The sequence below is a fragment of the Magallana gigas genome, chromosome 9 (assembly GCF_963853765.1).
Source record: "Magallana gigas chromosome 9, xbMagGiga1.1, whole genome shotgun sequence".
Classification (NCBI taxonomy): Eukaryota; Metazoa; Mollusca; class Bivalvia; order Ostreida; family Ostreidae; genus Magallana; species Magallana gigas.
The window spans coordinates 19694516-19762698 of NC_088861.1; the positions used below are offsets into that span (position 1 = coordinate 19694516).

Consider the following 68183-nt stretch of genomic DNA (forward strand, 5'->3'; position numbering starts at 1 on the left):
GAAAATTCATCTATTGGTGATATTATGTAATTTATTTAAAATATAATAGTAATTTTACATATACCCTTTTTCAAACACACTCGTTTAAAACTCATATACCAGAATACTCACAGGGCACGGATCCAGATTTTTATTACTGGTGGGGTTACATTGCTGGGTGGGTGTGAATTTAGTCTGAATTATAAGGTGTCTGAGTTTTCAAAGTGGTTAATTCGGGCTCTTCTCCTCCATATAGATATATTTTAGAAAATTACTTTATTCGGGAGAAGAATATATTCTTAAAAAATTAAAAATGTAAAAAATATAATTATACGGTTCTTTGGATATTCATTTTGAATAACATTGTGGCTTCGTTAAAATAACGTCAAAGGAACCGGTTTGATTACTTTGGCAGCATCATCAAACAAATGCGGCACACTATTCAGGCACGTAGCATCGGGGGGGGGGGGGGGGGGGGGGGGTGCCCCCCCCCCCCCCCCCCACTTTTTCTCACAGCAACTAATTTTTTAAAATTTACATATAAAATATTGAATTATCATGGAGTTGCCCCCCCCCCTTTTTGGAGGATGTAAAACATTGATATGAAAAGAAGGAAATTAGGAATTTTTTTTTGCTTGTCAACATTTTTTGGATGAGTCTGCCCCCCCCCCCCCCTTTCAAAAACGATGCTACGTGCCTGCTATTAACGGAGGACACCGACAGCAGACTGAGCATGGCCAGGAAAGTATTTGGAGAAATGAATTAATTAATGTTTAAAATTTTTATTAGTTAAAAACAACATTACAGATACTTCTTTCCTTTGCGATAAAAATGATGGATACCGTTACCGTTAAAAGAATTTCGTCAATTAGTCACATGAGCCGTATTCGTGTATTAGTAATACCCTACTTTCACTTCGGTCACATGACGATGTTTTGCATTTTGCACTACCGTGACTAGGAAGATGAAACGAACGAGGTTTAAATGGACTTTATTTAACGTAGTCTCTCTATTTTTTGGAATAACCTATAGTTTAGAATGTAGTCCATCTACTTTGCCTCTTGAATTTTCGTCGTTTTATTTTCTTCGCCATCAAGAATATGTGTTCCCTGATGTTACGTTTCAAAGTTTAAAAGCTGATATTCCGGAGTCAAATATGACTGACGCATGCTGTTCATATTTAGATAATTTTGCGAACAGCGCTTCAAACTTCATTAAGTGTTCAATAGAACGATCGAGGCCGTTCAGATTCTGTGAGGAGTGTGTGATACCTTATGCAAGGGCGAAAAGCATTTATGAAGACATTGAAAAGGTGATTATTAAAGTAAAATAATAGCTAACAGTCTTGGCTAGTTTTATGGGAGTGCTAGTTAACATTCATTCAGTTTTTGATTATAATTCAGTAATTATTAGATTTATCATCAGTTTGTTTGGCCAAATGAATGAAAAGAGATTAATATCCAATTTAAATCTTTCATCAGAAGTTGGATTTGTTGTATTTTCAGAATGTTGGAGGCTGCCATGTTGTTTTACTGGATGCAGACAGAGTGCAATCAATATTACAGATCTATACCATGATAAAGACTCTCTGGGATAAATCCTATTGTGACAGTAAGACCTTATTATCTTAACATATGCTCCCTTCCCTTTGCATGCAAAATTTTTATGTGTGATGGTCAGTCAGGTCAATCGATGGCACGGATAGGTCAGTAGAGCTCCTGACTAGAGAATCAGGGGGCCAAGTTTAAATTGTAAGTTGTGTTCTTTTATAAATTTATAAATGCCCCTCCACTTTGGTTTTGTATTGTTAAACATGATATTGACTTTGGACAGCCTAAATATTATATATAATTAATTAACAGAATGATCAGTCTTACAGAAATGTACAATGTTCAAAGCAAATGAATCACTTGGGCTGGGTTATCAGAAAAATGTAAATTTGTATTCATTTTTAAAAATGTTCTCAGAGCTGTTTCAAAGTAAAAAAAATATAATCATGACTGTTATAGTATGTGTGTTCTGTGAATACTGTGGTTTCATCAATATTCGTTGAATACCAATTTTCGTGGATTTCGTTGTTAAGTTGATCCACGAAATTAAATGTTCATTGAAATGCAATTTCTATTAATAACATTTTGTAATATTGATTGGGTCATTGACCATGAATTTACGTATCCTTGAAACTGTGATTTTCACTTTATCCACGAAAATTGATACCCTTGAATATTAATGAAACTACAGTATTTGATTATTTATAAACATCCACATAAACCCTGTGCTTTTGCTGTGGTAAAAGTGGTACAGTATGTACATGTAAGATAATGTACAGATATTACATAATTTATCATATTTTTAATTTTCTTTTTCGGCTTGAATATCAGAATACATGTACTAGTACCCGGTACCTTGTAGATTGCTTTGTACAAGAATCCATCAAAGAGGATGGAAATGGGACGGTATCCTACGAGTTTAACACCGATACTATCGACTTCCTGGACCAGTACAAAAGCCTGACTTTATGTATAAAACCGTACACCAACGACACTTATCCAGACATCAATAGAGAGGTAAAGTCATCATTATTAGGGTCCAGAGATCACCCACCACCCATCAGATTTTGAATTGCACTAAGAGGAAGGTTATCGGTAGAAAATTTAACGCTATGTGTTTTTAAAAGTGTCACATCTTGCATCAATTTCTAAGGCATCGTAATACCGGGTATATTTTACCGTAATCACTTCTTTTTATGCCTAATTCAGCAAATTAAGAAATGGTACTGGTTAGTAGTAAGGATACCGGTTGTAATATTATCTACTAACAGTTGAGAACTGATAAATAAATCATACTGCATATAATTCTGAACATTTGCGGCATGTTCATTATTACCCTGCCTTTGTTTTTTCAGACAGTCGTCAACAAAACAGTTTGCAGTGCCTGCCTACAGGATTATTCCACACTCAATAGTCATTTTAAGGACATCAGGAAAACCACAGGTGGAAAAATATGCATGGACCTTGTTGACATGGTTGGTTTACATGTATTTTACATATAACTATATGTTATGTCAGAAGTATTTCATTGCTGCAATACTATATGCAGGGTTATTTTCCCCTGTGTTATTTTCGTCCTTTTTTACTTGTAAACGGTGTGCCCCGTCATGAGTTTGCTCAGGCATAGTTGTGAATAAAGAAAGATAGTTTGAGACAAAGGAATTTGCCCAGTCTTAAATTCACCCACTGACAACGATGGTGACAGGAGCAAAAATAAAACGGGGGCAAGTATTTCCCTGTATACAGTAATAGGATGGGGATGATCAATTTAGGAAAAAATCTCTTGTTTTTAAGTTTCAGCTTGTATTTTGGTTGAAAAGTTAAATGAAAATCATCTTAAATTAAAAGGCTGCAAAAGGTCTTTCTTTGAGGAGAAAAAAAATCAGAGGTAAGGTTACAGGGTAAATATATCAATCTTTCTTCTTCACAATATGTGTTTTGCTGACATAGAGTTGTAATGTAAAGCATTACAGTTCTCTGTATCTGTATATTACTTAAAAATACAACATTCACTGGGAAGTTCATGCTTTGTAAGTTCAAGAATTAATGATAAAATAATACCACTACATGTATATTATCAATGATTATTGATGAAACAACCCAATGCTGACAGACTGCATGCTTCCTTTACAGATGAACTACACGCGGTTGATGTGGGGAGGGGAGACGGACCTGAACTGTACCCAGCATGACAGAGACGACATGCCTGTCTTACTGACCAGCTTCATCCTCCTGACCACCCCCCTGCTGTTCTACGGCGCCAGCTGTATCTGTGGGGAGAGGAGGAAACTCAAACTCTTGACACGTGAGCAACTAAGTTTATTTTATCAATTAGGTGATTGGGGGGGGGGGTATTGTTAGTGTGGATTTAGAGGTATTGTCTTTAGCTTCTTGTTTCACTTCAGCTCATACCTTCCTTACGTTCTATTTAAGACAGTGTGTTAAAATCCTTATTTTTCACTTACATCTAAGAAGACTTGATATCTTACTGTGAAGTGCCTGTATTATTGGGGACAGGATTTCTGAAGTTCCTTTATATTTATTTAGAGTGTGACATTTATATTACTAATGAACAACTTGAACCAAAAATAATTAGCTGGAATAATGTAATACTTATGTTTTTGTATAGCAAAAGTGGTTGGATTTTATTTATAAAAGCATTATCAAATTTTAAAAGCACTTCGTTGATTTTATTTTTAAAAAGCTTTGCAACTCATATTTTATGTTCTGTATCATAAATTCTCAAAACAATAATTTCATGCCCTGTATGATAAACCAGTGCACATACAAAATAATAATTCTTTTCAGAGAAGAGACTGAAGAATCCGATATCTGTGGAAGTTTCCCACCTGAACCATAGCTCAGAGGGTAATCACGTCTATAGCCACACCAACAGCGTGTCATAGAATCTCTGTCATCGTAGGGGTCTTACAGGACTATAAATTCCGACCAGCACATCTACCTTCTCTGTGTCATTTATGGCATTTACAGAAATTAACTCTAAAGAAGTTTCAAAAGAATTGTTGATATTCTGTTGTTTTTGTTACATATACATGTATATTATAGAAATGGGTATTTTTAATATATACAGCAGAATATTTACATTCTACTGTGTTTTTCCATTAAATTCTGTGATCTTCAAATGCCTCTAAATGCAACAAGTAGTCAAAGGTCAAATTGACGAGTTTTATTATGACGTCACACACCTTGAACGCTGTAAACTGCAATGTCACAAGCGAAAATCAAAGTCCACGCTTGTGGCTGTTACTGTGGCTCTTCCATTAATATTAACTTACCCTTAGGATAAGATAGGAATTTTAAGGTATGAATCACATTTGCAGACAAGGCAAGAGATTGTGGTCAATTTACATCAAAAGATGAGTAGTATATATTTTTTATATGTTGCAACCTATTTAATTAATATAGTTTTAAATTATTCTTCATAACTATGTATTAGACCCTGTTTTTAAGGAACATTACTTTTCTAAGAGAGACAACTCTCAATAAAACAGCATTTCTGTCCATTGTTTTAGAATGTGATAATTACTACATTTTTGTTATCTGAACAAATAAAATCTGTCTCTTTTCCATAGAACATGCATTATACTTATCACAATAAATTTAATAGTACTGTAAAAGTTTTCATTGCATCAAACAGAGGGTTTGTTGATTATATTATATTCACTGCAGTACTGTTACACAAAAGGAAACTATAAGTTTAACGCTAACACTGCATATAGAAAAAGTTTTAAAGTTAAATTCCAGATTTTTTTTTTGGGGGGGGGGGGGGGGGGGGGTTATGAAAACCTCCAGAAAAAAATCAAACAAGTATTATAATTTACTAATTTATATTATACTTAAACCTTTTAAATTTACATGTATGTACCAATACTTATGTTAAAGTTACATGTATGCTACTACACTGTAACAGCATGTATTGGGTAGTACTTTTATTTTTATAAAATACAAACAATCCCTTTGTCAAACATTTATGTAATCCAACACATACCTTTTATTTTCGAAGGTAATCTTGTTCAAGAACAATGAATCTGTCTGAAATTGAGACCCCACCCCCCTCCAAAAAAAAAATCCTCAAAACATACTGGGTTCCTGGAAGCAAGCTAAATTAAATAGGGAATAATTCAGAAAATAGATATAACTAAATAATTAAATTGAGAGGTATGCCTAAATAAATATATCAGCTTTCTACATGTAGATGTTGAAGTTATGAAGTTAAATAAGTTTGAAGTTATCATAAATGATCAAGCGATTTTTGATCCTATTCATTCAATAAAAAAAAGAAAAGATAACTCTAATAGTACTAAGAATAACTGAATTATATTTACACTATTCAAAGGCGAAAATGTGTTATAGGGTTACAATTTATTGATAAACATTCTAAACTGTGTGAAATAAAGCATGCTAAGTATGGATCAATATACAAACGACTTATTTTCAAGTACATGTATCTGTCATAGTAGACCGTGAATTCATACACGCTTGTACTCAATCTTACTTAATATATTTAATAACATGGTTACATGTGTGACTGAGTCTCCGTGCAAGCAGTTCTATCTGGTGCATGTCATTACGCCATTACTTCATTATACTTCTGTTGTGTCAATTGTTTTTAAAAGATTTGTTTTTAAAATTCTCCTTGAAGTGCTGATCATATAATGAGTCTTCCTAGAATTCAGGCTATAAATATTTCATTTTAATTTACTCGAAGAGAACTGTTTGTTTTAAACATAAAATTTTGAATTCATTGTATGCCTTCAATGAACAGCACTAAAACTTTGGCTTTAGGTTGATTTTCCAAATGTAAAGTAAATTTATATGGAAAATTGTATACGCTGCTGTCCGGACTAAAATGTTCTGTAAGACTATTACTGAAGTATAGCCTACTCGTAGTTGGTATATCTAAATTAACGAATTATGTAAGTTCTCACATTGTTTATATATTGTTTTCAATTTCTTAAAATCGGTATGATAGTTAAAAAATTATTCAGAGGAAATGCGTTTTCCGTTTGTACATGTATGTCATCTCCACAAGCCATGCAACGGTTTTCGGTCCACTCAGCTCGAAATGGACCGAAAATCCTTGTCTTGTGAAGACGTATTTACGTAAATAGCATGACCACTCCTTAAAAAAAATAAAGGATGGTGTTTGTGCCTTAGAAGAAGTAAGTATTTCCTATAAACTTATTATGCATTGTCTGCGGTATGTTACAACGCACTTTGAAAAATTACGCACTTCGAAAAATTTTTTCAAAGTACGTTAAATTTGGGACCAAGTCAACGCATTCTTTAAAGTGCGTTGATATCGTCGATATTAACGCACTTTGAACAAAATGTCCATGGTTTAGTGAAAATAGTTGATAGTTTTATATACAATAAATGATTGTTTTAACCTTGTTTAGCTTAATGTGATATATTTAAAAGAGAACTAATTGCATTCTCAGCTAACTTGATAAACAGTTTCTAGATGAGAATTTTTTTCTTTTCTCATAAGGCAATAATTTATCACAGAAAAAAATTCGGGAGGTTTGAGTTATCCAATATGATATAAACTTCATCGCTTAGCAACTGCATTTTCCTTTTTTTGAGTATGCAGCAAATTTACCTCTTATCTAGTATATTGGGCTATTCCGGAACGAATATGATTTATATATATATATATATATATATATGTATAATGGAGATCAATGTATAATATATTTCAACTGGCTTATTGCAAATATGATGTGAAAAAAAGGATACCTTAGTTATGTTTATCAAAAACAATCTAATCTTTTAGAAGATCAGTGCGAAAAAATTAACCCACATCCTAATGCTTGTTTTTTAATTTATATTAAGTTAAGAATTTTTCAAGAACACTGCATGTACTTATACAGAGCATATTTCTTTTTCCGATCTTAATTGTTTACCCAAAGTTGCTGAATATCATAAGTTTTGGAAGGAAAAATGAGGTGTAGGGGACCTTCTTCTTATAATCAATTAAATGATGCACTGGTATTTGACCTGTATCTTTGGTTAACCCACACCCCCATCCCCGTTCGAAATACGTTAGATTAGATTCACGAGTATTAACAAATCATCATACTATCAACAAATTAGAAATTCAGTTCCAGAATTTGTGATATAAAAATATTTTTTCAAAGTGCTTTAAGAATGTCGATACTAAAAAATGTTGATGTACCTTCATAACGCACTTTTCAAAGTGGGTTAACTTGGTCCAAAATTTAACGCACTTTGTAAAAAAATTTCAAAGTGCGTAATTTTTTCAAAGTGCGTTACCACAGCAGTACAAGCATTTCTGAAACTTAATAAAAGAAAATGTTAAAATTAGGGAAATAATAATAATTCTGAAATACTGGAATATACTAGTATATGAAGCTGCATTTGAAACCAATGGCAATAATATAATGATACTTTTGGCGCGATAATGAATACAGAGAGGAGATGAGGCAACTGCGCATGTCGTTTATTCCAATTGATCAAATGACCATAGAAATTACAAGAATGTCAAATAAGACAACGCTGATGTTTATTGAGACTGATTCCCTAGATGTTTGTCAACAAGTGGTTGATCCATGGAGATACATTTAACATATACCACAAGGCAAGGCTATCACTCACAATTACAATGTCTTTTGACAACCGAACAACATGAGGTTTCAGCTCTTTGAAGATTTATTGAAACAATTTATCTGTTTCAAAACGACATTAAAGACTGTAGCAATCTCTGAGAGAGAGAGAGAGAGAGAGAGAGAGAGAGAGAGAGAGAGAGAGAGAGAATAGATTTTTAAGTGTTTGCGTGAATGTTTGAGTGCCCCCTTTTGAAATCACGTTTTATATATTAGAAATTAATTATCAAATAATAATTAATGATAACCATACAAACTCTCTCTCTCTCTTTCTTTCTCTCTCTCCGTTTACCCGACCTCAACATTCTCCTCTGTACATGTGTAACTTTAAGAAAAACAATACTTTGACCAACTAATATCAAATATCGCTTTAAAATAATACCCAAGATCAACATTTCGCCAGCCCATTTAAACCAAGGACAATCGTCAATGGAGTTTCCCCTACTAGCCGACAGCTTCGCGTGCATCCATTCAAACCCAGAGATCCTTACCCCCGTGTGTCAGGGGTCTAAGACATTGTACCTAAATAGGCGAACTTATCGAAGATCCGCACGCAGGTGAAATACCTGTAGATCTAATATTTTGATAACATTTTTATATTTGTTTGCTTTTGATTGTTTGTATGAAATGAGGAGTCAATTTACAAGAGGCTATATCTTGATGTAGTAAAGTTTTGATTACGTTGTTTCTTTATCCATTGTACAAAGTTTCAGTTCGCTTCGTTAAGACGAACACAATTAATGTTTATATATTATAAGAGAGACAGATTTTTAAATCTTGAAAAAAAAATGAAAGAACGAATGTTTCATGAAGAAGAATTTTAAAGGGGGGAAAATCAAAAATGTAAAAACCTTCCTAATCTTTAGAAGAGGTGAAAGCCACATCGCTTTGATCCGAACATATTCATATGGTATTTTAACAGAGTTCTTTTTACAAGTGTTAGCGTGGAATGCATGTGTGATATTTTTTTTTTAGGTGTCATACTTACTGTACGGTATGCATGTATTATACCAACCTTCCGAGCACTGCGGAATAAATTATCGTAAAGTGCCGCGTCCAATTTCTGATTTTACACGGCAAGGATTACAGTGTATCCAGACGATAGAAATCGACACCCTCGGAGTCTGGCGACAAGAGACTAGCATTGAAATTTCAGTGAAAAGTGAAGAACTCTGAGAAATACACGTATATATAGTATTTCAAACCAGACGTCCAGCATCTTCAAAATTGTCATGCATTCAAGGTGAGTTTTTTTTCTTAATTTTGTCTTTGTCGTATTTTCTCATATTTTTGGTTTTAATCCATGAGTACGCTTACTCGCGTATTACAAATGCATATAGATATTTCGAATCAAAATATGCTTTCCTTTATGTTTAGCATCTTACAATTAATCCACAATTAATTTGATAAAAAAGGTTTTAAAAACTCTTGGAAGCTTAAACAGGAAAACATAAAATCGATGTTGATGTACTTTTAAGATATCATTTATCTAATATTCATAAGCATAAATGCCCTATTTGATTTTTCGAATTTAATTGATCGGTTTACATATCAACCGTGGAAGTCATTCAACCAAGACTCAGATGATGAATGAAATAAGGGGACAAACGCAGCTAGTGTATAAACGGTTTTGTTTTAAGAGACCAAATTCTAAAACCGTTATTAATGGAATTTGTAAGTTATAAAACAAAATCCCACTCGACCATAGAGAAGTATAAGTCGGCAGTCTTATAGTTAATCGGTGCATGCTAGCCAATTCTCAAGTGATTTCTGACAATCAAATTATAATCTTATTTTATTTTTGCATTTGTATACCTAATGAATTAATTGGTTTATGGACCATGCTTTGTGGTCAAGCTCGAGTATCGTCAGGTATCGAATTCTCTCTCTCTCTCTCTCTCTCTCTCTCTCTGTATTCACTCATTTTTTTTAATATTATTAATAGTTTAACAAGGAAATGCAAATTCTAATGTCTTCTACGCTGCATTGAAATTCAGGAATGTACACGTGACTGAAAATAGAACAACAGATATTTAATCATTGACGTTGCGTTGTAAAGTTGAATCTGTCTTTAGAAAAAAGGGACTGTTTGATTCTTAAAGTAAAACCTTCAATGTGAAGGCTTTTATTCGTTTTTTTCTTGGGTTGGTCAACGAATGGAAACAAAATTAACAAGTTCTCCTGCTGACGATAATAGTTGTTGTGTGTAAAAACTCGTTTCCTTGGGACGGTGTGGCCTCACCCCTCATCTAAATGTCATTCCCATTTTTGGTGTTTTTAACGATAGAGAAATCTAACACTTTTCGTCCTCTAAATCGCGGTGTGAAGTTTTTTTTTTATTAACAGTTTCACATTACGGTTAAATTTCACATATTATGCAACATATACTTATCAGCCTATCAGTTAGAACCTAGCCTATTAGCATGATATGAAAACCACGGAGAGAAAATTAAGCGAGGCCGGAGAAAAAAAAAAGGATTGAGGAAAGAAATAAAATGACTTCATGCACATATAACAGTGACTAACTATATAATCATTCCATTTCTTTGTTAAATCTCTAGTATTTGCCATTTTTCTCCATGGTGTCAAATAATCTTTGAGTGCGTGACTTCAAATATTCCGTCCATTTAATTAGCCCACGAGTGCTTATGATCAAGCATTTCATGGCTGATAATTGTGGCTGTTACTAACACCCAAGCTCTGCCATTAATTGTCGCGTTTTTGTTCTTCCTCGGCGAACATCAGGGTCGGTCCTTGGTTTCGCACGGCCGCGCGTTGGTGGCGATTTTTTATTCTCTTCACATCATATTTCACATTAAGGAAGACTTTATTGGTCCACCGTTTTCGTCTTTACGCCGTAAATAAGGTCTCTTCCAGGCAGAGATGACATTGGGGCAATGTTATAGTTCAGGGGAGTTTCAAGGAAAAAACTTTTGAAAAAAAAACAGAACTCGTGTCCTCTTCTAATTTGGACGTCTGTATGTCTGTATCTTTTTATCCACAAATTTCATTGAAACATTGGCCTTACAATGACCAGGTGTTTCTCCAAGTCACGAATAATCCCCCCCATTTGCGGTAACCAGCCATTAATCTGATTAAGTTTCGTGTCGTCTGCTACGTAACAGAACTTCATGTAATTTGTATTCTAGAGGTTTTCAGTTTTTCTGTTCCATGGACACACTGTTACAACCTGTGCAAGAAGTTGTCTCTTTGTCAAGATATGAATGGGTTTTTCGTAAAATATGAATTAATACAAATGAAAATTGAAAAAATGGAAAAGAGGTTTTTTTTCATATTGTGGAATATTTTGGGAAACTTGACAGTTTAAACGTGTTGCAAGACCCGTATATAAGTGTACATCTGAAGCTTTGTAAAAGTATACATGAAACACTTCACTGTAAATTGAATGTATATCAGGGTAAATATAATGGTTGTTGGCATAATGCAGAATGTTATCAGGATTGAAAAAAACCCACAGAATAACATCTTTGTATTACCAAAATCTGTTTAGTTAAGTATATTAATTAGTATGCAAAACCAAAAGGGAAGCAATATCTTGCACATGTGTTATGCAAAGATATTGAAGGTTATGCAAAATTACATCGTTATGGTGTAAGTTTTTGGTTGACAGCCACCCATATTGATTTGGTAAAATTCACAAGCAAAAATTGAAAAATTGGCAGAGAATTAAAAAAATAATTATATAGGTATATAAATCCATACCAATCTATAATATATGATATTCAACTCATTTTTATCCCCACTTAATTTGTACTTTCTCTTGATATTTGAAATATAATCCACATGCATCATTTCTCGGTTGTTTCATATACAAGTACACATAATTATATAGAGAGATAACATTTTTGATCCTTAACTTTTTTTTTTTGCTTCGCTGGTTTTAAGCGTTTTAATGATATACATATAAAACAACTGCGATAGCTTTTTAGTTATTGCTGAAATTAAAGCTTACGTTTTAAAACAGAAAGATTGTTCAACATTTAGCTTACTATACAAGAAAAACCTTAGATTTAAGGAAGGAGTCTTTTCGTTATCAAACATACTTCTTATAATAAGAAATTCATGAAATTTTGACACAGTCAAACGGATCATATTACCCAAATGATTCTATAAGTTTAATCAAATTTGACCTTTTTGTTTTCGCATAAAGGTCAGGTCAAGGTCACTACCTTTTTCCTCAACGTAAAGGATGATAAAAATAAGTGTAGCTCTTTGTAGTTCTGTAGACATTTGTTTAAAATTTGAAAATTCTATTCTTCAATGAAATGATAGAATATTAGAATGTCTATCAGCTTATACCACTAAATTGGAATGAATATTTATACTAAAATTGATATTGCTTAGCCCGCATTTCCTCTAATTTTCTTAAATTTTGAAAAAAATTTGAATATTTTTTATGCTTCCAATAATAAAATATTCTTGATTTTTATGTATTATGAAGACTTTATATAAAGATATAAATTGATAGAAAAGCTAATATATTGACAATTTAATAAGAGAAAAAAACTGATTTTAGTGATTTTTTTCACAAAAATTAATGTATAGAATGGGCGCTTTAAAAAGCTTATAAAAATTTAATTTGATAGGCAAATCATATTTTAAAAACATATTCCGAATTTCAAGTATCATATCATTAGTTCACATTAGTAAAAAAATCCAACATTACTGTTATTGTTTTTAAAATGCTAAAACAGACTCATTAATCTGCAGCGATTCTAAATTGCGAGACGTGTGATATTTTCCTACGCCAATATTACGCCACAAATATAGTTCTTGTTAGATTCTAAACATTGATTACTTTTTCTATGCCAAGTTGTATGATAGTAAAAAAGAAAGAAAACTATACTATTTCAATTTCATTTAATTTTGATTTAATGAATAATTAATCAAATTTACGTTTGACAAGTCGAAAACTAGAAAAGACTCATTCCTTAACTTTAGATAGAATCTACAATGTTTTGCAATTAATTCATCAAAGAGTACAATTTTTAAAACGAGTATACGAATTTTCGTCTTTTTTAATTAATATTATAAATTCGCCGTCTCACTAGCACATTCCATTATTTTGTAAAACATAGTTTTCGAAACATATTGTATATTGTATTAAAAAGCCGAGCACCAACTATGTTGAACCATGCAGTAAAAAAACCCCAAATCTTATCCGGTATCAAGTTCTGTTGTGTATTGTTTGACATCAGTCTTTATTTAAGAAAATAATGGCAGGGTTCAACCGTGTCATATACAGTGATAAAGTTCTGGAATTTCGGGTTTTTCTATGAAATATATTATTTAGAGCATACGTAAAAAGGAAAATAGAAACCATGTATCATTATTGTCGTAAAAGTAGAAAAGATAAGTTCAACGAATAGAATGATTCTCTGCTTTTTTGAATTTGATTTGATTTGCACTGGTATATATGGTGTATATATGGATGCGAATAAAGCTATTTCTAAAAATCAAGAATTTCATTCTCTATGTACACGTGCCAGAATGATGCCTTGAGGGTGAACATTTTTTTGGACAGGTAACCACTTTAAGATCTTTATCATCTATCACATTATGTAAATTCCACTGTATCTACTTGAAACAATCACCTTTCAAATATAATTTCGATCAAAGAAATTGTTCGCCCCCGCAGGGTTTTTTTTAAAATTTATTTTTTGGGGGGGTGGGTGGGGGGTGGGTTGTGCTTTTCAATAACTATATGCATATGTGACCGCTTTCGGTGTTGCATGTTCGGAGTACACACTTTACACAGGTACATAAACACGGGCTGTCCATCAATAAGACTGTCAATACCGCCATATTAACCTGTCAATTAGGTCACATGATGACGCCAAATCGAGTGTCCGAATTTTTTTCTCGTTTGCTTTGCTGAGGTCCCCGTGTTTTGATGCAATTTGTGGAATGCGGTATTGAGGCAGAATTGTAAGTCTCTTAATTTCTCACTTTTCTTCACGTTTTTGAAAAATTAGAAACTTTTTTGATTTTACAAAGACATTCTGAAAAATTTGGCTTTAAAATTGAAAACAAATATGACAACTTCTCAGCTTCTATAAGGCCCTTCTTATAATTTGACCATTTTTGTTTGATCTCAGCGAATATCTGCATGTAATTATTATGACAAATTATTTTAGGAGACTTTCTAAGTAATTGTTTATAAGTTTACATGAATGACATTTTACCACTATTCGGTGATCTAAGAAAATCTCTGAACATCAAAACAATTGATGGTAAATATGATAATGTAATGAACAAAAAAAATTCTTAATAATTTTGTTTGATTGAACATCATTTCTAAATCATTAATTATTCTTCAAAATGTTGGGGTTCAATTCAGTTTATTTTCCATTTGTATATTCATTCTCATCGCGAACGGTTTTTTTTAATTGGAAAAAAAATTAGTATTCAAAATCAGATCAAAAGAAATATTAATTAATTAATGCTCATTAGAATACGGCATCGTAAATAAATAGAGATATCGCTTAAAAAGACTCCAAAAGTAAAAAAAAAATGTATATTTTTCAATGAGTTGTCACTGTTAAAAAAGACATATGATCGACATTTTTTTCTTTCTCTCTCTCTTTCTGAATGTTCAGGTGAACTTTAATTTTGATTTATGAAGTATAGTTTTCGATTTGCATAATAAATCTAACCACAGCGGACCTCTCTCATTCTTGAAGGGAAAAATATTTCTGAACGTCATTTTGGCACTTGTCTCTTCTGTGGGTTGCCTCGGTATTCGGCGGCAAGGCCCCGGGATCTTTATATATATCTACTTGCACATTGTGGTGCGGACTGTGGGACGTAATTTTTTTCAGGTGTGTATTTCTTGGGTGGGATGGACAGTTGTACATGACATTATTGGTGTTCCGCAGGTGAATATAGCGTCATATTTCTTGTAGAACATGACTGAATACAAAATGTGACAATTTTTACGACCCGTGAAGTCATATTGCACCATTCTTGATGGGGTTCATAGTGTATTGTTGGCTCCAAGAGGAATATCGTTATCATCCTCGGAAAATAATTGCAGCCTTAAAATAAAATACTGATTCCATTTGGTACCGGTATACGTTCTGTACGCATGCGAGTTGTTTTCCTGTTATGGTCAATTGCAAACTTTAAATTGGCTGCAACAAGGGTATCCATTGTCTCCTCTTCTTTTTATTGTGATATTGAACTGTTATATTTTTCAGTGGATTACCTATTTTGGACAAATATTCCGATGTCGTTTTGCTGAAGGACTGTTTCTGGCAACTTCATAATGGGAAATGGTAAGATCAATAGACTTATTTCTGTGTAAAATTATTTCATGACTGGTCAGTACTCAATTTTTTTCCCAAACCATTTGATTTTTTTATCAGAGTAAAACACATTTTAAAACACATTTTTTGATAATATGAAAAAAACCTCATTGAATTTAATTAAAGTATAAAATCAAAATTTTTATGAAACAACAACAGGAATGCAATGATATAAAGGTAAAAATTATATTCTAATTACGTTAAAAAACGAAAAACAAAAACATGTTTTGCATCTGTGATGTCAAATTCTTTATTCAGATATATATATACACACACAATGCTCTGGAATGCGAAAACAGTGGTCCTATTTGGGGCGAAATGACATTAAAAAATTCTGTGTTTAAAAATTAAGACGAATGCACATGAATATGAAATAGACACCACAGACGGATAAGACTAATAGACAGGTGAGCTGCCAAACAATGACACAAGACAGTAGCATTGCTATTTAGGTCAACGTGACCGCAATACCGCAAAGTTATCTTGCACGTGTGACATATAGTGCATCAATTGACTATTGTCTGTTGTGTACCGGTATATGGGTTATTTTATGAGAGAAAGAAACCAGAAAATACATCGTATATGATAATGTACTTCTTATGGTATATTTTTGTAGATAATGTGCTTTTTTTCCCCCACATATTTGTCGTTTTTTTTGGTATGTTTAATGAGTAATGTTGGAGAGAGAGAGAGAGAGAGAGAGAGAGAGAGAGAGAGAGAGAGAGAGAGAGAGAGAGAGAGAGAGAGAGAGAGAGAGAGAGAGAGAGAGAGAGAGAGAGAGAGGGTCAGTACATTACAGCAGCTGGGTGGGTAATTTGTACTTTGTTTTCAAAAATAACACAGGAGGTCAATACAAAAAAAATGACGAATTCCAACGTGTGGACTTTTTCTTGGTCACTTCGTAGTTAATGTGTCTACAACAGGTACTTTCTATTAAACGATCGACTGAAACCAATGAAGGTAATCTCGCCAAACTGACCATAATGTCACACAGGTAGAGGCTCCCCCTACCTGCCCCCAGGCTCCCAATGATGGAAGATAAACAGACGTGATAACATTTGATGGATTAATCCTGGAATGCCGATATATGTGTGTAATATACAGCAGGTGAACGAAGCTCCCCAATAAAACTCGCGTGTTTATTTTTCTTCTTTATTCAATATTTTGACCAGATGTGTATCATTTCTGAAACTTAATACTATCTGCCATTCCTTGTAAAAAAAAAAAAAGAAGGTATTATTACCTTGATTCAGGGATCGAATGTGGTTTTTTTCTTCTCCGAAACAAACATTTTTGAATAGTTGATAAGATATATTATACACCAGAAAGGAAGTCTCTTTTTTACTCTTAAATCATTAAGGTTCTGTAATTAAAAAATGCAGATGTTAATTAACGCAAATCAAAAGTACTGTATCTATACAGTCGACAGATCGAACCACCAGGCAATACCTGATTAGGAAGTTGAGTTGATTAAATAAATGATCCCAAAAAAAAAAATCAACCCCCGGACCATCTGTGGATCAGCCGAATCAATTGCTTTCCAGCGACCCCGTTTTATTCCTCAGTCTAACCGCTAAACAGCGCAACACGGTGGAAATGAGATCCCCCATTAACCCCGTGTCGAAGAATGCAAATGTGCTTCATTTTGTATGTAAATTGAAACCCCGGGCCCACAGCTAAACGTAGGTATTCGAGAGTGACACGACACAATAAAAGTAACAAAAGCACACCGAAAAATCTACTCTATTCTTCTGTTTATCTCTCCTATGTTACAACAACCCGAAGCCCTACCCGTGGCTGGGTTAGGATACTTTCAATGTTTTTAAGATGAGGAACGATATGTATGCTGTAACAATATTCATTTAAGGATTTTTTTTTCTTTCTGTTATCTATACAGAAACTTCGTCGCCTGAGAGGACCAAGAAGAACGCTGTGTTTGAGAGCCCTGTGATTATTCCCCACCCCGACAAGGAACTGGATGACGGGGGCGTGTATAAGGGGGACCACAGTGACCGCATTCTCAAAGGTACGTAACGACCTTTACCCTGTTCGAAAAAAAAATTCATTGCCAAAGAGTTATTGCATTTTTTCTCATCTGTTATAAAAAGATAAAAAATTGGTTGAAGTTCTTTTAAGAAATTATTTGAAATGTTTTGAAGATTTATTTTTAAATAAAAGTCACATAAATCAAAGTAATTGAATAATATATCCATAAAAGAATGTTATAATATTTGTAAAGTTTAAATTCCGAGCCACTCAAACATGTCATAACCTTCAAGTTTTATGAGCATAAAATTACATGCATTAGTTTCACTTTTGTATAGAACTTTTTGCAAAACTGAAGCCCTTGTGCATAGGTAGAAGTAATTTTTTTCAATTTTACGGAAATCTTTCAATAAAACCACCCGCATTATATAATCTATAGCATGCATAAAGAGAAATTTTTTTAAAGCATTACCCATGTGTATTAGAAATTACATGATATTTCTCATTATTTAATTTATACAGTTTCGGAAATACTGCGGAGAAGTCTTGAGATGGACATAACAGAAAATGACGAATCTAGCGGTGACGTAATTTTACGGAATGTGACGGAAAATGACGGAGACGTCTCCGAGGAACCCCAATCCCCGACATTCCGAAGTTCGGTCACAATTCATTTAACTCCATGTATAAAAACACTCGAACCAACTGACCACGAAAGTACATCTAAAGAAAACACAGAAAGCATAAAAACAAGTGGCCAACCATCTCCGAGCGTAGACCGACCGGTCGGTGAAAATGATCAAGTGATCGAGGAAAATATTGACAACACTATCAGTAATGTGTGTATGAGTCGCGCGGCGGCGGAGCCCTCTTTATGTAACGGCGACACATCAGGTATGTCGGAGAATTCATCAACGGGTGTTACATCGGAGCTAGAGGAAGACGAGATCGTTGCTGTGACGAGAGTTCCTTACCACAGGGGGAACAGCAACATCGACGACTACATTGAAAAGGCGAAAAAATTGGCCCTCAAATCTAACGGATGTCCGGCAGGTGCCCCGGATAGTGAAGATAATGTAGTTCCTTGCAATGGAAGTGATAATGTTGACAATGGAGTTATAGATGTGATTGAAAGCAATGAAGTTATAAATAATCACTCTGAACCAGTCTTAGATATTGAAGTTATTCAGAAAGGTATTAATGGAGAATTACTAGAGGAAAATTCAAAAGTGACCACTGAGGAACAGGTCCAAGAGGTTTTGCCAGAAAAGCAGCTAGATATTACTATAGATAAAGAGAGAGAACCCGATAATTTTGAGACCAAAGTTCTCACTGAAATCATCAAAAAGGAGGAGATTCAACGACAGACCTCATCAGAGGAACACAGGGAAAAATCTAAGAAGAAACAGTCACCGCTATCAAAGATCGGATCAAAGTTTAACGATGCGCTGAAGACAATCAAAACAAAACGGAGAGAAAGCATGGAGAAATCGAAGCACCGAGTCTCCGGAGCGTATGCCGCGGAACACGATTTTACCGTGAAACATGCGTCTCCAACGCAGGAGAAATCTGCAATCCAATGGGACGATGCCGAAAGGAACAAACTGAATGCCCTTCACCCCAATGGAATTTCATATGAGGGAGCAACACAGAAAGCCTATGCTATATGCAGTGAGTACGCATGCGTTGTTCGTAAGCCCGGTTCCTCCGGCATGATCGAGTTATCTCCCGAGATAGTTGAGCACAAGGAATCGGAGTCTGAGTATGATACTGATTCTGAGATCGACACCGACTTGATCATGAAAGCCTCGGCCCCTCAGACGGAAGCCGAGAGACAGGGGCCGTTGTATGTGGGACTTATAGTGAGGGATGTCAAAGAGGACGAGAAAGCTAAACTATGTGAGGAAAATGTTGAAGTCTGTGTACAGAATGTGCCCAATGAGTCATTTGACGAAAACGTTTTAGATTTGGTAAACGGTGACAACAAAGATAACATAAGTCAAAACGAGACCAAACCGGATATAGAATCTGAAGATACAACTGAAATTCAGGATACAGAATCTGAAGATAAACCAGTTAATCGGGATATAGAGTCTGTGAAAACAACAGATATTCCGAATGAAGAATCTGTAAATACAACAGATATTCCGAATGAAGAATCTGTAAAAATAACAGCTATTCCGAATGAAGAATCTAAAAATGCAACAGCTATTCCCAACAAAGAATCTGAAGATGCAACAGCTATTCCGAACAAAGAATCTGAAGATGCAACAGCTATTCCGAATGAAGAATCTGAAAATGCAGCAATTATTCCGAATGAAGAATCTGTTATTTCAACAGTTATTCCGAATGTTGAAACCGAAATTACAACAGTTATTCAAACGCAAAAAGATGTCAATGCTGAGGAAGAAACTATCAAGACACTTGAAACAGAGACAATGACAGAAGAGAAAACTACAGAGGCCACCCAGAATACTCCTTCACCAACAAAGGTCAAGAAAAAGAATAGTATTCTTAAATACCTCCTTCACAGAGAAAGTCCCAAAAAGGGCAAGAAAAAGGATAAGTCGGCAAAGACACCAACGAGTGAAACTAAGGCATCTTCAGGTCAAAAGGAGAAACCAGGGCCAGAATCTGAAGACAAACAGGAAGTGGAAGCAGTGGAGCCTACCTTGATGTACGTTGAATGCCGTGAGAAAGAAATAGCTGTTGCTCAGGCGGAAATCCCGGACAGTGAACCAAAACAACAGAGTGAATCCCAGGGTTCAGAATTTGAAGAGATTGATCTAGCTTCGACTTCAGAGCAGCAACCAGAAGAATCGTTACCTACGGAGGATGTGGAATCTTCTATTGTTCCCGTCAAATCAGAAAGAGAAGTGAACATCCGCTTACCAGAAGACGATGTTGCAAATGACAGCATGGACCTGAATATGACAGGAAGTAGTGACCATAACGAAATTCACACTGACGAAAATACCGATTCGGCTAAATCTGATTTTAATGACTCTGGTATTTCTGATTACCACGGGACTGAGTTACAAATAATAAAGCAAGAAGAATCTCAAAGACCTGTCGAGGAGAAGACAGAGGTAGATGACGTCAACAACGAAAGGTCTGAGAAGTTCGATTTCGATCAGAACCAGGCTGTTGTAATTGACGTCACATGCGCAGATGACATCATCAGTGAAAGTGAAATGGTCAGCGATGTTCAAAGCAGACAAGAGAAGCGAAAGCTTCCTGATGAAGAAAACGATTCCCTTGAATTACCGAGTCCTTCCGAAAGTCCTGCAGGTGGTGCTTCAGCATCAGTGAGCGCCAAGTCCTCACCAACTCGTAAAAAGAAAAAGAAGAGAGTAAACAGCCTTAGTGCCAAGATTTCGGATTTCTTCGGTGTCGCGGAATTTAGGCGACGGATATCAACTTCTTCCAGTAGATCTGACAAGAGTCCACAAGAAGACAGAAATGTGTGGTCCTCGGAAGAAAAAAAGTCGGAACGAAAACAAAGTGGCTCCTCTATTCACGAAGATATGGAATCCAGAATTCAAGAAAACGAGGGTACATGTTCAGAAATTGAAGAAGAAATCACTCCAAAACGCTCGTTAGAAGCCAAAAGCATGCCGATGCTCAACGTTGAGCAGTCCAGTGAAAAACACGAGGGAAAAACAGGCAGCCAAACAATGCTCGTAAAGACCCGAGGGAAACCGAAAAGCAAAAGTCCATCGAAATCTTCTTTTCTGGAGAGCTTTGGATTATACACGAGTAAACCTAAGAAGAGGCCAGTCATCAGTAGCCCCATCAAACAGCAAAACAGAAAAAGTAAGATTTTATTTTGGAAAGAAGTTTATATTTTATACATCCTAGCTGAAATAATTATTTTCAAAAAATAATATTTGTTATAATAGTTAACCAAACAAAACGTAGAATCTTGCTCTCTGCGACCACACACACCGGTAATAGTATCTGTGAGACAGTCGCTGTCATGGTAATTAAACAAAACAAGACACTTAAGTAAACTGCCACAGATGGATGTAGATAAATTGTTCTTTATTCTTAGAACGCCATGAACATTCTTTCTTCCGTATATTCTTACTATATATTGTTAAAACGTTCACTCGCTTTGTAGATTTTAAACTTTGTAAAGTATAATTTTGAATTTTAAGCTATATCAATGACCACTGAAATTTATATGATTCTATCATTTATCTAACAATTGAACTATCGTAAGGACACCTGTTCTGTGACAATGGTTATTTCATTTTTATGCACAAGAAACATCTAATTCTTAACATACTATAGCCAAAGTCTATTTTAAGTAAATTATCAGAGTCTATTGATGTTGATATGGTGGTATTTGTTTATCTAACATCAGAGAGACATCTTTGACAATGATTACCTAATTTTCATTTACATTAAATACGAAATATCTTTATTCCTAATTTGCCTAATAGGCTTCAATTTAGAATCAAACTGAAATAAAACACACCACATTTGAAGATCAGCTATCTAAAAAAAGGCCACCGAAAAGATAAAGTAAACGATTGACAAGTTTAAGTGACGGGATTTACATTTTAATTGACAAAGATTTACATTCGATTTTAAGTATCGTATATATAACCTCAAGATAAAAAGGTCTCCTGAATTCTAAAACATCGTAATTTCATTAAGTTATACCTACTTCAAAGGATGAAAAGTTAACCATTAAGTTGCCATAAGCGTTATTTCAGCTTTTGATTTAATTGAAGAAAATTTTCTTTTCTGGTGTGGTTATTCGTTCTGAATAAGTAGTGATAATTGATATTCATTTCGACACACAACAATGTGACCAAATAACGTTACTTCAAAAGTTCATATTTGATATAAACTTATTTTGGCCTTACTGTTATTTACATTGGACTAGCGTATTTTTTTTATTAACAAGATACATCATGTTGTTTTTTTTTCTTTTTTTGTAATCATCTTTATCCTCTGGGCAACTTGTTTTCCGAATATCAAACATTCTTTGACCTTTTCGCACATTGAACGTCATGTATGCATTCTCTTTAACGCAATAAGATTAATGATGAGTAATTAGTATTCATATTTGGTGATTGGCAACAGGTGTCCAGTTACGTGAAGATACTCGCATATACAGATGTTTAAATTGATTAATTAACTGTACAACTTTACCTCAGGTCATTAAATAACTCATATTCCACGCTTTACACATGACTGTACGCTTTTTTGACAAGACAAAACGCCATCTTATTTTCCAGTTATATTTTTCAAGTTCAAGTTTTTAATTTTTTACTTTATCAACATCAGTTTAAACATATGGTACATGATAATAAATAATAGAATATTATTACAATATCTTAATGCACATGTTAATTAGGTATAAGAGATAATACAGTTGTAGAATGAAAACAGAAAAGTTATACGTGTAGGACGTAAACATCATGGAGACTAGTTCATAGAGCAATAAACCACATTTCAAACAGCTACTTAAAATGTTTATGATATTAATATCAAATTTTAGAATATTTTGAAAATTATTAATTAGGATCAAGACTATAGAAATGAGATTTGCATATAGAGGGTTAATATGGTTAATGATCAAATAATGTTGGAGTTGTACACCTACCGAAGGCGAAACATTAATTCAACGCATACAGGCAGTAAAGTGCGATAGGATTTCTCTATTTAGAGGGAAAACTGGTTATGGACGATAAGAAACCAGAATTGCTCTTTAATATCATAATCTCTCTTTCAAAAATATTCATATTCTTATACTGTTGAAGATAATTAGATTTAACGAGTTTCATTTTTTTTAAATTTTAGGTCTATTTGACGAGGACATCAATATAGACGTGGATCAAGACTTGCACATTATATCGTTATCAGGTAACGTTGCAATTTCTTAAGTTTCTTCAAAGGGATCGATGGTCGTGGCCATTTTAAGACTGTATTGGTCTCCTTTTAAAGAAGAGCTATGAAAAAATATAGGAAAATACCAAATTTAAAAGTTCAACAAATCGATGCTTTAACTAAATAATTAGTTTATACTTTAGCAAACCATACATATCTTTAAAATATTGGTAGATATGATGGTTAATCTGGTGACGATCCAGTCTCCTTGAATCTTAATTTATCATTAAGTCAGTAACATTTGAAGTAGGACGTAACTAATTCATAAATTTATTTTCAACATATGCATGAAGGTCAGTAGTTTCCCGGTACCAAAAAAATAAAGTCAAAATCTTAATTGGTTTTCTTAGATGACGAGGATGACAAGGATCGAACATCAAAATCAAAGGAGGTCAAGGTCGTTTCCAAGGAAACATGTGGTGATGTCATCGCAAATGAATTGAAAAACGGTGTCAAGGAAGAGAGCGGCAATACTAGAAGAAATGAAAAGGAATCGGAAGTAGAGAATGATGCAGATAAACAGACTGTTCTCGACGCCGGAGTAACTCACGCAAGCGTCGAATCTTCACGGGAATATGAAAAGTTTGTAGTCTCTGATGTTTCTGTTGATGAAAATAACGTTATAAATGGAGTTTCACAAGTCAATAGCAAGTTAAGCCCGGGCGAATACGTGTCCCTTCAAAATGCTCCAGAAAATCAGGCGATTGCAGAGGAGGTGACCGACTATATGAAATTTGAACAAGACTGTGTTGAGTCGTCACCAAATATGGAATCTACGGAAAAGGGTTTAAATGTCGATCAAACTAAGAGCCAGAATGACAATTATGAGGAAAATTTTTCCTCTAGTGAAAAATCCACAGCCGATGAACTAAAGGGAACTAATTCTGTGGAAAATGCAGTTGATGGTATTCGATGTGAAGAAGATAAGATCTTGGATAAAACAGAGAAAGAAGAGGAAGTGAAAGTAGAAAACGAAAGTAAATACGTTTTTACAGTCAACAACGATGCTACAAATGAATCAGGAACTAGCAACGATGGAAATGAGACTCGGGAAAAGATTTCACAGGAGGATGTTGATTCTGGCAAAGGTGAAATCAGTGAAATTTCTGAAAAGAAAACCGATAAAAATGAACATATAATTCCTACGCAAAACAATGGACTTGAGACTGAGGCTGGCAATGAAGCGCCAGGATGTGATTCGGTTGGAGGGAGTAGTGAACCCTGTCCAAGCGAACCCTCTAATCGTGTAACTGTTGTGGCGACCATCGAGACTCGTCCAGTGTCAAAGGAGACTGATTTACGTGACTCCGTGTCACCTGAAATGTGTTATGACACCGACGGCGATTCCTTGCACAATAATGCAGAATACGACAGTATTAACATGGGAGAAGAAAGGACCGTGGCCATAGAGAACCCAAATTATTGTAGCACCTGTCAAGTGAAAAACAAATCGCCGTCGGATACAGTTGACGATCTTCATTCACAAGCTCATATTGACGTCAACGGAGACAGTACAAACGATTCAAAGACTATAACTGCGGAGTCGAATGAGGTTAGAAAATCGTCCAGCGCAGCTGCCCGCTCAGCAAGCATGGAGGAACTCACGGTGCATTCTAGTCACATCTATGAAGAAATCGAGAAAAAGAAACCGGTTATCTATCGGCGGTTTTCGGATAAATCGGAAAACAGGAAAGTGATTTGTACGAGTCCGGACCCCGATGGGAAGAAGCTGAAGAAGAAAAAGTCCAGGAGTAGTTCTTTTTCGGAATTCTTCAGGAACCCTACTAAATATAAAATGCCAGCGTTGAGAAATAAAAAATCCAAAGGTGCGTTTTACATAACTGCATAATTTTCCCATTAAGTAAATTGATTACATTTATGCATATTCATAAGGTTTTGCAAATGATTTTTTGTAAAGATTTGTGAATGTGTAAACGTGTACTTTTATTTTGCATTCATAGAGGTTATATAATCTATTCGGTGTTCAAAAAGGTAAGAGTTTGAATAAGGAATGCACAATTTTGCTTACATTCTCTCTCTCTCTCTTTCATTCATATTGCATAACAGCACCACATGTGGATGTTTACATCCAGAATTCTCCTCAATGCCTTGCTTTACGGATTTACACTTGTATCCACCTTTTTGTATACTTTAACGTATCTTATACAAATATGACGTCATAACCACTGATTTTCTTTGGTCCCCTAATGGCACGTCTGGACTAAGAATATTTTATCTGATATTTAACCACTTTGATGTAACAAATACTTATTATATTGGAATATAACAAGTTCGAATTTTCAGAGCTATATTTATATTTCATGATGTAACATTTTTTTTATCCTCTCTTTTTACCTTTGATGTAACACAATGTAACAGATATTTGTTGTGATTTAATTACTTTGATTTATTTTATCACGATTCTTTAATCTTAACAACTCTATTCAAGACAAAATAGATAACCCAACGACTTTTAACGTTTCTGTGTATCTTAAGTAGATTAAGTATTTGTCAACTGGTATGTTAGTCATTAACTCCAAGGACGACTAAAACAAACACAACCTGTATATATATACACATATTCCTAAGTCACCATTCATAGATAAATGAAAAAAAAGTCTAATTTAGATTCGAAGGAAAGATTGGCAAATGTAGATCAGAAACTATTAAGGTATTGAGTGTGTTTCAATCATGTCTCATTAAATTTAAAATGTGTAGCAGACATTCAACTTTAAAATCTTTTGTCAGCTAACGAGGAATCTGAGAATTCGATCTGGGCAAAATCACCGCGGACAATATCTACTGTGATTTACTGGTTTATATGGCGGCGGGGGCAAGGTAGCCCTCCCATTGTGACATTTCTGGGTCAATTGTGGTTTTTCTAGAGAAGGGGAGATTGCATCTTATTTGTATTCCATGAGCTGTCTCTGCAAAACATCTGTAAAAAGTCCATCTAGACTATTTCCTAATCCTCCAAAACTTACAAATGAGCTTCACAGTTTAAAAAACAGCACAATTTTTAGTTTATTGAACCCTTTAGTGCTATGACACACGCTCTCTCACAATTGACATTTTTAAGGGGGTGGTTTTTTTTAGTTTTATGTTTGCTTTTTTGGTTTGTTTGTTAGTTTGATTGTTTTAATTGTTTTTAAATACCATCAGAACCATGGAAACAGGCATTGTTTAAAAGAAGCTAGCACGTGCACAGTCATATAAATCAATTGGGCTCGTCATCTAGATAACACTTTTCAAAAGAAATTTTTGGATCATATGAATTTGAATACTAATATTTAATAAACGCGAGAGCCTTAAGTTTGTTAGAGAGTACGAAAAATGCAGTACATGTATTTGATAAATTTTTCAGATCAACCAAAGAAAAAGGAAGAGGAGATGATCCTACAGGCCGGTACCTCTACATCCATCCTATACATGTAGTATGCATGGAGCTAAACCGTGTCCGCAGGATGTGTGAGTGAATCCAGATATTACGTAATGCTATCCAGTTATCCATGGATGTATATGGAGTAGAACTTGATGGATGCCTCAGTGGACGCCTAACAGAAAACTTGTTCAACTGTTTTGACTTTCGATTTGTTGAACGATTGCTGGATCCAGGAAATACACACCACTTCCGGTTGTTCAGATGGTCTTTTGGTTGAATACGCCATGTATTGATATAGTTCCAAGAACTGCATGGGAAAAACGGGTACTAAATCACTGCGCAGTCAAGGGGAAAATGTTGATGTTTTTGAATGTTTATGCATTATATTTCTAAAAATGAAATTGTACATTTAATACCGGTATGTCTAGCCAAGAACATATGAACAGTATGCGAAATGTAATACATGTATATCATTAACTTTAAATAGTCAATGCCGTATTGCAAAAATTTCAAGTGATATCCTATACATGTAACTCTATTTTGCATTATTTGTTATATGGATGACCACTTACTCCTCAATTATTGTCCAATAACTTGTAAGCCAATTTGAGTAACTTTACATTTATTTATACAATTATTATTTCGATGCAAGTTGTTTTTATCTACCTTAATACACACAGAAAATGTCCATTGATATCGCACTCAGATACTTATATTTTTACTGTACAAAGTATATACAGTATACTCGGTGCATTCCAAACTCGATAAGCGGTGCACTGTACGGACTATTATAATACTTTATTGAGTTCTGTTGATCTAGTGCTATATTTATGTCAATATCGTAGTTATTATTATTTACAACGAACCAAAAATCAAATTAATGTATGTAAATAGTATTCATCCATTAAATGTATATAGATTTAGAATCCTGTTGTGTTTTGAACTCATACGTTTTACTTGCTACCATGTGAAGTGCAAAAAAAACCCTCTGCGTTAATTATTTTTATTCAAATATTTTCATTACATGCACATGTTAACATAAGTTGACATAACACAAGTTTTGTATCTAGAAATTTCAACAGAACAGGACTATATGTAAAGAGGACCGCAGGGGTCATTATCTGACCCCATCCTGTTTTATATGGTTCTATATCTTCTTTTTTTTATTGATAAATGTTAACTTCAGTAGTGGCACATGGTAAATTCTAGACTTCTGATCTTTCTCGTCAAAGCAAAGTGCTCAGGTGAGCAATATGGCTCATGCGCTTCTAGGGTTTAATGAAAAATCGTTCATATACTGAGACACTTATAGTTTATTTTAAATAATTAAATTGAGTAAATTTAAAGATAGTGTGTATATAGTTCAAATAGAATACAAAATGGCGTATGACACTGTTCGCGGCGAGGTTAGAATAGCATTAGCTCATAGATAAATATCTTGCCACTCCTTTTATAGACAATCGCAACCTCTGCAGACGCCATTATAGTACAGTAGTATATATTATATGAATGAATTCTTATATATTCTCGCATGCAGATGGGGATTATATGCGCCAGATCCAGATAATTTTTCAAGGGGGGGGGGGGGTCCGAGAGATAAGTTTGTTTTTCGTGGGGGGGGGGGGGGGTCTGATACCTATTTTTGGTATTTTACTACATAAATAATATTAAATTTAAATTTTCCATGGTGGATCTTGACCCCCAACTCCCTCTAAATCCGCGTATGAAGTAAACTACTATAAACTACTATACAAATAAGCATAAAGCAGATTTCACCAAGATGTGGATAAAAGTCGCAGTCTGTCTTTATAATTTCTATTTCCTCCAGACTTTGGTTTGTTTAATTGGGTGTATACTGGTTAGAGAGGCACCGTTCACAACCTGTAAACCAACACAATCTGTTCAGAAAGTTTAAATACTTAAAACGAATAAAGAATGGATCAAAATGTCAATGACATTTAATATTAACCATAACCTCACCATAGACAAATTTAATTTTTAAAAAAGGGCCATACATATGTATTTACATGCGAAACGTGACAAAATGTTTGCATAGCTCATGTACATAGAAAAATATTTTTTTGGGAGGAAGTGGCTAAACATTACATTTGAACTTGAGTTCTTTGTAGAACCAGTGCAAAAAAACTAGACCATTCACCTAAAAAAAAAAATAAGCCCTTCAAATCTCACGCGATCGCTAAATGAATTAAAACCTTAATGTACATTTGGTCTTTGGTCTTGAGCTGGCGTTACAATTACGTTTATATTAAAATACCCGAATTTAAAACTGGCATGTTTAAACAGTAAGCTTGCTCAGACTTATTACTGAAGAATAAAAATCAGTGATCCAGTTCTGAGGAGCTTTCAGCTATTTATACCCAGGGTATTTACAAATGACAAGCGATCAATCGGCGCTCATTTGCTAGCTATAACGTGTGCTGGAACTCGATAGAAACAAGCAAGAAACCAATATGAAAGGTTCCTAGTCTTTCGTTACCCTAGATATCCTGTACATTGGGTTCTAATACTGAACGTTTTTTGGGGATTATCTTTTGTGTGTGTTTTCTGTGGAATACGGGTGATTCTGTTCCGTGAATATTGCAACACGTTCTGTTGAATGACGTGACAACCTCACTGGAAAGAGAGATATGGGATCCAAACCCAGTATCCCCGTGGTAAAACTACCTCGGGATACGGTAGTCATAGTTACTGGAGCAAGCTCAGGTAAGGGGTTTTTACCCTTTTTTTAACTCTCCTTTTCATCCTCCTTTCACCTGTTTCGAAACAACCTTCTAGTCACTTCATTCAAACAAAGTCAAACTATTTTGTAGGCATTGAAGACATCATTATGGAAATATGTATTCATTACACTTGTAATATGTATACTTTTATTGAATAGGGAAATGCTAAATTGTTTATTCAAATTATAGTGCCAATAAAATATATTTGAAATGCCATTAAAATTGAAGCTTCTGAATTACAAAAAGGGACATTTAATGTCTCTGTCATGACTTGAAAAAAATTGTTGTTTTTTAAATATCTAAAATTACTTTATCAAATTACATATATATTCAAGCCAAACGTAAAAATCGTTTTTAAATTGAATAGATGATATATATACACGATCGAAAATTACCATGCCTTAGAGTCTTTCTGGGTATCAGACTCTGATAAAAAATGCATGAAAGATTGATCGTTGACAAACAAAATGAATTCCTAATTTAGAAAAAAAAAATCCTGGATCATATTCTTACAAATTACTGCAGTTCTGAGTAAAAAAAATATCGATTTTATCGATACACCGTACAACAACAGCTCAGAAACCTGGATCTATCATTTTGTCATTGTGTTGCTCTATAAGGCTATGGCCAGAACAATGAACACTTGAAGACTGAAGAAACTAAACTCAATTGATTTTATCAAGACTTAGTCAGGAAAAATTGCGTATTATTGGGAAAACATTGATTTGGAGAGAGAGAGAGAGAGAGAGAGAGAGAGAGAGAGAGAGAGATTTATGTAAGTAGTATGCACTTTAATGGAGGCATGTGTATTTCCTTAATTCTTTTGTCAAGTTCATGACAAATTAACGAATTATACTAATGCTAACGGAGAAACGCTATTATGCAAAGTCCTTATAGGTTTCTGATCTCTAAAATAAATACGGATTAAAAGATTTGAACTGTGGGTTGTATCGTACCATGAATGTTAAAAAGTTTCTAAGTAAGAAGAGGCATATTTATTTCACCCTAAATTAAATACAACATTGTGCATTTTTTTTAAACTATGCTATGTGTTAAACCCTATATTTGAATTAAAACTTAACGAATTATTTTGACATCCCAATTAGCATAGGGGAAAAAATCGTTTTTGCCGGGGTTATGATATTACCTACATATGTACAATGAAAAACACAAATACCAGCACAATACCAATTGTTCCCGAGTTTTTACAAAATAAAGGTTTAAATCCCACCTATGTAACAGACAACGCGCATTCAATACCGGAGCTCCCGTCGTAATGTCGATATATTAGAGGCTGTCCGAGTAACGTATCTATCTATCTATCTATCTATCTATCCGTATATTAATTGATCTGTCTACGTGATAGCATGGGACAGGGAGAACTACCTTGACCTCTATTTCAATGAAAGGTCAAGGACGATTTCTATACGTCTGATTGAGTACAAGTATGAATAGACGACAAAAAGAAGAATTTCCTGTATTCATAACTGAGCAATATCTATAATCATTGATAACTAAAATTGGAATAACACACCTGGAAAAAGTATGTCGAATTGACAGTTAATTAATTGATTATGAAAGATATATAATGATAATTATACTGTACGTATGTCAAATAAGCAAAAAAAAATAAAATATGCAGGTTGGGGATAAAAAATGAATATCGAATATCTCAAAGAAATTAATTCAGTAAGTAACAGCAAAAGCCCCTGCGGGATTCGAACTCAGGATGTACGGATTACATGCGGCAATCGGAAGGCAGTTCGCATTGCCATCACAAGCCCGATACCTGTCCGATCTTTACCCACTCGGCTATGGAGTAAGTTGCAATTTGCTGTCGATAAAATCATTTTAATACATGTAAAACGAAACGTCGTTTCGATCAGAGGTCAGCCATTTTGCGACGATGTGTTATTCCACCTTCAGGAAACCTTCCCAGAGATTTTTTGTCTCTAAAGCAAAAATCGAATCTGCATATCAAGAACGTGGGTTAACTGTATACGTTTGATTAATCAATATTTTTTGTCAACAAAGACATAAGATTATTTACATGTACCTGCAGAACCCACTCTATGTTACGGTAAATTTTAATAACAGCTTTTTAAAAACGTGAGGTTAAACTAATTTTCGGTAATATGTTATTACCAATAAAAATACTTATTTGTTCAAGAAAATCAATTGCCTCTTGCTCCTATATTGTCGATATCAATTGTTCTGTCAAATCGTATGTTTTATAAATTTCTTGGAAGACAGGGGATGAACCCATTAAATTTACCTTAATATTTTAATCAGCAAATTTTTTAGCCACAGACAATATTTTTAACCCATATATAATCAGTGTATGTTTTCCCTAATGCTTGCATAGGATATCTGTGACGTTTAACACATGTGAAACCTGATCACGGCGTATGAGCACAAGTAAACGTCATCACGCGTTTTGAATAGGTATGTTATTGTCAGATTTAATAAAACGTGCTAACTTCCTTAACAAATTTAATGTATAAATTAAAAAAAGTGTTCATTAAATCATTCTAACTTTTCTCAGAAAAGGAGTTTTCACGGCAAAGTTTTTAACACTATATTTTTATTCGCAAAGGCACACTAAATGGTATGTTTATGACTGTTCCATCACGGACAAGAGCGGATAAAGTAGCGTTTTGATGGCTTTAAAACAATGATACATAAGATATATCGAATAAAGTTAAAATTAAAGTAAATATAAATATGAGCTAATGCGCGGTTCAATTTGTCTGCACAGCCTGGTATGTTACAGGACCGACTATGTCCAAACTATAGGCATTCAATGCTTAAATAAAGTTTAATGAAATTTAGATTATTCTGAATAGAATTCTTCATTTCCTGGAGGTTATAATAGTTTTGTATTCCGTTCTTTTTTAAACCGAGAAATTCAATACATTAGCTTTATGGATATACTTTAAATAATATCTCGCTCTGCATCTTTAGAACCATTTTAACAAGAGCTTGGACTTTGGGTAGTTGGTGTCAAACAGCATTGTGACGTAAGCCTGTCTATTTAATTGCTGGCCACTCAGCTATGGCTCTTTGAAATCAACAAGATATGTCTGGCTTTTGATCTTTGGCTACGCAATTGGTGTACATTTCGCTTGAATCTAGTGTCATTTTTAACTTGTTTTGACGCAAGAAATAGATTGTTACGTCCTTCTGAAAGTCCAAGGCCTTATTAAAATGGTTCTATATAACAATGAATGGAAAATGTAAAACTTCCTTCAATAAATCTCATTTTACGACACGTGTTCTTTATTAATAAGTTTTATAGTAATCAATTAAAATTCAGTGGTTGTACTTGCAGGAATTGGTTATGAGACGGCGAAGTACATAGCGATGATGGGAGCCAAGGTTATCTTAGCATGTAGAGACCAACAGAAAGCGAACGAGGTTTGAGATTTTTGACTCAAAAATTATTTAATTGATTAATGATTGACAAATAAAATATTTTTGTGACGTCTTTTTCGAAAAAAAAGATTTGTTAAAAACAGTAAAATCAGACAGTTTTAAACACACGAATCTTTGGTTAACTTTTTTGTATTAAACTTTATATCTTGCATTCATGTAAAATCCCAACAAGTTCTGAAAAGAAAAGTAGTCTCAAAATCAGTATAATCATCAACATTTGAACGGAATAAAACTGTAACACTGAGCTATAATCATTCCAAACCTAGACAATTTTTTCGCATCCCGCTTTGATGAATCAATATATCAATAAGATATTGGGTAGATAGAATAAGAAAGAGATCGAACTTCAGTCAATTCAAGCATATCGATATCTCTATAAACACTGCGGCACACTTTGCATGTTCGTCAGAATTAATCGTTATTTTCTTTCAATTAGTAAGTCTATTGTTTGCAAGTAATCATATTTACCACCATGTGGTTCATTAGCACAACAATGCAACGACCTTTTTGAATTAAATCCACTGCTTTCATTTATTCGAGCATTTGATCTGAGTCGTGTCATTTGCTTCTTTTTAAAATATTTGAGGCGACTTCACGTGCATGTTTGTTTTTAAAAAACGGACCCGAAAAAGATGGTTTTCAGCAATGAAGTTTGATGTTGTAAATTCATTCAAAAACCCTTACAAAACATACGTTTTGCATATAATACATTAATGACGGTATTTAAGGCGTTGAATCCAATTTAGCTAATTTGTGGCATAAATGGTGGTTGTTTCTTCTATAGATGTACGAGGGTTGCATACAGATTAGTTAGCTTTACTCAAAACTCAAACAAACATAATCTTTCTTTTTCTTTTATTCAACCTTGAAGAAAAGTACAAAAGTATAAAATGTCTATAGCATTACTAACTTCTAAACCACAAAAAGCCCGTAACATGAACATTAAACCTGGACGTCCACCATTCTTAAACATCTTTTTAGTTCAAACAAAGACGTCACAGTTAAGACATTTATCCAAGGACGTTTTAAACTCTGTCAAAATACAAAAATACAATGTACAAACCATATGTCTATGTCTTTTGCAAACAACTGCACCCCTTTTCAGTTCCTTAAAAGAGGTTTAGACTTGTCACTCATAAATTATGTCAAACCTACAGAAATCTATTCAGTTGTCAGTAGTGTTTATCTACATTTCCCGAGTCTTCCCGTAGTATATTATTAACTAGGACGGGCTGTGGTCATTTACTTACGTCACTGAACCGACCTCAAAATGATGTCACATGACTTGATCTTGCGCACTTTATATTTTAGTGAATTTCGTTAATTAGAGTATGAGAATGTTTGTGGAATCCCAATGTATGACAACAAATCGTAAATTAATTACTTGTAACTCGAATATGGTTGGGACATGGAACTTTTTTTTAAAAAGGATAATACATCTCGTATAAATATAATGCATGAACAATACATGTACATCCCCAATCGTAATAATTGTAGATCATTGTAAATAACTCTAGCTATATCCATATATCTTTTTCGACTGCATCCGCTAAAAACGCAACTGAAATATTCTATTATTTACTGACATGACAACAGACAAACAAAATAAAACAAGATCATATTATTTTTATTATTAAGGCAATGAGGCGGATGGATGCAGAATTCCAAGAGGAGAAGAGACAAAATTCAACGAACATCATCAGAGACGATCATCTGACCGTGGAATTTATGCAGTTAGACTTGGCATCGCTGGACTCCACCATGAAGTTCATAGAGACCTTTAAGGCGAAATACGACAGGCTAAACCTGCTGATATGTAACGCTGGTACATACTCTAAGAATAAAGGTGGGTAGGAGAGAGAGAGAGAGAGAGAGAGAGAGAGAGAGAGAGAGAGAGAGAGAGAGAGAGAGAGAGAGAGAGAGAGATTGTTCAGATCTAAAATCAATCTAGCTACATAGCAAATAAGCAAATAGTCTTCACCTTGAGATAAAACGTAATAGAGACAAGATAATGAGAATTTCGTCTTTCTACAACTATGTTTTCTGAGCTGTAGCAAAGTACCAAGGAGCAAATTAATGGAATGATTGATGCCAATGTATGACCCCGCACACATTATTCACAATGCAAAGAAGGGGGAAATAGAAAATTACATGCCTTTTATTTGTTAACCTAACCAAGCTAGCGTAATCTCATTCAAAACATTTATGGTGAGTATGATAAATATAACGCATGTACTGTTGTATAAATTAGATGCTCTCTTTTTGCGTTTTTGGTAAACAGAATGGAAAAAAAAACTCTGAAAAGAAGTACTTGTATTCTTCACAGCTTTAGTCTCCTTTGTGGTACAATTTGTAAAGAAATTATTTTCTAACTGGTGAACAAATGAAGACATCGATTGCAAATCATTTATCATTTCGTACAAACAATACTGGACAGAGAAACAAAAAACACACTCAGGTTCATGTAATTTAAAAAGTACATAAAAAGAAACAGGTTGTGTGTGTATATAAATATATATATTTATATATGCCACTGATCTCATTGAATTATCGGCTGCTCAACTAGGACAAATTTTCAGTTTGACCCCAGCCAAACTTTCCTGTGATATTTTTGATGTCATATCTATTTTTAGTAAAAATTAAATTAAATCATGCAGTGTATTGCGTGGTAAAACCGAACGCGTATCTTTATATGTACTTGGCAATTTAAAAAAAAAGTTTCAGTTTGACCCCCGCCAAACTTTCCTATGATAGGTTTGATGTCATATCTATTTTTAGTAAAAATTAAATTAAATCATGCAGTGTTGTATTTTACTAGCATTGCGTGGTAAAATCCAACGTATCTTTTTATGTACTTCGCAATTAAAAATATAAAGTTTTAGTGCTTTTACTACATAAAACAAACACACTTAAGAGTTGCATATATATACAACTTGAATATTGTTGTTTTTTCAGTAATGACAGAGGATAACTTTGAGCTGACATATCAGGTACAAATTTACTTTCATAGTTTACCTTTATCAGATAGCCACAATCCTAAACGGATCAACCACTAATTTTTTGTTTTTAGATACTCGATTCCACAACACTTGATTAGAGTGACTTGCTTAAGACTTTAAAAAATGACGACATGTTCCATATCTTTCTACAGTGCAATGTTTGTAACAAAACTTCAACATTAACCTTCACATGTGAATTCAACTTATTTTTTGAATGTAACTTATCCAACTTTAATGATGACGCAGTCAGTTTTTGAGTACATATATCTTGATTACCTTTAGTCTTCGTTTGCATTGCCTTTCAATACGTCATCGCACCTTTAATCTTTGTTTGCAATTTCTTTCCATACATCGTACCTAAATACAAACTGTTATAATGCCTATGATTCTCCATTTCTGGTATACAGGTGAACTACCTTAGCCATTTCCTGATTGTTGCTCACTTGATCCCGATCTTGATGAAGTCCGGCAAAGACTGCCGCATCGTGTTCGTCTGTAGTGAGGCCCACCAGAAGGCCAAGTTTGACGTGGTGCTGGCAGAGCAAGGCAAATCCACGCCATACGACGCAACGTCCATCTACAACAACACAAAGCTATTCCAGGTGGGAACCGTGTCAATTTATAGCAGGCTTCGTATAGTTGCATACAATACTACTTATTAGGGTTTGCTACTAGCTGTCTACGGAAAGACAAATGTAGAAGGCAATCACATGACTCGTTTTATCCAATAACCTTTGGTCAATTTTATACGACTTATGCGTGAAAATCAGATCGCGCATTTACAAACAATAATGCTCATTCGCGTTACTTTGCTGTTGATTATATAAATTAAATTCAGTAACTACATGTATATATGGGTATATTTGGGCTGGGGAATTAAGTATTTTACTTCAGAATGTGAAAACATGACGGAATTTACAATGTCCATAATGACAATTGCTGTTGTAGATTATGCAGATGTACTGCGTCGATAAGATTCTGCTTCACTCGGATGTGGAAGTGTGTTGTGTAAACCCCGGAGTTGTAGATACGGATTTGTACCGGAATCATTTACCGGAAGGAGAGCCCGGAGTTCGACAATTTTGCATGAACTGTTGCGGTATGAATATAAACAGTATTTCTTTAAAAGTAATTTTCCAACAATACATTTTGAATTTACTGAGAACTTCATGTAATATAAGTTGAAATTTAATGAAAAAAATACATGTATATTCTAAATGATAGAAAGGTGTGAACAGACTCTAATTACACGAATTTCAGGACTTATAAAGACCCCGCACACGGGATGTGCGACCACGGTGTACGCGGCTGTAAACCCGGAACTTATAGGAATTAGTCGTGGATATTACAAACATTCACGAGCTGCTCCGAGCTGGCCAAGTAAAGCCGGCAGGTGAGACATTATCCTTCCAGTCTTCAGAATAAGCAAACTGCAGCTGCATGATATTTTTTTTTTGGGGGGGGGGGGGGGATTCTGTATCCGTAAGACAATGCAAGATTGCAACTGAGTATTTTACTGAGTTTTTTTGGTCATTAAAAATATCCCATAATCTTTTTTATCACATGTTTATCCCAATATACGGTGGATATCACTCATGGGATAAATTTTTGATATTCCACTGTGTGTTCTTACGCCACGTGACGTCATAGTTAATCATTACGTAGGTTTAGACGGTTGATTGACGTAGAATGAAAAAGTAAATAATTAATTCAGTTGAGGGGTGTTGAGATATAGATTTGAAACATTTAATGTTGTTTCAGTTATTTGTCATGAATTCATAAAATAATGTTCGAAAATGAATGTCTGTTTGTTAAACTTCAAGGAACTTTTTTTCCATGCGTAACGTTGTTGACGTGTTGTAAATAATGTGTTGTGCGGCTCACAATCACAATTTTTACAGAAAAGTTGGGATTAACAAAATACTTGGTAAAACATGTGATAAAAAGAATCTCTCATGATTTGCGATGGTATATGATTTTTATCCAACTCGTTGTGTGTTTTCTATCCCCTCGCCAAGGCTCGGGGATAGAAAACACACAACTCGTTGGATAAAAATCATATACCATCGCAAATCATGAGAGATCCTATATTTATCTGATGATCTATTTTCATTGGACAAAAGATTTAAAAATACATATACATTTGTTTACATTAACGTACATACATTATACTTATATCTATTTGATTTTTTCAGGGACCCCGAATACCAAAACTTTCTCTGGAACTGTACACGAGAACTTTTAAAGAAGTATATACCATCAGACATAGACAAACTTCTGGATGTTAAGGTGGAAACGAACAATAAGCACTAGAGATGACGGAAGTATAGTGTTCATAGTGACGTCATACTGTTCGGTGAAACAACGCGCTGCTGGCCAAAACCAAAACCAATTTCATTTAACAACACGATGTTTTTGTTTTAAATGGGAAATTTTATTTATTCATTAAGCTTCCTTTGGATATACAGGTTTAAGATAATGAACGATAATTCCCAAACTTTTAAGCTTGGATGTGTATAACGATATATTATCATTTTAATTCAATGAATACTAATTAAATATACCTAAAACAAACATATTCATTTATATATGACACACTTGATTCTTATTTTTATAAAAATCTGATGCATAGATTATCCTATTAAATTTCAGTATATAAATAAAATAATTAAGAGGCTTTAATGTGTTTTTTTTACCTCGTACTGTATTTCATGTACAATATCATTTTGTAAAAGTCTCAAGTGTAGTATTATATTATGTGGTGTTTGTGTACGTAAGAGAGAGAGAGAGAGAGAGAGAGAGAGAGAGAGAATTATTTTATTATAATTTTGATACTTACTGGATTTTTGCACAATATCTTCAAGCACGATACTTAGTTTTGATAACTCTTAATCCGTCCTCCTTTGGAAATTATAAGTCATGTCGTAATCTAGCTCAGTAATAATATTTATTTGTAAACGATGGTGTGCGATAGGACTGTGATCATTTTTGTTGTCATTTATTATTAAATTTTATCATGACCTTGGATTTTAGAATTGTTTATTTACATTTAAGGGTTTTGACTTTCAGTTATTCATTGTTGAAGACTTCGCTGCCCATTTACGCATTTAATTAATTTAATCAGGAATGCATATGTGAATAGGGCTTGGTACTTAGAAAATTCTACTTGAAATTTAGTTATTTTTATTAAGTATAGAACACTGTGCCGGATAATTATCCCAGTGCCAAGGTGGCATTTTTGCACCCGCTTAAGCTGCATATAACGAAAACTACAAATATGCCATATGATAGACCATTGCTTTAAGAGTTAAAATCCACCTTGTTTTATCATTGTATCTCACCTGCCAGGTGAGATATTTACCTTTCAAAAATAAATTCCTATAGGAAAATAATTTTTCCCATAGGAAAAACAATATTCCTATAGGTAATTTGAAGTTTCCTATTGGAATACAAGAACTTCCTATAGGAATTTCAATTCCGATAGGATTTGATAAAATCCGATAGGATTTGATAAAATCCGATAGGAAAACTTAATATCCTATAGGAAATCTACATTTCTGAATCAAATTCCTACAGGAAATACCATTCTCCTTTAGGAAATATCATTCCTACAGGACTTTTATAAAATCCTATAGGATTGTCAATATTTCCTGTATGAGAACCAATTATCCTATGGGAATTATCATTTTCCTATGGGATATTAGTTTTTAAAGGTAAATATCTCACCTGTCAGGTGAAACACACTAAAAACAAAAATGGTTATATACTCTCTAGACAATGGTCTATCATTTGGTATACATGGATTTTTCCGAAACTGCATCTTAAGCGGGTGCAAAAATGCCACCTTGGCACTGGCATAATTATCCGGCTCAATGTTATAGATGATTATTAAAAAAATGTAATATTGATATCAAATAATTAAAACAGCAATGAAAATCAAGCAAATTCAAAATTATAATGCAAATATAAATTAATAAAATTTGTTGGTATTAATTAAAATATCCAAACAGCAATCGTCCCCTTTTAATTACAATTTTCTTAAGCTTCTTTGATCTGTAGAAAGCGTTAACCAAGATGAAGTAAGTTTTATTATTTTGTCTGAGAGGATGAAAATAGAACACTCAGAAATTTGTTGGTAATAGATAAATAGTCAATACTTTGATGCATTTAATACGTATATTGCTACAAACTATGTCTATATAAGTATATTATGTATTCTTTGTATCTGATGAGCCATTTGGAGAATAAGATAAGAGAGATAACTCCAATTTCCTTGTTTTCTTCGTTCCGTTTGATCGCAATGATAGTGTGTTTGACATACATGTACTTGGTTTGTCTTGTGTAATATAGTTCAGGATACTTTTAAAAAATTGACAAATATAGTAACAAATCTCTTTTGGAAAATTTTCACTGTCACTTGCAACTATCTTTATATACATGTAGATTCAAGTCGGCTGAAACAAATTGCCTCGTATTTTTAGCGAAAGTCAGCCATATGATAAACTTCTTACCTATTTTCTTAACTCCTAATTGACATTTTGCATGCACAGTCATTATTTTTATTCTTTAGCTGATCAGTAGCATACATCATATTTTTTATAGGAGAGAATAAACGAGAAAAGGCCGGATTGAGCAATTCAAACCTCTTAGGGCACGACACGATTCCGATTAGTTATAGATTTACATAATGAGCTACCGAATTCTTGAAAAGTATGATGACATAAATTACACAGCAATAAGAAACATACACAACTTCAGGATATTGATTACAAGTGTCAGCCAGCTGCAAGTTTTTGCAACTTACGCGAAAATCTACATATGGTTCCTGCAGGGTGTCGTCTGGAGCCTGCTTGTTGGTTGCTCTTGTCTATTTTCCGTCATAAGTTTGACATCCCATTAATTGTTTGAAATAAACATTCGAAGAGCTAGTTACATTGGGTGGAAATGAATGGTATTCGATATGGCACGCGGCGCTACCCAATTATTATTTTCATTTATTTTAGGTAAATTGTAAATTTCCGAAAGTCATTTGCCGTTAAAAATTTGTTTATGATTGAAAGCAAGCATTTGCTTAACATTCTCTCATGACTTCTATTATGTAAAAATATTATCACAAATTACATCCTACAGCTAAAACGCCGAAGATCTTGTTATTTTATCGTTTATATCAGAAAAATGACCAACTTTCGTCAAGAGTAAAGAGTGCATGGCTGTTATATAGTGAACTAACTGATCATGAAGGTTCATGAGCCAGTAGAATTGAGGGTTTATTAAGCATGCACGTGTTCTGTAAAAAACAAACAAACATGACCCACACGTGTTCTGTAAAAAACAAACAAACATGACCCATACGTGTTCTGTAAAAAACAAACAAACATGACCCATACGTGTTCTGTTAAAAACAAACAAACATGACCCACTACTCATCTGATAAGATTTGATTTGATATCATAGATGTAGAACTATTAACGCAAGCTGATGAAACTTCATGTAATACGTGTCTGACCCTATATTACTAATTTTTCTTTATCATTTATTAGAATTTCTTTTCTCTTCAGATAACACGACAATTTCACTGTTAACAGTGATCAATTGCTATTATACTTCTTTTTTTCTTTTTTTTTTTTTTTTTTTTATACTTTTTGGGAAAGAGCCTCCTCCCCTTTCGCTTATTCTAACCCTGCATTCAGTTTGTAGAAAAAAAAAATTTGGAAAATTTTGCAATAATTGTCCAGAGTCTAATTAAGCCCCCAACCCCACTCCGTTGAGCCTCCAACCCCACCCACGCATGGTCATATTTTCATAATTTGGGGTAAAGTCATCTAATCAAAGTTAGCTCATCTTAATTATCTAAATCAGTCTACTTGTATAATGCCCCCGTAATATAAAGGGAAACTTTAAAAGAACCAATAAATGCATAGTCACTTTTCACATATGACAAATTGAGCCATCCCTCCTTACCAAAACCCGAATCTCAATTCAGAGTTGAACAATTTTAGTAGAGACATCCTTGTTTCTTCTTAACTATTCCCTTAGTTTATCTGCTTCATGCCCATAAGTATAGAGTGTCGAGAAACCCCCATATGAATCATCTTAAATAATACTTAAAGATAAAACTAATTCAATCAAACTATGCATTAGTAATAGAAATATTTCTCGAAAATTGTATGAATCCAAGCAATATTGAACTCTAGTCTCGTTCAACCAAACGCTCGGCTGACACCGTAAATCTCCGACAAGCAAGAGAGACTCTCTGCTTGTCGGAGATTTACGGAGACAGCCGAGCGTCGAGTTGAACGAGACTATATTGAACTCTGGCGTAGGAATACATACGACTACAAATAATATCTAAATTGTTCGTACCATTTAAAATCTGACTATTTTCAAGGTATTTATAAATAAGTTTCCTTGAAAAACAATGCTTTAGCATTCATTACATCGAATGTATCAATTATGTTCAAGAACTAAATCTTGTCAGCAGCGATGATTTGTGCTGAGGTCCAAACACTGTTTCACTTTCGGTTTGTCTGAGTAACTGCATAGGAGAGTTGATTAAAATCAACTCCCAAAAAGTAGTTGGAATGTTCAAATGTAAACACACGCTGCACGAAGTGCGAGGGACGACGCCAGACAAAACAGATAGTTAAAAAGTCACTTGAGTTTTTAAGTACCATAAACTGATGATCAAGAGGCCCAGGGGCCACATCGCTCACTTGAACAACAAAAACCATTATGATAACTTTAAATAAAAAAAGCTTTTGGGTTTTAATTACAAATATCTAAACAACTAAGAAGAGTAGATCTTGTTTGACAGTTTGATATTATTGTCACAAGTTATCCTCTACATATTCATATGTTAAAGATTGAGCTCCTTTTGTTGTTCCAGTGTTTGGAAAGATCATTTTAAAAGATTTTACTTTATTTATTCTTATGTAAATCCCCCTCTCCCCATTGTGGCCCAATGATTTGAGTAAACTTGAATCTACACTATTCGAGAATGATTCCTCATATTTCAGCCTTTTCTGGCCAAATTGTTTTAATTTCTTCTATTTATTCAATGTATAAATTCAAAAACTGTGGCACAACCAAACCCCCAGGATCATGATTTGAACATTCTCTAATCTACAATACCTGAGGATTTTCAGCTTTCTTGCCAAATGTTTTTTAGGAATTTTTTTTTAAAAAATCGACAAATTTTCAATATTTCTAAATTATCTACTTTGCATCAAATTTTTTTATTTCTTTGTCTAGGTCATTCATTGCAGGTGCTCAAATGAATGTCAAAATAAAAATGAACTTTAAAAATTGGCAGGTGTAGTAGTGTTTTAATTAGACATTTATGTAATGGCAATAAATATGTGCAATATGATTATAGACCCGAGAACTTTAAATACCATCAACAGCCATTTGTCTTGTTATTATTAATTAATAACAAAGAATAATTAGAAAACTTGTACTTATTCTTAAATGAAATTAGTGAATATTGTAAAGAGAACAATAGCGAGTAATTGCGTTACCATTTACCTCAACCCCCATCTTCCTCCCCACAAATAGGCCAATATTATTTATACTTATTGACTGTCTACGGAATTTTGTCGGGTTGTTAACGTTCATAGAAGGCAAGGCCAATGCGGAGGCCCCTAAATGGCATTTCCTCGAATGTTTTGAAAGCCACGCAGGTGGAAGGCAAGGAGAAACCTTTCAATTTTTTTTTATTTTCTTTGTACATATACGACCTAGAAAACTTTCTGTTGGAAAGTAACATTTTTGGATTGCAAAGCATAAGTAATTGAAATTGAAAACGAGCTATAGCTACATTTAAAACTTCTTTTATTTTTCGCCGACGATACCGTCATAATGACAGAATCTGTGGAAGACCCACAAATAACCTCAACGAATTTTATAAATATTATACACGGTCGAATCTTAATGTTAATGTCGATGAAACAAAAATAATGGTTTTCTCCAAAGTTGCAACATCGAAAAAGATTTTTTTATTATAAAGGAGAAGTTATTAAAAATGTTAAAGAATTCAAATACCTGGGTATCGTATTATCAAATGCTAAAGCAAAAATGCATTTGTGTGAACAGGCTCAAAAAGCCATATGTGGTGTCATAAGAAAAATTAGACATTTTAAAATACCAGTAAATTGTCAATTCTATTTGTTTGATAAGGTTGTTTCACCAATTCTACTGTACGGTTGTGAAATTGGGGATTTTGAAAATCTAGATATTGAACGTGTACATTTGAAATTTTTGAAAACAGTTCTTAATTTAAGAAGCACAACACCAAATATGATATATGGCGAAACAGGTTGCTACCCTTTATATATTATTGTTTTTACAAGAATAATTACATATTGGGGAAAAATGTTCATAAGCCATGAGAACAAATGTGTATGTACAGTGTACAGATATATATTTTCACAACATTTTAATAACAAGTCCATGGATAGATTGTATTTAAAGACTTTTGAATATGTGCGGGCTACAATGATTTTGTTAATATAAAATTGTTAACTGCTACTGTACTCGTAAATCAAAGATTAAAAGATCAATTTGTCAAAATATAATCCAGTGATATAAATTGTTCTTCCAGAGGTGATGTGTATAAAATTTTACCCACTGGTTTTGGCTTTCAGAAATATCTCGATATTTTATCTGTAAAACTGTAAGAAAATAATAAAATTTCGTACATCAAACCATCATCTTCCTGTAGAGACAGGCAGATGGTGCAGTGTATAATATTCCTTTCAATGAGAGACTATGTTTATTGTGTTATAAATTTTAGAATGTTCGGTCCTAGAAGAAATTAGGAAGAAATATTAAAACACCAAAAATTAGAAAAGACCAATTTTTAAAAAAAAAATTCTCTGAACTCATAATCAATTATTATATTATTCTAAATCTCTGAGAAAATTGTGTGTGTGTATTTATTTCAAATATTTTTGATGCTGTCTGTTCCCCTATTTTGATCCTTTATTATACCATAGTCTTACATATAAGTATTGATTCTTTAATATCTCCTTTTTTATTCATATCTTTTTTCCTCTATGAAAATGTACCTGTATGTCTACCTCTGACGGTTTTTTTTGTGTATTCTCTCTCTCTCTCTCTCTCTCTTGTACCACTTTTTTAGTTTGAGCGTATAAACTGAACTGAACTAATTTGCAATAGACCATTACAATTAGTAGTTGTTGCTCACGCCATTTGAGATACGTGAGAAAATGTCGTCTGATTCCCTGCTATCTAACAATGGCCACTTATGAACGGATGCTGAATCATGACAATTTTATCAATGCATGTTGACGGCGCGAATCCAAATTCCCTTCAGCGTCACTGCTCTCCGACATCGTTGATTGGCGGTGTGTTCGTCAGTCTCTGTCATTATCTATTGAAGCATTCATTGGCCGTGTGATAAAGTTTACCTCGACAACAGGTGTCGCTATACATTTATAGCTTTTGATATTTTAGCGATAATACGATACATGCATTTAAAAGTCACACGTGTTATAGGTAATTTTACCGCTTTTTAAATTTTTTAGTGGACAGCTTTTTTTCATACATAAGCATATCACACCAAAAAATGAAATTTAACATTTACATTCAGAAATATGGGGACTTTTCTGTATAGCATTAAACTTTAATGCCAATTACTTTATGGTATCTAAGTACTGATGCCTCAATTGTGTTGGACACTATTAATAATTAAAAGTTTTTTCATCATAAAATGACCAATCACAAAGAGGGGGGCGGGGATGATCTGTTTGAGGACTATAAAACATTTCATCTCTGTAGAACATTGTTCTGTTTTACGACAAATATAAATCGTATTTACCTGCACGGAAATATCACCGATTTAGAACTCTTCAATGCAAGGTGTGAAGAGCGTCCTTAATATTATAAATATAAGTGTTGAGATTATCGTTTAAATTAAAATGGTATGCCGTTCTTTGGCTCCTGGCTGAACTTAAACATATCACCCACATATCTTTACGATAATAGATTTTGCGGTCATCCATGTGATAATTTGAACCATTTTCATTTCCGATCTCATTTATCTCCGGTAAACACGTGCATGATGCAGACGTTCCGACGTCGTCACGAAAATGTTTTACGGAGGGAAAAAAACCCCAAAACAGATTACTCGATACACCGTGTGTCATTATATTAATAGATTCCATAGTCTGAATTCCATTGTATTTTCAGTAACAGTTCGGAATCTGCAGAACATGTTTTATTATGGTTTATATCCAATAAATCAGCAATATGTTGATATAAGTTCCTTGATTTTAATGATACGATATAAAAAAAAAATTAATGTATGCAAAAAAACCCACAGGAATATTAGACTAATCCCAAAAAGAAAGTAGAAGATAAATTGCACACTATGTTCTATATAACAAATGATGTAAAATGTCTTGCTAACTTGCTTTAAAACAAGATCTATTTTAACATTAAATCAGTATATGCTGAATTTGGTTTCTTATTCTGCTATGCTTGTTGTCTTCATTTTTTTTTATAATTAATTTGTATACAAATTTTACAATTACTTGTTTTATAGAAGAATGGTCAGGATTTTTTGTTAAACGTCGTTGAAAGGTGTCAATTTAAAAACGACATAATCTTTAATAATAAAGTGATTCTGTTAATTTTCCAAGTCGTAATATTCCGAATTCACATTAAACTTGTTATATCATACATGTGCTTATGTTCCCTTGAAATACGAAAACCTTTAATTTTTAGCGAAACACACATAAACGTAAAAATGTGATGCGTTTTAATGTATAATAATTTTTTATTAAACTTTTTTATTTGTTCTTGCTGTCTAAAAAATAAAACTTTGACTGTCCGATATTGATGAATTCTCCTACAATTGTATCAACAATCAACAGTCAAAATGCACCAATTTCAATGAAATTGAAGGCAAGCTTTGAAGTACGACACACCGGTATGCCTCATACATATTTTGGCTCCAGTGCATGAACCTCAAAGAAAACCAGTAACATAAACCTCACGTACTAGTATCTACCAAAATGCCATTACTTGGTTTAACTTGAACGACACCATTTTAATTACTACACTGTACGTGTATGAGCAAAATCTTCATGGCGCGAGAGTTCAGCCAGCTCTGATTCAGTTAAATGTTTTAAATTCTTATTCACGATTCAAATAGGAGAAAGTTTCCATATGATTGGGCAACTAAAAAAAAAGTTGCTATGATTTTGGCTAAAATGCTCTTTAGTTTTCCAATGTCATCACTAGGGTATAGTATAAAATCAGGTTTACAAAATTCTCGTCAAAAGTTCGTTTACTTTGTAAAGAGCCTTAACATTCATTTTGATTATAAGACTTTATGAGAGGAGTTTTATGGCATAAAATTATGTATATTTACAATTGGATTTCTTTTGACAAAACTTTTAAAATTACATCCTCGCTTAATTTTTGATGGTATATCCTGTTCGTTTAAGTAAAAAATTGAAATCAACAGTCGTTCTCAAATTCTTTGACGTAACTCAAATGCTATGATATCACACTAGACCTCTCGCCCTACATCAAAGAAAGGGCACAATGTACTATAGTGTTAGAGTAATCATAAGCACATTATGTTTATCTACATTACAGCAAACTGTTCTGTCATACTCACATTGTACGTCCAAAGGAATTAGATGTATATTTGTACTATATACTAACAACATGTTACAGCTAGGTCAATTCATTCATTGATATTGGCATCAGTTCTACTGGTACCAACGAAAATAAGCTCTCTCTCTCTCTCTCTCTCTCTCTCTCTCTCTCTCTCTCTGGTGTATGCTTTTGCGACTGCGATGATACTGTTTTCATCATTAATACAGTAACTAGTCTATATATTTTGTAACTACATAAATATCATTATGGGTCATACTGCAGAGTATGACGTGTACCCTTAATGTATCAGTCATGAGAAAATAAGACTCATTCAGATGAATTGAGGAGGATCTTAATGTACATGTACTGTAGTAAATGCATGTATATGTAGCACAGACCTGTCGTGGTTTTTTTGGTTTGTAGGAAAAGAATAATATTCGAGAGAGTTCCACATAACCGCAAATATATACCCCCAAGAAAAAGTTTTAAACACGTACATGTTTGTATAAAATCAATACTTAAGTTTCATATATATCTTTTAACAGCGTTTTATATTATGTTTTTCTGATGTGCTTTTAAAAGACTCAAAAAGCAATGATTGTATAAATTTTTACTGTAATAACAATTATACGGTAACAAATTGACGAGTCAAACGATACAAATAATTTGATAACATTTCAATTCATCAAAAAGTTGCATTTACAAGCATACTCTTTACGTCCGCCATTTTGTCATAAAGTATACATATGTATCACAGACGTTGCTTTATCATTGAACAATGGCCATGCATCTAGCATCAACCTATGTCTGCTTTTTTGAGCAAATGTAGTTTGTTAACATTATTTCCCCCTCTCTTTTATCGATTGCAGACGTGAATACGATGTCAGCTGACGGTAAATATCGCCTTCCGTCGTCTGTTCAAGGTCGCCGTCGTATCCATCGTCTCTTCCGGTTTCTCTTCGTTTATAAAAGCCGGTAGCGACAACTGTTTGCAAAGCTGTTGACGACATTTGCGCGGTTTCCGGCACATAAGATAAATGTCCTCGAATATTTTAAAAACGGAGTCAATATTTTCCCTGACGGATATTTCATAGAACGATAAACAGCTGAGTTCCAGAGATCGTTGGAAGCCCTCTTCTTGCGTCACCATCCGGTCGTGAATGCGGTCCACTTGATTGGCTACAAGAACCACAGGCGTTGACGTCATAGCGGAGTCTGGTGATGACACACTCTTGCGTTGTTTTTTACTATAGGAATTGATGAGGAATTTTAGTCTGCTTACTTCACCAAAACTGCACCTATCTGTCACTGAATACATCAGAATGAACGCCTCCGCCCACTTTATGTGGTCCTCCAAGCGACACTTCTCCTCCTGTTAGTAAGGGGAAAATATAGATGTGTTTACTACACAATAAAAGTCGCGAAAAAATAAAGATATAAAAATAACAGACTCTTGTCATAAGTTTAATTTCTCATCTCTTTACTTCTTTGTTTGTGGTTACACACTATCAATTTGAAAAGAAAAATGCAATCTGGCACCTGTTCTTGCATTGATTATATACACCAATCAATTTTAGTTTTACTTTGGTCGTCCAATGTATTCTTGCATGGCGTAACTATAAAAACGACGATTTGTTCTTTGAAACATTTAAATTAGATTGGTTTTTGTTTCCAAATGGCATAAGTGAGTCATATTCGGCGAAAAGCTCCCAAAATGTAATAAAAGTTAAGCATATGGTAATGAACACATGCTGTGGTATCAAGACCTCTGGTCCGTTGCGTCATTAGAACAGTGCCCTTGCCTAATTTCTACCGACAGGTCTACATCTATCTATGCTAGCAGAAAGTGTTCATTACAAACCGGACGTGTCGCGCACATTAAAGCATGATTGCATGACACCAATATACATCCTTTTATCAGATCTGCGCGCGTGAGATCCGGACCGATAGAAATAACAAGAGCACACGGCCAAAGACCTTCGGTTTGTTAATCTTTTATAGTACAGTGACATTCCCTTAAGATTATTATTGATCATTTTACTTTTCTTTACCTTGGATTTAATTATAAAACAAACTATTTCCACAATTAGAACAATCAGATTAAAAAAAGGACAATAATCGGTTTAAGGAGATTTATATAGCCTATACAAAAAGATTAACATACTTTCATTTTGGCAATCACTCCAAAAAATATATTTTGATATACGTGATATGATAGGTCAAGCGGGGAAGAAAAATCAGGCGAACATTTAACATGGAACTATTTTACCTGTGCGGCGGTATCCAGTAGTTCAAGGGTCACAGATTCTCCGTCTATACATCTTGAGCAGGCGTACACTTTTTCTACAAAGATAAAATAACAAACCTGCATGTCACCGTAAAACCAGACGACCCTATTTTGTTTAATTTTCTAAAATGATACTTAAAATTGTTGTTTTATCAAATGAAAATATTTCGTTCATGTTTCATTTTTTCCCCTATAGGACATAAGAGGATTACATCTCGCAAAGACGCTAGTTTGAATTTTGTCCCATTTTGCTTTTAATCTGCATAGACCGGACGCCGAGCAGATTTTATAAGCCTCTGTCATACAATGCATCTTTGTAAAGTAGCGGGTCGCCAGCACTGGTCGATCTGGTTGAAGTTGGTGAAATATTTACACAGTCATGCCAAATGTTTAACTAATATTCAGTCATTTAAGGGCTAATAACTTGAATGCATTTTCTCTAATCGAGACACCTGGTCTGACCTTAACAATGGACGCTTACACAAAATATAAAAAAAAATCAAATACTGAACTCCGTTTGACATTAGGCTATGGTTTTTTTTTTAGAAAATCAAACATGCATTGATTCTAGGTAAAGATTTAGTTCAGTGAAAAAAAAAATCACAAGTATTTCACATATCAGCTCCAAATAAAAAACGGATATATAAGATTTACACGTGTCACATAGTTTTATTACCGAATATTTCAGATAAATATTTGAAACTTCACTAAACGACCTTGACCAATGACCTTCCCCCCAAACTTACCCAGATCTGGGTCGTAGTCCCCTATGAACCGCCGTGTGATGAAGCGTACAGTCAGAGCTGCAAAAGAAAGATAACGGTAAATCAAACATTGATGCCACAAAATATAACCTCGATTTTTATATGTTTTCATAACGGCAACTTGTTTATATCAGACCAAACTGTACCGTTTAACCATATGTCGATATAAAGTGGGGTTGGTGTTTCTACGACTTCAATATACTAACGTGTTGAAAATAGAGCTAAGAAGTTTTGGGATACCAAATATCCATACCAGGCTGTATGTACCAGAAAATACGGTGGGTTTTTTTTTTTTGGAAAACTTAATTCTCAAATTCATTTTGAACAGAACTAACTTTAAATGTACTCCCAGTCCCGCCCCTTCAATTGCATTTCAAGTTTATTTTGAAAAAAAAGTTTCTTTCAAACACACAATACTGAACCAAATGGAAATAGTGCAGAAATTATATCTAGTTTACACCTCAGTGCTGTATCTGCAGAGCTCAAAATAAAATATAATTCATCAAAAAACAATTCTTCGTCTTGATTTCTAGAATATTTAAAACGCAAAGATAACACGAAGATTTCCTCTGTATGCAAATATTTACTGATTAGGCCTAAAAAAAAAATAGGTTTGTTTCCGCTTTCAGGCTGAAAAAAATTAGGGTCGGTCGGTCGGCTTTTTTTTTTTTTTTAATCTTTTTTTTTCCCTCTCCATCTGTTCAATTGTGCATATTAAACCATTTATCTATTAAACTGGGTAAGATAAAAAAACAAGTATTTGTTGTCATTATTTAAATGATGTGATGAACTTTTTCCCCGGCTGGTGGGAACATTTCTCGAGCTCAACTGGCACGACATGTGCTGCCATTTGTAAATAACAAACATCTACACAACACTGATGACATCTCAATAAGTTCTATAAGCGTTTTTACGACTTAAATTTGGAGGACACAATAAATTTTTAAATCGGATAAAAACGAAATTTTAACAAAAAACGGATAAAAACAGAAATTTACGAAAAAACTCGAAATTTTTTTTTGGGTCGGCGGGTTTAAGTTAGGGTCGGTCGGGAAAGCGGAAACAAACCTATTTTTTTTTTAGGCCTTACGAAGATTATGATGTAATGTCTTTCATGGTTTGCTCAACGAGCACGAGTTAATCCTATTTTAAAGTATAACGATAAAGTACAATCAGAATAGTTAACAAGTAAAGTACTTTCAACCAGAATGTATATTAGGCGCTCTCTAGGATAGAAGATAAGATAAAGGGTTCCTGAATTCAGATTATCGAAATGCAATACTGTTGAAAACTTTCCCTTTCAATAACAGTCTTATCGAAAGCCGCCGCCATTTTTCTTATCTATAGTATAATGTAATTTATTTATTCTTTCAGGATTTACGAGAATCAATCTCGCATCTTGGGGAACCCAGACAACGCTTATGGATAACTCTCTCCATAGTGCCGGGGAATAAGGCTGCATGCTATTTTCATTGTATTCATGGTACATTTTGGCTCGATGTTGCGTGTGTGGGCTGTCATAATTTCTTACATTTCCCACTTCTTGTAGAAAAGTTCTTAAAGTTGTTGCTAAATTCTTTAATTTGCATGTACATATACATGTACACCAAACAATTTGAAAATAAAGACTATTGAAAAAGGGTATTGACAAAAGCATGTAGCAAATCGATTGGGATTTTTGTATTTAACATTGTATCGTTTGGGGCTCCCTTGTCAAACCATTAAAATTAGATATGTAAACACTTCTTTTAATTTAGTTTTTTTTTATACGAAGTATTTATGTGTATTGAACCTGTCGTGTAAATAACCCGGAGGTTCCTTACTGTCATGGACAGAATAACCCATTTTGCATTCAGTCGTAAAGAGTTTAGATCTATTAACACCGTAAGAATGAAATAGCCCTTGAATTCAACATGCTTTTTAGAGTACACGTGGGAATTGCTGAGGAAGATAATAAAATCCTAAGTACGAAGCCAAAGGAAGTGTATTAACTGGTTCTCTAGCCAACTGAAGACTAGTATGTACTTTTACAATATAATGCATTGCCATCATCTCAACAATAAAAAATGATAGTATATATACATGTAATTGCTAAATTGAAATTGATCTGCTCTTATTTTCAATATGTTTTTATTTACTATTTTAATTTCATTTAAATCGATATTTTCCCCTCGAATTAAAAAATCTTATGCGCTTAACATTATGTCACTTTAATGCCAAAAAAAACACCCCATATACACACACACAAAAAACAGCAAACCACCATATTGCTGCAGATTAAACGAGAAAACAAAATTGCCGGTCCCCTTTTAATCATACGTGTAATTTGTTGATTACAGCAGAAAATCTTGTACCCTAGAATGTTTGGCACGAGTTAGGCGGGGATTAGCCCGATTAGACGGTATCGGGGTTCCATCTGTGCCTCCTCGACCCCCGAACCCGATTAATAAGATTATCATCAGTGTACACATAAAAAGTTTCAAACCGAACGCAACAGTTGCCACATCGTTCTTAAGGAACCAATAACCTTTTAAAACCCCTTTTTGTTATTTTGCAAAGTAAATAATGAAATAAACGGTCGTTTTGAATTCCCACCCAGCTGTTTAAATCATTTCGATGAGAAATTTAAAATAAATACTATAATTCTTTAATTGAATGAGGTAGGTGGGTTGTTACACAAGGTTTATATTAAGGAACGGTCTGTTACGGGGAGAGTTTTGTTTGAAGGGTCTCGAAATTCAAAATAGGTTATGGTGTAAGCCGTTTGACGACAATATGAATTAAATATTACCGTAAAATGGCTTTGTATAATAGGAAAATTGCCGGGTTTTCTGAGTAAATAGTACCATTTTAGGCTACTGTTACATGTGAACAATTCATCAGTTCTTTGAAAATTTCCCCTCAACAAGTGGCCGATGACAAAGTTCTATTGTTAACTTTTCCAATGTACGTTCACTTCAATGTCAGGTGGTTTGTTTCTTCATAAAACTTGTGACACAAAACATCGCTTAACAGGCAAAACATGTTTATTCATCAAGACGATTACATTCAAACATTGTTTGTAGTTTTCACCACCTGGAAAAGACTACTCAAAAATGAAGAAGAAGAAGAAGAAGAAGAAGAAGAAGAAGAAGAAGAAGAAGAAGAAGAAAAAGAAGAAGAAAAACACAATGAAAGTTCGTTTTTCGACAGGTCATACAAGTACAACATGGTATTCCTCTGTAGCAAGCAATATTCAACGTGAAATTACCGAGTTCTGCACAATGAGGGTTGAGTTTCGGGGGTGGGGGATGGGGGTGGGGAAGGGGGGTTGAGAAAATCCTAATTGAAGTTTGTTATTTGTTGCATTAGAAATTTTACTTCTCGTGTTAGCCAAGGGCAAGGAAACATACCTTATCAGATCTACAATTTATAAATTGTTTTTAAATAGGCAATTGATTATAAATGCACCCAAATTAAAAATGACAAATAATTTTAGAGCGTATATGCCGTTGCGAATAAGTATTTTTATACTGTCCTTTTCCTATCCTTTTATTCCCAGTTAATTAAAATTCAGATATTATAAAACTAATTGTCGCTATACACTAGACACCCAATGCTTGTAATTAGTGCAGCCAATATCATTACGTCGCTACCACACACAAGCGACTCTTTGTCGATCAAAAACGAATTACTAAAACACAGAAGAAAACTAATTTTACCGCAATTTCATTTCAAAAAGGAATTTTGAAATTTTCGCGTGGGATATTAACATGCTGGAATGAATTATAGACGGGCTCAAAACGGTATCGAAACAATCAGCGAGAGGAATGCGAAACAGTTTGTGCTGATGAAAACAAAACCCGTTCGTTATTTGTAAGACTATGCAGGTAACAGATTATTACGACAACCACAAAACTGTTATATCCGCTAATCACATGATCTTGTTGATGTCAATTCATCTGATACTTGCGATCGCTGATTTTTATCCCCTCTATTGATGTGTTTACGAGTTATAACAGCCCAAGACACGATCATTCGACACCCAAAATATATATTTCGATTCGATAACAAAGCTTAATAAGAATCAAACAAAAACTGTAATCTTGTTAATCTTTAAAAGGCAGCCTTTTGAAGGTTTTATTTCAACAGTATCTGTTATGATATGTTTACATTTCTACCATCACACGATGATAGATATACCAGATCTGTGCAACTAATCCATGTCAAATACTGTTGTTCCAAAAGCAAAGAGCTAATTGATTTAACATTACTGAATCGATTTGATAAAATAGACCATACTGTTTCATTGTAATACGTATGTTTTCAATCAATTTGCACTCAGAGAACTAAATTCTTTTTTCATTTTTATTTTACTATTTAAATTTTCTCACAAATAAGACCTCATGCACGCAGCAACTTTTTCTTCTTTAATTATTCAATTTCGATAACGTATATACATCAGATTATAATTCAATTATTATGCAATAAAAGATTTTGAAAATCGCGCCCAAAAAATTCAATATTCATTTTTGTTTAACCTACCTGATTTTCCTACCCCGTTCTGTCCTAGAATGGCAATACGCAAAGGTTTCTGTTTCGAAGACATAGAAATTTTTCGCCGCGGGGTCGACATGGTTCGCATATTTTATCACTTTTTTTAAATAAAATAAAATAATATAAAAATCACTGAATATTTTCTTCACTGAAGACTGAAGTCAAACACATATATCCCGAGTTCTGAAGCAGTCACTGCTATTTAATACCCGGTAAAGTTGTTCACACATTTGTAGGGGTTTTCTCCATTGATGGAAGCTTAATGAGAACTGGAATTGCTGTGTTACATGGTATATACGTATATATATATATATATCTTCACCACTGTATACCAGTTCTGATTCGCGTGTACGTACTTCGCTTTCTCTCCGCAGCTCGGCGGGGTCAGGTTGAAATTAAAAGTCGATGCCCCAACAAAATTAATTTTTATGACCACGGACTTTTGCATAAGAGAACGGGAGTTAGTCAACAAAGCCCGCGGTAAGGTCACTTTGAAGCACCTTCTGGAGTGAAGAGTAAACAGAAATTTGCGCCCCCCTAATTCCTCTCCGTGTTAAACACTATCCGAGCGCTCTTAGCGAACTATTTGCGCTGAGTTCCCGACGTCGTATTAATAGAGACTGACAAGCAATCCGTCCTTCTCTCACTGCGTCAAAATCATACTCCCGTGAAAAACGCGCGTATCAAACAAAATTGGATGAGTTTAATGTGAAATTGTCTGTTATCTAGAAATTTCATTGAGTATCGCTTAAAGCATAATCTTGCCCGGAGATTAGAGCCCAAGTGACGATTAAAAAGTATGAACGAAACCATTGACTTATTTACAGTGCTCGCTCACAATTCGTGCAATCCTCTTATAACGATTCTGAGCCTCCGCAGGATTTTTGTTTTCGTCGTATATATTGTATACATAGGTTTCAAAACAAATATAACGTAAAAGCTTCGTATACATACATGTAGGTGTATAATCTTTAGTACGCGTTTAGTGTACTAGTGCAATGGTTCATTTATTACCAAAACAGGTGCACATCGGTCCTTAACTTATAAAGACGATAATAAAAGCGCTTTTACTTTCTTTCAAGTTTTGTCCCTCCCCTTCTGTCTTCAATGATACACAAGCAGAGTCTAATTTGCGTTCCCTTTTCACGTTTGTGCGATAATGCCAGTAAAATGTCGAGTAAATTACAAAAATTTATTCGCAATTGCCAGACGCTGTCTTGTATGTACACAGTAAAAAAAGGGTAATGTGCTAATGTAACTGCGAGGTACTTATCATCATAACCATTAGGAACAATTTACTGACTTTCATGTATTGTGCAGTCTACCGACATAGCTATATATTTTAAAAACTAACCGAATTTCACACCCTTCAATCAACCCGGGGGGGGGGGGGGGGCTTAATGGAAACAGTTCGACCTACTAACATAATTTAACTATAACTCATATTAACTAAAAGTAAGACAGGATTGTGGCAGTACCTTTGGCTTTTTATGCATGCCAAAACAATGGAAATTTCATTCACACTCATTGTAAGAACCTCGAAAGTCTAAATTTTGTTATTCTTGGCTTCAATTGAAACTTTTTGGCAAAATTCGGATCGTCAGAATTCAGAAATGCTTAAATTACGTATACATGTACAATTAATTGCAGTTGAATTTGCCCTTAATTTAGATTCCTATAAAACCTGTGAAATATATCTTATAAATAACATTTTAAAACAAGAGGCCCAGGGGCCACATCGCTCACCTGAGCCTAAATTGCCTTAATTCTGATCAAATTAGCATTACAGTATCAAAATATCTTGACAACTGAGTACAGTAGATCTTGCTAAAAAAAAAATTGAAAATCTGCCAATTTTTATCCACCTCTTATTTTTTGGTAAATACCAAGCCCCTTTTGTTGTTGTACCTCTAATATTTTTCTCTATTCCTATATACCCCCCCCCCCCATTTCGTGGCCCCACTATTCTCTAGGGAATCATGTTTTCATCAAACTTAAATCTACCTTTAATCTCATAACCTGTGCTTTCACACTAAGTACTGAGTTTTGGACCAAAAACTTTCCCAGAATATTTTTAAAGATTTTCTCTATATATTCCTATGTAAAAATTCAAACCGCCATCACGGTCCCGCCCTACCACTAGTGATTTTGCAAACTTGAATTTACACTACCCGAGGATGCCTCTACACAAGTTTAAGCTTTTCTGGCCAAATAGTCTTTAAAAAGAAGATTTTGAAAGAATTTCTCTATATATTACTAAGTAAAATTTCATCCCCCATTGTGGCCTCACCCTACCCCTGGACTATTATTTAAACAAACTTGAATCTATATGATCTGGGGATGCCTCCACTCAAATTTGGGCTTTCCTGGCCTAATACTTTTGAGAAGAAGACTTTTAAAGATTTTCTCTATATATAAAAAGGTATCCCCCATTGTGGCCCCGCCCTACCCCCAGGGACCATGATTTGAACAAACTTGAATCTACATTATCTGAGGATGGTTACATGCCAATTTGAGATTTCTTGGCCAAATAGTTATTAAAAGAAATTTTTTAAAAGATTTCCTCTATATACTCTTATATAAAAATTGATCCCCCAATTGTGGCCCCACCCTACCCCCGGGGACTATGATTTGAAGAAACGTGAATCTACACTACCTGAGGATGCTTCCATTTTAATTTGAGCTTATCTGGCCTAATAGATTTTGAGAATAAGATTTTTAAAGATTTTCTCTATATATACTCCTATGTAAAACCTGATCCCCCAATTGTGGCCCCAGCCTACCCCCGGGGATCATGATTTGAACAGACTTAAATCTACACTACCTGAGGATGCTTCCATTTTAATTTGAGCTTATCTGGCCAAATAGTTTTTGAGAAGAGGATTTTTAAAGATTTTCTCTATATATTCCTATTTAAAACATGATCCCCCTATTGTGGCCCCACCCTACCCCAGGGGACCATGATTTAAACAAACTTGAATCTACACTACCTGCGGATGTTTCCACTCAAAGTTGAGCTTACCTGGCCTAGTAGTTTTTGAGAAGAAGATTTTTAAATATTTTCTCTATATATTCCTATGTAAAACTTGATCCCCCAATTGTGGGCCCACCCTACCCCCGGGGACCATGATTTGAACAATTTTGAATCTACACTACCTGAGGATGCTTCCATTTAAATTTGACCTTTTTTGGCCTAATAGTTTTTGAGAATAAGATTTTTAAAGATTTTCTCCATATATTCCTATATACAACTTGATCCCCCAATTGTGGCCCCACCCTACCCCCAGGAACCATGATTTGAACAAACTTGAATCTACACTACCTGATGATGCTCCCATTTTAATTTGAGCTTTTCTGGCCTGATAGTTTTTGAGAAGAAGATTTTTAAAGATTTTCTCCATATATTCCTATGTAAAACTTGATCCCCCTCTTGTGGCCCCTCCCTACCCCCGGGGACCATGATTTGAACAAACGTGAATCTACACTACCTGAGGATGCCTCCACACAAGTTTAAGCTTTTCTGGCTGAATAGTTTTTGAGAAGAAGATTTTTGAAAAATACCAACAAATTTTTAATAATTCTAAATTATCTCCCCTTTAAAAAGGGCGTGGCACTTCATTTGAAGAAACTTGAATCCCCTTCACCTAGTGGTGCTTTGTGCCAAATTTGGTTGAAATCTGTCCAGTGGTTCTTGAGAAGAAGATGAAAATGTGAAAAGTTAACGACAACGACGACAACGACAACGACGACAACGACAGACAACGGACAAATTGTGATCAGAAAAGCTCACTTGAGCCTTTGGCTCAGGTGAGCTAAAAACGACAAAATTACTTTCGATATTGTTATTATTTTTTTTTCACTTTTTACATTCCGAAAACTTATTAATTCTCACAACAACCACACTGAGTGATGTAGCAGTGTCTCTACAGCCACTTTTACTGCTTCATTTTAACAAATTTGTTTAAAGTATTTAGAGACAAGTTATAAGATAAAAAATATTCATAATCAAAATGCTGAATAAAGAGTTACAGGTATTTATACCAAATATTTCAACAGGCTATGTTATATAGAAAATAAGAAAGAAAAAAGTTAAAAATACCTTTAAAACTTCGATATTTTCTATTCCTAACATGAAACATGATTTTCAAGGCTAGATCAATTTCATCAAGCTGTCTTTAGGTTTTCGTTAAGTACGTCGAAATTTGCTGGAAAATGATTTGTTTCGACAAATGAGAAAAGCATATCAAACACTAATAAATAAAACAAGAGATATAACAGATGAAACTGACGGGAACTTAAAAAGCACGCGCTAAATTGTAAACAAAAGCACGTGTGTATAAGGATAAGGGTAAACATAGCTCAGATGTTGCGAGCGCTAGATTCAACCTTAGATCAAAGAAAGGGTTAACCGACTGTTACATGGAAATTAAATAATTCATCGACAAGACACAGAAAATCATTTTATCTGTTTCTGCGACCCCGAACCGCTTATTTATTCAAAATGCTCAGTATGGCTCTTGGTTCGAATCCTATTATTGTAGTTTGCACAAAAAATATATTCTAATTTAATTTGTACATGAAAATGAATGCAACACGTGAACATGTGTCTATAAAAAACTTTTCAAAACAACAGCAACCCCAAGGAATATTCACTTCCCGCATTTCGATACATATTGTGGTATTTTTGTATTAAATCAGCGATTTGCAACTTTTATCTTTTTATCCTATGAAAATATGATACGCCCCCACCTACCGCGATACATATTCTTACATTGGCGAATAACCTGAACTATAAGGACGAACGGCATAGCCCCTTGGTCAAAGATCTTACGATTGCATGTTGTACAAGCATGTAGCCACTTCTCGTTAGGAACAAGGGAGCTCTGACAGAATACATATTATATAGGTGTGTATTATGTTTGCAAGCATACATGTATTTTATTTTTGATAGTCTACATGTAAGTTGTCCAAGTATGGCAGAAGCAAAATATAGATTTTGATTCAATTATTTTCGAAGGCCATATATATATATATATATATATATATATATATATATATATATATATATATATATATATATATATATATATATATATATATATACATTATATTTTTTCTACAGTGCACCATGTCCTAATTTTAGACATTTTCGCTATAGCCAAGGGTTTAAGATCCACTCCACACAACATACATTAGACAATGTACCGATACTGGGTAAAAGTATCTTAGTATAGTATATGAGAATATAGATATGATAACAGACATAGAACTGATAACAATGATAACAATATTTACCAGACAAACATATCTATCCAATCATCATAGAAATTTGGATAATACAAAGGAGGAAATAAAAACTATATCCGGAAAAAGAAATCCAAAAATTCTACTCTAATTAAAATTGCAGGTGTGGATATTAGTCATTTACTTGTAAGCATCTAATTTGCAATTGTACCATATTCATCGATCAATACTGTTTACAAAACGCTACAAATTCGAGTTTGAGATTCCACTGAACACAGCGTATATCAAGTACATTTTCGAAGGCCGTATACATTTTTTTTACAGTACACCATGTCTTCATTTTAGGCATTTTCGCTAGCCAAGGTTATTATAAACTTTCAGTTATATTTACCAGACAAACATATCTATCCAATCATCATAGAAGTTTAAATAATACAAAGGAGGAAATCCAAGAATTCTATTCTTTAGGCTTGGTGAAGTGCATTTTTTGAAATCAAGGAAGATATTTGTTAAATCCTATTTATAGTACAATCTTCAGAAGAAAAAGTAATAAATGGTATCATATGGATATATTTGCAGCTTCAAGCGTTATAATTCAAAGCACACTGATTTTTTAACACCTTGCTTTTGAACGAGCGCCTGAGCGTGAATGCCTATGTTCTGGGTCTCGTTACCAGAACACATTGGCAATTTGTGTACAAAAAATATAGTACTAGAAAAGAATTTGTACATGCACTGGCCGTAAAATCTAACACGCCTGTTCAGGAGAGAGAGAGAGAGAGAGAGAGAGAGAGAGAGAGAGAGAGAGAGAGAGAGAGAGAGAGAGAGAGAGAGAGAGAGAGAGAGAGAGAGAGAGAGAGAGAGAGAGAGAGAGAAAGACGGACGAAAATCTTTCTGAGAGAGAAAGAGAGAAGACAGACGGACGGACAAAGAGAGAGAGAAAGACAGACAGACAGACAGAGAGAGAGAACAGAGAGAGAGAGGACGAACAGAGAGAGAGAGAAGAGAGAGAGAGAGAGAGAAAGACGGGCGAAAATCTTTCTGAGAGAGAAAGAGAGAAGACAGACGGACGGACAAAGAGAGAGAGAAAGACAGACAGACAGAGAGAACAGAGAGAGAGAGGACGAACAGAGAGAGAGAGAAAGAGAGAGAGAGAGAGAGAGAGAGAGAGAGAGAGAGAGAGAGAGAGAGAGCCTCAAGGACAAAGAAGTGTTACAATCGAGTTCAACGACCTCACTCGGGAGAGCATCATCACGGTGATCGTAACTACTTTGATCGTTTGTATTAAGATGGCGGCTGTACATTGACCCTAGAGACAGACAACTTGTCGTGTGGACATCGTCTGTTTGTTTGTTCAGCTATCGACTTGGTTGTTTAGCTTAGATTCCGAAATAATAGAAACATTGTGAATTTGGCATCCTCCAAGATTATTACAGTTATCATACATACACGGTTAAACATCCTCTTTTAAGATTCTTTTTGTTGCTACTTAATGTAACTTGTAATTTGATGTAATTTTTTTTAAAGAAAACGATACAGAATAGAAACAAGATAAATGATTTTGTGCATGATCAGAGTTTATATTATCTGTTAAAAATGAATTTTAACGTCGGTAAATAATGAAATTGTGAATTTCAAATGACGCGCAATAAATGTTGCAAATGTTGTATATGGAGATTGTATTGGATTTTCGCATTTAAAATGCGTCTTGTGATCAAAATCGCAAGTGACGCAATCTGTATTATAAATCCCAACTCGAGTGACGCAATGCGTGATCAAAATCCCAAATGACGCGATGAAACATAATGCAAATACAAACGTATAACGTGGTTTTTGACAGACTGCTGAGCCTGTTTATACAAAGTTGTCCATATCTACGTGTAGTATATGGTATGGCAGCATATGGCGAATTATTCAATTTTATGTAACGTTTAATCTAATTGATAAAGGAAGTTCAGGCGAACAGACGCTTTTATTTTTAGATAAAATTTCGGTGGGGAAATGCAATCTAATCTATTGAATAAGAATTATCCAATAAATCAAGAGAGTTGACTGGAAAGGGAGTCTATTGAAAACAAACATCTCAAAGGCATTGACTTAAAGATATAGCCTGACATCAACATTCTTATTATTAGGAAAGATTATTAAGATAATATGTATCCCCAGGATTTTTACTGACACGCAATGTGAAGAAAAATTGGTTAAACGTAAAAGTGAGACATTGTATGAAAAGCTACAATAGAACGATTGTCTTGGATTTTTGAGGGATCTATTTGAATTTACCGGTTGGCAATTAATACAAAACTTACAAAAAAACAAACATTTTTATTATATTTTATCTCAAATAAAATCACATTTTTTATTCTTAAAACGCCTACACTCTGTATAAAATCAATCATCATTCGGTGTCTCCGGTGCCTGACCAAAGGTCAAGGTCGCTATACGAGGTGTTAATGGAGACTCCCACTGCAAATGTCACTGATCTAGACAGCAGGTGGAGCATCCACTTTCCTGGCCAGTATCTAGGGCGTCAGTACTTAGCGAGACAAAGCTAAAGGATAAACTGTCAATAGCTAGGCTAATTATTAGGAAAATTATCGAGGAATTTCATATAACAATAAACAGGAAACACGTCACTGTGACGTCATGCTGTTTACAGGATATCTAATGTTTGTTAAGATATATACAATTTTTATTGTTTTCGTCGAATATGTAATTATCATTTGAAATATTATATCAATTCCAATAATAAAGGACATGTTCTTCTTTACTGGTTACTTTGCTTTTATTTCCAATCAGATGAAGACATGGCTAGAAGAATTTGTATCAAGTTATTTCATTATTTTAGCATATTACGTACATCAAAACAATGAAATGGAATATTTGTCTACCCCACAAAAAACTTTTTCAGAGTTTGAAGCTTTTCAAATGATCGAATTTTGAAAAGAATAAGCCAGAGATGATTACCCCCCCCCAAAAAAAAAAATCCCATCACCCCACACTGGCTCTGTACAAATTTCTGCTTGTTACACGGAATGAGAAACACTTTGCTTTCTTTGAAGATCAGAGCTAGCTCCTAGTTACGCAATATAGATAAGCTTTAAATAATCTTATCGAATTGATTTTAAGAAGCAGGCCTTGCCTTAAGTACGATTCGATTAGTTTATGTTTACATTACGATACGTTCACGCAGCAAAATATTTTCAAGCTGTGCATTAGGTATTTCCAGGAAATTGAAGTATTTCAGAAAAATCCAAAATTTTAAAAATCAAAATCTTCAACTGTAGATATTTAAATTGTTTCTCTGCAGATTTATTGATTATTGTGTCTTTTATGCATGCTTTTCGTTTATAGGTTTATCCACAGAGAGCGAAAAAGAAAAAAAATTGAAAGTATTACGTATATTTTAAAAAACACCGTACCAAACTAAAAGGAATTATTATATATACTACCGGTAGTGGAGAAAAAACAATCATAGGTAACTAGAGCACCATTGTAAACATGTCCCTCAACAACGCACGTGCATATATACGTTTACACACGCACACCTGTGATTAATGGCTGATCAACGTAAAAACGATGATGTGTGTTTTTTTTGAAAGCGATACTAAGTAATGTCAGCGTAGGAAGAATATTACCTGCATTTATTGTCAATAATTTACCGAGTTGAAAAGGTGTTTATTTAGCATTCCGTTCATATTTTGTTATTGTACACAGAGAGAGAGAGAGAGAGAGAGAGAGAGAGAGAGAGAGAGAGAGAGAGAGAGAGAGAGAGAGAGAGAATATATATGCAAATATACATGTTATACGTGGATATCTAGTGTGACCAAAACTTATCTACAAATGAACAGCGTTGCATTTTTCAATGCTGAAATAAATCATAAAAAGTTATATTTAAATTTCACTTTTAAAAAATTACAGCAAAATGTACACACAAAATATACACACAAAATATCAGAAAAAACACCATCTGAAATGAGAAAAAACCCACCAAAGAAATCAAAATAAGATCTTTTTATTGGACTAGTTCTTAATTACGTCATATCATTACTATTACATGTAGTTGCTCTATTAAGTCTACACCCTCTTGACTGTACGTGCTTATACATCTTCTCAAATAAAAAATATAACGAATCCTTTTGGCCAATGATATCATAAATAATTAGTACATGTTTCTAAACAAGTGGATAAAAATTGATTTCGGTTTTAGGTTAATTATTGGTAAAATTAATGTTTTATACAGTCAAATCTCCTTAAGCCTTTCTGCAAGGGACCGACTGGGTGAGAAATAGATGTAACGACAGTTTCGAAATTGTTTAGGCCATTGTATTGTTTATTACCAAGATCCATACGATTCATAGATTTAACATATATATATATACATAAGTAAAGTGAACAAAAATATGTAGACATTTTTTAAAAACATCATAATCTTGTATTAGACTGCGTGTGCAAAATGTACATGACAAAAGTAAACAGGATAATGAAGAGTATATTCTCAAAACAAAAACAATAATTATATTTTTATCGTAATTTTGAGCATTTATATAGGTATTTTCCTAAATTGCACAACTCTTTTATATTCTTTGTTGAAAGTAATTGAATAAGTTTAAAGACAGAAGGCTTTTCATAATAATATTTTTTTTACATACAAGTTTTTTATTTCCATATAAAATGGACAGATTAAAATAAAATGAAATCAATCTTTGATAGTGAACATAGTTTACAAACTCTCTCATTTCTATGGATATTAAAAAATCTGCCACGCTCAACCTCAAGTGGACGAGAGGATAAATGGTATTTACTTATAAATTGTACATATACAGTTAGAATTGGTTTTGTTAAATATTCTTGTACTTCAAAATTATTACATAAGTGCTTATACATTATACATTTGGGGGAATTTTCAGAGTAGCCATGATCTTCTTGTATGAACATATCGGCCTAACACTAGTTACAGGCTCCAGAACTCTTGGAGACTAGACAGAAAAGAGAAATAGGCCATAGCAAATTAGGTGTTAGACGATGTAAAAAAAAATCCAGACCAAAACAGTTTTATTTCTTTTTTTTGTGTAAAGAATATCTATATCATAGATTACATGTATGTCACATTAAATTATATACCGGTACTTAATAAAATGAAAAATTACACATGAATCAAATCCAATTAAAATCACAGTATATAAAAACGGCATAAAAAAAGATATAATGAATGATCGCAAACAGAAAAATATCATAAATTTTTTAAACACTTTCCTGACAAATTTAAGGATAATCAAGATAAAACTTGTTGATCCATCTTTCAATCTAGCTACCGATATCTGCCATTGTGCCAGATATAGAGCAAGCTGTTGACATTCATATATCTACAATTAAGACTACTCGCCAACAGGGATTGATGCAGGGAAGATTTTCCCGCAACACATGCCAAAAGTAACGAATTTCCAGAATGAAGAACAGATTTGGATGAGATGGCAGAAACTATTACGAGAGAGAGAGAGAGAGAGAGAGAGAGAGAGAGAGAGAGAGAGAGAGAGAGAGAGAGATTTGTTTTTTTTGCATAGAATCTGGACATAAGAACTTTTTTACGCCATGAACACGAATTCTTACTTGTATATGATACCCTTCGTTTCGTCTTTTGCGTCATCAGCTGTGTTTCTTTGCGATAAGAACTTGTCTTAAATTTCGCTTCATCACAGGGTTTTTAGCAGGTTAAAACAATATCAGTTTGAATAGCCATTTTGTATAGCAGTCTGGATACTTTGTAGCAAATCTGGATAGCAAATTAATCAAAAATAAGGGCATTGAAAAACCAACTTTTAATCACATTTTTTTTTTTTACAAAATACTATGCTATTATCTTGATTCGCAGCTATTTTTGCGACCTAGCCTTTTTAATGATAGAAAAAAAAATACATATACGAGAAACATTAATGCATTAGTAAGATAAAAGAAATAATTTCAACAATGACATTCTCCCGAGAGAAATGTTTTCTTGTAATCACATACTATCTTGTTTGCAAATCATAATTATAATAAAAAGAATTTCTTAATTCTGCAATCCAAGCTTTAATACGCAGCAGAACTCACCATCTGCATTTTAAGATCATTTCTATGTTTCATAATACATGTATATGGACCAGCCATCTGGACGGCTGAGTTTATTAAATATCAGGATATTTACCTCTAGTGTAAACCCAACGAGTTTTTATTTGTTATATATCATATTTTAAACGGTATGCTGGTAATTGATTTATTTTCACAATGCATATCAATAACAGGATTTAATGAATATAGCAAATATATAAAATCATATTCAAGTAAATTAATTTGAAATTTGGTTATATTTTTCATACATAAAACCACTCTTGATTGTTGTTCTTTGTAATATCATTTGAAATCTATGCAATAAATTGTCGATGTTTTCTTTGGTGGTCAATTGTTCGGCTATAAAAGTTGCAAGATTTGCAAGTAAAATACATAGGCCGCCTTATTAATAATCACAACTGTTAAACCGTATGAACTAACAATGGAAGTTTTGATTTATTTACAAATCTATCTTTAAATCTTGTTTTACAAAATTTTTACAGCGTAATATGATAGAGTAGGTGAAACATCTCAGCTGGCTAATTGACCAGTCTTATCCTGTTTTAACTGGATCTATATCCAGTATTCGGTTTAGCTAGGAGAACATGGCATACTTATGGTACTCTGTTACATCACTTAATGTTATTCTTTAAAATAGATTAAAAGCCCCTTTTTATATGTACATTAATGTACTACCGATAATAATTTCGACTTTTGTCCTTTTCTCATCAGGCTGCATTAAAAGGGAGATAACGCTTAAAATATACCGAAAATTTGCTTTGCTTATACTTTACACATACTGAAGAATGTGAACTATACATGCTTTTCATAATTAGAGACCGTTATATTGTTTTCTTAACGATATTTTATACAAATGTTTCAGATTTTGTAGCAGGAGGGCATGTAAAGAAATGAACAAATATATGTCACGTCTGAATAGATAATAAATATGAAAAAAAAATACATGAAAAATTTGAAAAATGCCACTTTTGGATTCTATGTAAGAAAAAAATAGGACTTAAAAAATCTTATCAATAAAGGTGTTGATAAAACCTTGTTTGCTTATACTTTTTAAAATTCTATCAATGATGTTACCAGAGCGAAGAACAGATATAGAATAGATAACTCATATCGCATGTGCGTTTTAGAATTTCTCAAATTCGCTAAATAAAAATTACATAACTTAAATTTGCTTTCATCAATCAAATAAAAATCATTGAGAGGGAATTAAAAAGGAAACCATGGTTTAGCAATATGAAATATGAAAATATTTTATTTAAAATTTGTTAATTTTAAACTTTTTTTAAGTAAACAAAAAAAATCTACTCAACAGAGTAACCCTAGCTACAGCTGTAGGAGGAATAACTCTTCAATATCAATGGGTTTTTTTCAGCAATGAACTAAGAGTTGTTTCCCGTTATGACGCACTATGCTGTTCATGAGCGGATCTACAGCATTTCTCTATTTGGGCGGTAAAAACTTAAAAGTGTTTTTTTTTTCAGTGTAACAAATAAATCCTAATTACTTTTAAGAATTTGCCCGGTTGAAACCACCATCTGTTGTTTGTTGTTTTAAGAAAACTTAAAAGATTTATAAAACTTTAATGATTTGGTGAATTCATCAATTTCTCGTACATTTTTTCTGATATCATTTTGAAGACAAATGTAATATATCTTTTTAAAGACG

The 68183-nt window shown here is 33.8% G+C and overlaps 4 protein-coding genes across 11 annotated transcripts; 3 read left to right on the forward strand and 1 right to left on the reverse strand.

The window, feature by feature from the left end:
• Nucleotides 1-890: 890 nt before the first annotated feature.
• Nucleotides 891-4628, forward strand: LOC105337543 (osteopetrosis-associated transmembrane protein 1). The gene is made up of 6 exons (XM_011442285.4): nucleotides 891-1291; nucleotides 1485-1590; nucleotides 2392-2546; nucleotides 2885-3004; nucleotides 3663-3834; nucleotides 4338-4628. The coding sequence occupies exons 1-6, from the start codon at nucleotides 944-946 to the stop codon at nucleotides 4433-4435; spliced, it is 999 nt and encodes a 332-aa protein (XP_011440587.3). The 5' UTR covers nucleotides 891-943; the 3' UTR covers nucleotides 4436-4628.
• A 4624-nt stretch (nucleotides 4629-9252) lies between these two features.
• LOC105337541 (serine-rich adhesin for platelets) lies at nucleotides 9253-27083 on the forward strand. 8 transcript variants are annotated; one of them, XM_066070786.1, is made up of 8 exons: nucleotides 14032-14125; nucleotides 15397-15474; nucleotides 17402-17530; nucleotides 18013-21306; nucleotides 23308-23370; nucleotides 23745-25220; nucleotides 25356-25386; nucleotides 26759-27083. In XM_066070786.1, exons 2-7 carry the CDS (start codon nucleotides 15465-15467, stop codon nucleotides 25364-25366), a joined length of 4983 nt encoding a protein of 1660 aa, XP_065926858.1. In that variant the 5' UTR covers nucleotides 14032-14125; nucleotides 15397-15464; the 3' UTR covers nucleotides 25367-25386; nucleotides 26759-27083. The 8 variants fall into 8 exon arrangements, with proteins under 8 accessions (XP_011440581.3, XP_065926858.1, XP_065926860.1 ...); XM_066070788.1 differs by having other exon boundaries at nucleotides 25356-25383; nucleotides 26757-27083; XM_011442279.4 differs by lacking the exons at nucleotides 14032-14125; nucleotides 25356-25386 and adding an exon at nucleotides 9253-9419.
• Nucleotides 27084-29146: 2063 nt separating this feature from the next.
• Nucleotides 29147-38971, forward strand: LOC105337539 (WW domain-containing oxidoreductase). The gene is made up of 8 exons (XM_011442277.4): nucleotides 29147-29500; nucleotides 32849-32934; nucleotides 34591-34798; nucleotides 35908-35942; nucleotides 36359-36553; nucleotides 36900-37050; nucleotides 37212-37344; nucleotides 38147-38971. Exons 1-8 carry the CDS (start codon nucleotides 29425-29427, stop codon nucleotides 38262-38264), a joined length of 1002 nt encoding a protein of 333 aa, XP_011440579.2. The 5' UTR covers nucleotides 29147-29424; the 3' UTR covers nucleotides 38265-38971.
• Nucleotides 38972-48174: 9203 nt separating this feature from the next.
• On the reverse strand, nucleotides 48175-55984 carry LOC105337538 (ras-related and estrogen-regulated growth inhibitor). Its single transcript, XM_011442276.4, has 4 exons — nucleotides 55155-55984; nucleotides 50613-50669; nucleotides 49849-49922; nucleotides 48175-48951 (listed from the first exon to the last, which is right to left on the reverse strand). The coding sequence occupies exons 1-4, from the start codon at nucleotides 55252-55254 to the stop codon at nucleotides 48463-48465; spliced, it is 720 nt and encodes a 239-aa protein (XP_011440578.3). The 5' UTR covers nucleotides 55255-55984; the 3' UTR covers nucleotides 48175-48462.
• Between the last annotated feature and the right edge of the window lie 12199 nt (nucleotides 55985-68183).

Bases quoted from the DNA above. Each gene is read 5' to 3' on its own strand.
- LOC105337543 (XM_011442285.4), top strand. From the start codon at position 944: ATGAAACGAACGAGGTTTAAATGGACTTTATTTAACGTAGTCTCTCTA. The intron at 1,591-2,391 runs GTAAGACCTTAT...GGTACCTTGTAG, and splicing joins GGATAAATCCTATTGTGACA to ATTGCTTTGTACAAGAATCC. The intron at 2,547-2,884 runs GTAAAGTCATCA...TTGTTTTTTCAG, and splicing joins ATCCAGACATCAATAGAGAG to ACAGTCGTCAACAAAACAGT.
- LOC105337541 (XM_011442279.4), top strand. The intron at 17,531-18,012 runs GTACGTAACGAC...TAATTTATACAG, and splicing joins CAGTGACCGCATTCTCAAAG to TTTCGGAAATACTGCGGAGA. The intron at 21,307-23,307 runs GTAAGATTTTAT...TTTAAATTTTAG, and splicing joins CAAACAGCAAAACAGAAAAA to GTCTATTTGACGAGGACATC.
- LOC105337539 (XM_011442277.4), top strand. From the start codon at position 29,425: ATGGGATCCAAACCCAGTATCCCCGTGGTAAAACTACCTCGGGATACG. The intron at 29,501-32,848 runs GTAAGGGGTTTT...TTGTACTTGCAG, and splicing joins AGTTACTGGAGCAAGCTCAG to GAATTGGTTATGAGACGGCG. The intron at 36,554-36,899 runs GTGGGAACCGTG...TTGCTGTTGTAG, and splicing joins ACAACACAAAGCTATTCCAG to ATTATGCAGATGTACTGCGT.
- LOC105337538 (XM_011442276.4), bottom strand. From the start codon at position 55,254: ATGCGAACCATGTCGACCCCGCGGCGAAAAATTTCTATGTCTTCGAAA. The intron at 49,923-50,612 runs GTAAGTTTGGGG...TTATCTTTGTAG, and splicing joins GGACTACGACCCAGATCTGG to AAAAAGTGTACGCCTGCTCA. The intron at 48,952-49,848 runs GTAAAATAGTTC...CCTTACTAACAG, and splicing joins TACTGGATACCGCCGCACAG to GAGGAGAAGTGTCGCTTGGA.